Source organism: Vicugna pacos, chromosome 31 (genome assembly GCF_048564905.1).
Source record: "Vicugna pacos chromosome 31, VicPac4, whole genome shotgun sequence".
Taxonomy (NCBI): domain Eukaryota; kingdom Metazoa; phylum Chordata; class Mammalia; order Artiodactyla; family Camelidae; genus Vicugna; species Vicugna pacos.
Genome location: NC_133017.1, coordinates 24633008 through 24704585, shown reverse-complemented (window position 1 = coordinate 24704585; position 71578 = coordinate 24633008). Strand labels below are relative to the sequence as shown.

Below are 71578 nucleotides of genomic sequence, written 5' to 3'. Positions count from 1 at the left end.
TTATGGATGAGTGAACCAAACCACAGAGAGGTTAAGTAATATTCTGAAGGTCTCAGAAATGTTAGATGGAAGGTTTGGGCATTGAATTGTAAATTGTCCAAATATCTCTGAACTGATAGAATTTTTTTAAAAGTAACTCATAGCTAGGGAATGTCTTTCATTTTCAGTTGCTGTAGGAGCTGAAACATTGCACAGAATGTAAAGTGTGTGCATTTGTTTAAATTTTATCGTGGAGAACATAGGATCAATCATGCTTCAGGAGCCGTACCAGAGTAATCATGTTTCCATGACATAAAATCAGATTTGCTTTGTTTCATTGCAGATTGTGTTTTAGCAAAACAGATTACCTATCCTTTTAAGCGGAGAAATAGTTTGTAATAAGGCAACTCCCTACTGCCTGATCCCCCCCCTCCTCCTTATTGGCAGCTCAGAAGATAACAAAGCGGCCTGAGAGGCAATTCTCAGCCAGATGCACATTCTTCCCCTTTGGAGATGAGGAAGCCGAGCGGAGAATGCACAGTGAATCACAGTGCCTCTTGCCCACACGGTCATCACCATGGCAACTACAGTTGCCAGGTGGAAAATTCTATCATACATCATAATTGCTATGTCCAGTTCCAGCAGATTAGAAAGGAAAATGTCCATAATTATAGCCTGAATTAAAAGACTCTAAAGTAACTAACATGGAGAATTGACATCCTAACCTGTAACTATGTGATTTCTACTGACATAAAGGCTGTATGTATGTATTGAGACATAAGAATACTCACTATTATAAATAACACTTCCCACCAGATCTATTTAATACTTTGATGTGCTGCCTCAGTGATGTGTTGCACACATGCAAAAGTGATGCTGTTAAGATTTTAATATCTTTTAAATAGGAGAGAAGCCACGTCAATTTTACTTTTGGGAAAAATAGGATACTTGCATATGGTTTCCCTGGAGCAATATAATATGGAAAAGATGCTACTGAATCCACTGGAGAAGATACTGGATAACAGTGTATCCACTTGTTAATGCATCTAAAATGTGCTGAGAATAACTAATAAACTCAGACATAAAACTCAAAGAAATAAATAATCCTCTTCCCCCATCCATAATATAAGGGGAACTAGAATTTATACTGTCTTCCTATTGAAGGTCAGAGGTATTTTAAATGACTTTTTTAACTGTATCAGCTTCTCCCACCTACCAGTGTATCTGTATAAGTTGATGAAAGTGCATAAAGATGTGCAAACTTCCTCATGTTCCCAGTGTTTTTGATGCCAAGTATTTTGATGAAATTGTACAAGTAGATCTGACAGCGAGATCCACATTTCCATTGCTCCCCTCCGGCTGTCAGGAACCTAGAGTAAGACTTGAGTGCAGCAAGAAAGCTATGCCAGCTTCCTGCTGCCATTATCTCAGATCTCCTTCCGAGGGGAGACTTTCCTGTTTTACTATTAAAGGATACCTAATCTTCTTTTTTAATAGGATGTATATTAAAAATAATTCATCTAAAAATAGAAAATGTTCAAGAATGGGGCAAAACTCTGAGGAAATCCTGCTAATGTTAATCCGACACTGAGAAATATGGGGTTCAAAGGAACCATTAGAAGTTAAAGTGAACCACCTATTTATGGAGCTATTTTTAAGTAAAAAGGATAGCTTGAGTCAGAAAAAATATCCAGTGGGAAACACAAATGTATGTGCAAACGGCTTGAACAGGTACTTCACAAAGGATGAGATCTGGTGCTGATTCCGGGAAGGGCGGAGTAAAGCGCATTCCGCTCCGTCTCTCCCACCGAGTTCAGTGATGCATCCGGAGCAGCGTGCACAGAGCAGCTGTCCGAAACCTCTGAAAAGGAAATGGTTAGACGTTGAGTGAGGAAGGCCAGCAAGCCAGGAGTATGTTTGTCACTGTCTTTTCTTCTGGTGTCACTTGGCTGAACTCAAAGACAAACTTGAACCCACAGTGTACATTGGATGTGGAAAGAATAGCTCCGGAGAAGTGCGTGCTCTCTCCCTCTCTCTCTCTCTCTCTCCCCTTCTCTTTCTCCCCCCCCCCTTCTCTCTCTCTGGTCTAACAAGCAGGAAAGGGGACTTCTAAGGGTCAGAGGAGAAGGAAAGGCCCCTGGGTTCCTCTTTTGTTCCTGACCCCTTTCTTGCATCATTCCAACCTCTTGCTTCTGCCTCCAACATCTGTATCCAAGTCTCCTTCTGCCATTTGCTTATAAGGACATTGGTGATAGATTTAGGTCCCACTAGGATAATCAGGAGTCATCTCCTCTCAAAATACTTACGTCAGCAAAATCACTTTTTCAATATGAGGGAATATTTGCAGGTTCCAGGGGTTAGGACTTGGACGTCTCTGGGGGCCATTATTCAGCCCACCACACTTGGTTTCTTCATCCAGAGAGGGTTTACCCTTCTGGACCCCCACATGCATGGGGTCCCTCCCCTCCCTGATCATGGAGTTGGCAAGACAGCACCTGTGAATGGATGGATAGATAGATAGATGAGAGAGAGAGATGACTGATAGATGACAAATAGATATGAAAATAGATATAGATAGATACATAAAGAAAAAATTTATATATATATATATATATATATACATATATATGCACACGTATAGAGGGAGAGAGAGAATGAGGGAGAGAGAGAGAATTTTGCTTTAAGGAATTGAGGGGACCTGCTCATGATTACAGAGGGCTGGCGAGCTCAATGTCTGATGAAGGAGGCTGATGGGCAGGGAGGAGTTGCAGTTTGAGCAGAAAGGCAGCATGCTCACAGAATTGCTTCTCGCTCAGGGGAGGTCAGTCTTGGTTCTACTGAAGCCTTTAACTGATGGGATGAGGCCCGCCCACATTATGAAGGGCAATCTGCTTTACTCAGAGTCCATGGATTTAAATGTCAGCCTCATCCAAAACACCCACTGAAACATTCACAATGACGTTTGACCCAGCACATGTACCTGGGCATTGTGGCCCAGCCAGGCTGACATGTAAAATTAACTGTCACACTGGGGAATGAACTTTAGTCTCCTAATGGATATGCCCGCTCTGTATTTTCTAATGAAAACATCATCAGTGAAAGTCACCAACAGCTGAGACCGGCCACGCCGGTGCCAGGCTTCAGGACAGCCTGCCTGTCACAGTTCACCGTGGGCACCTCACAGTCCCCTTGTCCAAAACTGATCTCGGACTGTGTCATTTCCCAGCCTCGAAAGTCCTGCCTCTCCCTACCGCCTCACGTCCCCACTAGCCAATTACTAACCCAGTGCATCGCTCTTCAGAAGACTTCTTGAAGCCGTCTCCCTTCCACGCCTCCTGCGCTAGCCCAGGCTCTTGCCCGGAGCTCTGAGTCCAGTCATGCCCAGCTTAAAACCTCTCCTGCTTGCCTTCGGAGCAGCAGCCTCCGTGTACCACGCCGCACCTTCTTCCCTCAGTACATCACAAGCCTGTGCTTGGCTGACAAACCCCATGGACCTGTGAGAGGAGCCATCTCTTCAGTCTCCTCTCTGCTGTGTCTCCAACAGGGCAGAAAAGGCACTCAGCGTAGGACTTGTGGATCCGGGCGTTGCCGCAGGAACTAGCACGTTCTGAGTAACCAGTAAAGGTTGAACTAAACATTCCTTTCCATTTCCTCTCCCTGTAGTGTTGTTAACAAACTAACAAAAAAACAAGTATATTTGTGGTGTGATAGAGGTATTAGCCAATACTACGATGCCAATCATATTCCGATACATAAATGTATCAAATCAACATGTTGTGCATCTTCAACCTACAAAATAGATGTCAACTATATTTCAATTTGAAAAAAAGAGTCTATTTACCATGAAAATATTTCACATTATTCTTCTAAAACTCAATCCGTTTGAGAAACTTCTTTCCAACATTTTTTTGGGGGAGGGCGAGGTGATTAGGCTTATTTATTTATTGTTGGAGGAGGCGCTGGGGGTTGAACCCAGGGCCTCCTGCGTGCTAAGCATGTGCTCTGCCACTTGCGCTACACCCTCCCCGCTGAGAAACTTCTTTTTAGCTTTATTGATTAAAAGAAGATGTGAGAGCACACGGGATCAGGGAAAACGATTTTGTGAAAGAAAAACATAATGTTAAATTGGTCAAGCTTTCTGTGGTTCTCTGTAGTTCTTCCCTAACGCTCTTTTATTACGTTATAATGGAAATGATTTCTATATAACCGTGCAAGTTACTCTAAACACAGTAAGGAAGGGTTCGCATCTTCAAGGACACGTTATCAATGGTGCAGGAAAGAAATGGACTGTTAAGCCCTGTACAGACCCAAACTTCCTTAGAACTACCCAATCTCTCTGGCCTTTAACAAACATGAACAGCAGAGTGGATGTTTCTGGAAACCATCCCTGCCCCGTGGCTCACTTTATGGTAAAGGTGACGTGTGGGATGAAGCCCGTTTGCTGTCCTTGACCTGGAGGTGTGCTTCCACGCCTAAGAGAATAGGAAATTCTTACGATTTCATGAGGAAGGTGAGGGGGAAAGGCTACGTTTATTGAAATCATGCGGTGTGCCAGAGAAGACTCTAAATTCGGGAAAGTTAATTAACGTTCTCAAGGTCACAAGACTATTCATTAGCAAAGAGGAGACCATTTCCCTCGCTGACTATGGTAGCTGAAAGCGTTTGAGACACAGTTCAGTTAAGGCTTCTTCTAGAATCCAAGGTGACCAACGAGTGAAGCGGCCGAAGTCTCTGTTCCGGCGTGACTCTCACGAAGATCTTTGAGAGCATTTGCTCGTTTGCCCCGCAGACGCACGTCCTGTGGAAACCTGTCCATCTCTGAGTCATTTTCTTTCACAGCATGGTGTCTTGTCTTCTGATATTTTAATATCCATGATGATAATTTTCACTTCATTTATAAAACAAGATAAGCTTAAGTCCAACACATAGTTCAAACCAATGAAAACGCGACCATGCACGGAAGTTAGTGCCTCTTCCTCAGGGCACTGGCTGCACGCGTTTGTCACGTGCTTGATTCCAAAACTTGTGTGTGGATCTCAAGCAACCTGTTTCTTAGATGCCAGACACCAACTGAGAACGTAGAAGCCAGAAATGGAGTAACCCATAGAGACATCACACTCCGTAGAATGAAAACAAGAATACATTAACAAATATTAGGACTGTTCAGGAAAACGGATATCGTAGCGAGTCATAGAGAATGCAAATCTTTGAGAGATGCTCAGAGTCACTAACGATGGTATGGACACAAGGAGGAAACAATGTGGATACAAAACCTCTGTGTTGTGGTAGTAAACTCGAGGTGTCACCGACTGAATTACACGGACTGTGGCATTGTACGTAAACCAAAATGTGGTCAACCTAAAAAGTATGCATTCCAATGAAAACGTAAATGCCTTTAAGTCGATATAAGCCTTCCCCTATTTCATTCACTCTGCAGCTTTTGAGATTTAATTGTCATCAATGTGAAATAAAAGCATTTATGAAAAGCCCAAATTTCAGCAGAAACACCTCATGTACTCTCAGATTACGGGGTGTGGGTTTTGAGAGTGGAGCGTCTTCACATCCATTCGTATGTGAGGCGGTGCAGAAGTGAAATGTTCTCTGTCCTTCTGTCCTTGATGTATAATTATGCTTTAATTAGGACATAATTTTTTGTATTCCCTGAAGGAACATACACTCCGTAGGACCCAAATTGAATGGTAAGTAATAAAGTGGTAATTAAATTGATAGTTGCTGGTTTCCCACTGTGAGCTTTGGACACAATGCTTTGGTTTTTACAATATTTGCTCTGTAGCCCTCATGGGGTCCAGACCATATTATTTGGCAATACAAGGCAGATATTATCATGAAGAACAACTCATTTAAGCTTTTTAGAACACCCTCAAATTATACAGTCTTTTGTTTGTAATTGGATTTTGCTGTAGGTGGCAATTGGATGTTTGCAACAGAAAGGCTCATCTGGCCACGCTGCCCTGATTTCAGAAGTCAGTCATGGATGTCTAGATTCAAGATCCCAGGACAAAATATGACGTCATCCCACGTTTAAATCCAGTGGGTAAGGGCCTTTCCAGCCCTTGTAAGTACACCTTGGAATCTAACCATGTCAGCCTAGACTGGGGCAGCCAAGACGATAATTTCTCAGAATTACAGAGGTAAATCACAGACCCATCTTTTCAGGGCTAATTGTTTATTACTCAACTACAGTGGTGAAGCATAGACAGAGATTTTTTGGACTTAAAATATTTTCCACTTTTAAAAATACTAAGTCATACCTAAATAACATTTTCTTTTTCAGATAGAAAAAAACCCCCTCTATTGTCTGGAGAAAACACACATGAACTGAAGATAGAATTCCATATTGTAGGATATGGATCAATTAATAATTAGCCAGTATTAGTTATCTGTAGCTGCGTAAAAAAATTACTTCAGAATTTAATGGAGTGAAATCACAACACTTCCTATTTCTCTATTTCTGTGGATCAGAAAACCAACTATGGCCCAGCTCTGGCTCAGGGTTCCTCGTAAAGAGGCAATCAAGGTGTTGGTTTGGGCTGCCAGCATCTCAAGGCTCAACTAGGGGACGTTCCATTCCTAAACCCACTTCGTGGTTGTTGGCAGGATTCACTTCCTCCCAGGCTGTTGGCCAGAAGCATCTCTCCGTTACTTGCCAAGGGAGTCTCTCCTGAGGACAGTCAGCCAGGGTTCGCCAGTGAGACACCGAGAGACTGAGCGAGATGCAGGTTACAGTCCCTTATAACCATCTCTCAGAAGTGACACCCCATCCCTTTTGCTTTCTTCTGTTGGTTAGAAGCAAGTCACTGGGTCCAGCCCCCAGCCAGAGAGCGATTACACAGAGTGAACGCCAGGAGACGGGTCACGAGCGCCATCCTGGAAGCCGCCAACTATGGCTTCGTGCGCAGGAGAACAGGCACATTACGAGCACGTGGAATTGGCCAACTGAGTAAATGCTTCTGTGAGGTCTCCTGCGTACACATTCTCCTTACAGGCCACCGTTACCCTCAGATTCAGGCAAACAGCCGAAGCAACTTTTCCCTTTTTTCCATTCCTAATGGATGACGACACTAAGGCGCTGTTTGAAAAGTGTCACTCAGTGACAAAGAGCAATCACAAAAACACGTAAGACCTCTCAGTGTTATGACATAAAATGTTAAAATAAGATTGATTAAAATACTTAATTTTTATATACAACTATATCATTAAATAAAATATAAAAAGATCTTTACTAACTTAAGGAAGGCAAATTAAGATATTAATGGACTACTGTTTTTCTCCTATCACGCTGGAGAAAAAGTACTATTGAGAATACATATGCATATTTTTGAATTTAAGAGAATATATACCAAATTACAGAGGACTGAAGTGTGAGGGGCTTGAAGGAAACTGGAGGTGATATCATCTGTACAGTTATAATTTGTAATGGTGAGCACGTGTTCCTTTTGTGAACTTAGTATGTTTTTAATAAAAATATTTTAAAAATCCAAAACATACTGACTTTTAATCGATTGTGTAAATTCTACAAATGTGACCTGCATACACTTTTATTCACGTGTAGTTGTTTGATGATTTCAACAAACGCTATGGAGTATCCATTATGTGTCATGGCCCCAGGCTCAGTTTTAGGCTGCATACTAAATACAGACAGGTCTTCTAAACGCCAGGAGCCATACATACTGTTACTCTAGTCTCATGTAATTGTCTCTGGTTTGAATAGGTTGTGTTTCCCAAGATTTTACTTCAGAGACGCCAGTAAAGTGAAACAGCTTTGGGAGCTGGACATTTGATTCCAGAACGTCAAAGCTGTTCTCAAGTTTACATCTGTCATCAGGAAAATCTCTTCTCAGCAATACATCTATCCCTTTTCACTGCACTGTCTTCTGGTTGACAGTCAAGATGGCTTTCTGCACTTTCCACGATCAGTATGGTTCAAGAATGTAACTTAGTGGGTTTCTACCGGATGGTGGAAGTTGTGAAATGTAAAAGGGTTCAATGGTCAAATGCACTTGAGCGTGACCTGAGTGAAATTCACCAGCGGTTCTACAAGAAGGCTTCTGCGAGAAGCACCAGGAGCCTCTCCGGGAACACGCGATGCACACCGGACCTCCTGACCTCTCGTCCACAGAAGTTCCTGGTGCCCCATGGAACTCAAAAGGGGAAACGCAACCGTAGTCAACAGTCATGGTGATTTAGGCAAAAGATTGCCTTAACTTATACTTTTCATAGCCATAGATTTTTTTTTTTTTTTTACTTTTCCTAGTCTAGGTGGTAAGTATCCACTGTGAGGCGCTGCTCCCCTCGGGGTTTTGTAAAGGCATGGAGACAGCCCCAAGAAACAGCAAAGCCAAAGCACAGGTGGGAAGGACAGAGGAAGCCCTTGAGATTGCTGCCCCTGCCTGGTCCAGCACCCACGCATCCCTGACAGGTGCAGACGTGCACCTGTCAGCGGGACGGCCTCATCAGTAGCCCCCGTCCCTCTCAGGTCTCAGATGCGTACAAAGGCCCCGGACTGCCCTGCACCGATCCGTGATCTAAGAAATTGGTGGCTAATAATGAAGTCAACTACTTTCTTGTTTTTCTGCGAAATACTTTTCAAAGGAGTTTCCCATTTCTGTACTAAATATTAGTGAGATCAGGGGAAAATGATGTAGCTACTTGTTCCAGGAAATACTTGCTTACAAGATAACACTGTGAACCAACTATGAACATGGCCCGTTATCAAAGCTGGCACATCATCTGCACTTTCCTCTCTGCCTTCCCTCTGTGTGCGTCCCAAACCCCAGGCATAAACTCGGCCCAACCCAAGCAGTTTCCTCTTTGAAAGTCTGCTGCAGAATCAGTCGTCCACATCCTTGAACCCCATGAATCTCTTCCCCTGGCTTCCCACTCTGAGACACCGCAACTGTCGAGGTACGTTCTCCCAGACACAGTAAACCTAAAACAATTAGCTCTGCTTGATTAACAGGATTTGGGGGAGCAGGCTTTCTGGGGGAATTGACAGCTAACATCTGGGGCCAATGAATCTCTAAGAGATCCCTACCCTTAATGCAACATCACACAAATATGTGAATACGCACTTTGATTTAATGGGTTGACATATTAAAATGGTGTTGATGTTGACCATTAACGTGACATGAGTGACTTCATGTCCCTCATTCTCTAGGATTTTTGAGGTCCTCCCAAGACGTGGAGGTCCTGGCCTCTAACTGAGCAAGATTGGGAAAGGGTTGAGCCTTTCAATGACACTGGGGTCTAGATGGACATTTGAGGACGACGTGAACTGCCTGCCGCAGCCCGGCTCGCCCTTTGCAGGCCACTTTGCACCGTGTTCCTCGCATCAGCTACAGGATGAGTGGTGGTGGGCGTGAGACCCAGAAAGCTCTGCCCAGCCTCCTCAGCGTCAGCAGAACGCTCTCCTTCGCAGAAGCCTCCATCAGGGGGTTAGTTTTCATAGCAGCATCTTCAATAAGGAAAAACAAGAAGCCGTTTCTAGCAGTCGTACTTAAGGTGTGAGTGTTTGTGCAAACCCACGCGCACATGGGCAGGTGTCAGTAATCTCAGTTCGTGAACGTCTCCTGAAGTTACCGAAAGCAGAGAGGTGATGGTTTAGTGATGACTGACACGATGCAGTAACAGTGATTACAACAAGAACGTGTCTTCCTTTGACCAGCGTATAATTTGCTTTATTGAAACTGTAAATCTGTTGATCTTTCTCACATAATTCAGCAGAAATAGACACACTTGGAAGATTTTCTAATAATGAAGCAGAGACAGATTTAAGACGGCATCATTTACTGATGTTCCTCTACGTGCCAAGAAATTTCAAAGTATTATTTAAGTTCTCTAAACCAGCGCTTCTCAAATTTTAATGTCTCTGAAGACCTTGTTAAAATGCTGATTCTGATTCAGTAGAACTTGTGTGGGGCCCAGAAGTTTTTTATTAATTGTGTGAAAGGGACTATTTGTATAACTTAATTATTATGGGAATCACATGAATTTATACATGGCTTCAAATTCATAGAACTGTATGCTGGAAAATGAGTCCTTTTACTTTATGATACTTTTAAAAAATAAAATTTAAAGTCATATATATATAAATATATCTCAATACCTCCTGATGTGAGGCCCTGAAAAATGCATTCATAACCTCACTATGTAATACTCCTTCTGAAACATTTATCCTGAATCTGGACATGAGAAAACAACCCACTGTCCCAAACTGAGAGACTTTCTACAAAACAACTGCTCCAGATTCTGCAAGATTATCAAAATAATGAGAGGGAAAAACAAAAAGGCTAGAAACATCTCAGACTTAAAAGACTAAATGCAGACATGACAACTGGATGACCCCTCCCTGGGTCTTGCATGAGGAGGAAAAGGCACAAGGGTAAGTGACATTATTGGGGTAACTGGGGAAATGTGTGTGTGGAAGCTTCTAGATAAAAATACTGCATCGATGCAGAAGTAGCTGGCTGTGACAGTTCCGTCATCTACATGGGAGAACGTCCTTACTCTCCAATTCAAGCTGAAACATTTAGGGGCAAGGTGACGCGATGTCCTCGCCTACATTCAAATGGGTCAGACAACGCATGCGCGTGGAGGAAGGCACGAAACACGGCAGAACGTCAGTCCAGGCGGAGGACGTATGGGTGTGCCTCATCCTATTCTTGCAACTCATCAGAAGTTTAAAATGTTTTCAAAATAAAAATTGGTGTATTAATTCCCAAATTACCACAAACTTAGTGGTTTAAAATAGCACACATTTACTATAAGGAGGTCAGAAGTTTGAGATGGGAATTAAGGGCCAAAGTCAAGGTACTGGCAAGATTAATTCCTTCTGGAGGCTGCAGGGAAGTCTGGTCCATGCCTTCCACAATCTCCTGCATTTCTTGGCTTTTGGCCCTTTCTTCAATCTTCAAAGTGCATCACTCCAGCGTCTGCTACCATTGCCACATCCCCATTGTGCTTGTTGTCCTCAGGTCTCTCTCTTACTAAAAAGAAGCTTGTAATTTCATTGTGCTCACATGGATAATCCAGGATCCTCTCCTGCCTCAGGGTCTCTCACTTAAGCACATCTGCACAGTCTCTTTTACAGTGGTAAGTATCATATTCAAAGGTTCTGGGGACGAGGATGGAGACATAGAGGGGGGAACATTATTTAACCTACCACAGTTGGCAAAAGAGTTTCCAATCCTTGTGGGGAAAAGAATTTAAAACAAGATATTTTGAACAAAGTGAAAAAAAATCACAATATAACATATCAAAATGTGTGGGACACAGCCAGAGCAGTGCTCAGAAGAAAACTTACATCATTAAACACTTATGTTAGAAATAAAATGGGCCAACAACACATCGCTTCACATCGCTTCACATCTGTAATTATCTGAATCACAGATGTTCTTACTTTAATGCACACTTAGCACGGACCCATTTTCACTCCATTTTAAACCCGAGTCTATTGGAAGAGAGTGAGTGGATCCCCAGGTTTCACAAACAGTGATTGGTTGGCGTTAGATGCCTGTTAAACTTTCTTTCATAAGTTTTTAATGTTATACTCAAATGACGTATGCATCCAAAGGGCGCATTCCAAAATATTCCTTCTGCCGTTTAAGACTGTTGAATACAACACCAAGTTAGTGCCAGTAATTGAGGTATTTAGTTACATATTGCTTTTGCTTCAACTTTGTTCATTGTGAAGTAATTCTAAATTCGTAGACAGTTGAAATGCTTGGGACATCCTGCACACATCCCGCGAGACCTGTCCCCTCTCTCACAGCCATAGTACAATATTGAAACCAGGAGACTGACATTGGCACAAACCACATCACTTATTCAGATCTCACCAGTTACATGTGTGCTCATGTGTGTGTGCGAGCTCTGCACAGCATTATCACACATGTAGATTCACGTGGCCACCGCCACAATCAAGATGCTCAACTGAACCAGCAGCAGGGGACTCCCTCATGCTACCCTTTGGTTGCCACCCACTCCCCACTCCCCATTCCCAACACCTGGCAACCACGAATCCGTTCTTCATCGCTGTAACTGTGTTATTTCATACATGCTATATAAAAGGATTCATCCAGTACACATCTTTTGAGACTGGCTGTCTTCATTCAGTGTAATTTCCTTGAGATCGGCCCAAGCTGTTGAGGACATCAGTAGCCTATCTAGCTTGACTGGTGAGAAGAAGGCTTTGCCATAAATGGACCAGCGCTTGCTCAGCCATTCCCACACTGAAGGACATGTGGGTAGTTTCCTGTTCTGAGCTATTACAAATAAGGTGGCTATGAACCTTCATGTACAAATTTCTGCATAAAAATAAATTTTCATCTCTCTGGGAAAAATGCCCAGGAGTGGAATGGCTGGTTCATTGGGCAAGTTCATTTCATATTCTTTCCTATGTTAAAAAAGAAGTGCTCTTTATAAAGCGCTGGAACCAACTCTTCACACAAAGTCATTTCTGTACAGCAATGTAAAGCCAAAGAGACGGGAACAGAGATGCCCTTATTTACCGTGCCAGTCGGAACCTGTGCTTGACGTATGGAGGGTGTCACCTGTGCCCAGTCTCTCTGAGGAGGGTTCCTGCGTCCCTTCTAACAAGACCTCTCGTGGGAGGGGAGATAAGAAAAAAATGCAAAGAAGGAAGAGATTTCCCTCCTTCTGAAATAAGGAATATTGTGAATGCGCTTTCAGAAACAAGGCTGAAAAGCCCATCAGCCCTGGGCAGCTCAGCATGAATAAAACCCCACTGGAGTCTGTGTGCCTGGCTGGCCTTTCCTCCCACAGGTGACCGTAATTCTGCGGAGGGCCTGCCACCCAAGTGCGCCCTGGCTCCAAGAGCAGGACCAACCTCATGGCGGTGGAGGAGGGCTTACCCTTGGAAAATGAAAGAGAATCAATGTTTTTTTTTTTCCCCCAATTTAAAAAAAGCTTACATCCCAATCAAAAACTGAGCCATAGACCTAAATAGATATTTCTCCAAAGAAGACATAGAAATGGCCAACAGGCACATGAAAAAATGCTCAGCATCGCTAATTATCAGAGAAATGCAAATCAAAACTACAATGAGCTATCATCACCTCACACCAGTCAGGATGGCCATCATTCAAAAATCCACAAATGACAAATGCTGGAGAGGCTGTGGAGAAAAGGGAACCCTCCTATCCTGCTGCTGGGAATGTAAATTGGTGCAGCCATTATGGTGAACAATATGGAGGTTCCTTAAAAAAACTAAAAATAGAGTTACCCTATGAACCAGCATCTCACTCCTAAGCTTATATCTGGAGAAAACCCTAACTGGAAAAGATACATGCACCCCAATGTTCATAGTAACGCTATTTACAGTAGCCAAGACATGGAAACAACTCAAATGTCCATCAACAGATGACTGTTTTAAGAAGACACACACACACACACACACACACACACACACACACACACACACACACACACACACACACACACAATGGAATATTACTCGGCCATAAAAAGGAATGAAATAATGACATTTGCAACAACATGGATGGACCTACAGAATATATTATTTGAATTCAAATAGAAAAAGACAAATATTATAACACTTATATGTGGAATCTAAAAAATAATACAAATGAATTTATTTACAAAACAGAAATAGACTCACAGACATAGAAAACAAATTTATGGTTACCAAAGGGAAATTGGGGTCAGGAGGAAGGACTGAATGAGGAGTATGAGATTAACAGATACACACTACTATATATAAAACAGATAAACAACAAGGATGTGAAATATAAAAGAAAAGAAAACAGCTTACCAGGTATCCTCTTTGTAAGCGGGTCCTCATCAGTGCTCGTGGGGGAACTGTGTTTGCAGGTGCTGCTGTCCAGCCCTGCAAGGCACTTCTCAGTCTTCTGTCCCTGGTTAGGGCCACAGTCACCTCCCCCAACACAACCTCAGGTTGTCCTCTGATCTCAGGAGCCCAGACTGACACTTCTCTTTTTTCCCTTTGTGACCTTATACCATCAGCGCTAACTATTGGGCTTCTCCAACCAAACAGGACGTAGACCAGGAGAGAAGCCATTGGCTCGCTGTTTGTTAGAGGCACAGATATGATGACTATTCAGAGCTCACAGACAACCCCTTTCCATTTTCATGAGGTTCCCATCTTTCCAGCATGTTCCTGTATTATTTTTTTTATTTACTACTAACTTTTCAGACATAAAAAGCATAGATATTCATTCTGAGCGACATAAAAGTCTATTTCCTATAAAGCTGAAAGGTGATTTTCACTTGCCATTGAAATTTCCTAACTATACTTAAGCTTGCTTTTCACCTTTGCAGCCATATGCTACAGATTTTAATACAAATTTATAACTATGTGTCTTTATTGCACACATCACACTGTTACTGAACCAGGTTTGTTTTGCCCAATGCAAAGCAAGCTAAAATGCTGAGACACCAAATTTTGCAGCAAAGAGAGGGCTTACTCACAAGGCAACCAAGCAAGGAGACAGGAGAACACGTCTCAGATCTGCCTCCGCAAAGGCAAAGGGCTTGGGGTATTTATGTGAGAAAGAATAAAGAAGGAGGGAGGTCTGAGGCATGGGGAGCATGGGGAAAGATGACTGGAAAAAAGTGCAATAATCATCGTTTTGTGGAGGTGTAGCTGAGCTACAGGCCTCTGCACATCAAAGAGGTCACTGAGTGAGCGGATGCTAGCCCAGCCCAGTTGAAGGGTCGGTGGTCCTAGCCATTCTCAACCAGCCCAAGTTGAACTAGACACCGCTGAAAACGATTCAAGGCCAACGACCTCTTGCTTGGGCTACGTGCAGCTTAGAGGACACACAAGTCTTAACGTGACCTTGATTAGTGAAGGCAGGTGAAATGGATTTGACTTATTACCCATGGTTTCCACATTTCTCAAGGAACTAATCAATTTCTATCAGACGCAATTGTCAACTGTATTCCATCGGAATTACAGTGCATACAGAATTTTTAGGCAGAAGTTGATGATTACCGGTTCATCCTGTCATTTCCCAAAGCAGGGAGATTATTTCTGTACTTTGGTGCGTCTGTTTATTTGTCCTTTGAGTGTAGGTGGAACTTGGGTATATGAAGCGTGGGAGCACGATTTCCATGGTTCGTTGTGCTTCGGGGGCTTGTCGAGAAAAATATTATATGCAAATGGAATGCATCATGAGCACAATTCCCTTTTTTCAAATAAAATTTTCCATTTCTCTGTAGTTTATATCTGACTGCTTTCCAGCTTCCATTTTTCACTTCCTTTTGTTGTGGGGAGAAGGAGGGGCAGAAGTACAAGTCAGAGTTTGCCCTGGTCTCCATGGCTGCCAGCGTCATTCATGTTCTCTTCTTGGTAGTTCATAATAAAGAGGATATTATGCAAATAATTTCAAATGCCATCTAAAATTACGTTTCCTTGCAGAATTAAGACAACTTCGAGGCTACATCTCTTTTCCTTCCGATGAGCTGGAATCCCTCTTTCAAAAAAATGATCCCACCTTCCTCCAACTAATTGTCATGGAAACAGCTTCCAATAGCTAGAATTTACTCTCAGTTGGTAGTAACAATCTAAGCTTGCTGCTCCAGCATTGGCTCCTCCCTTGAGCCTCGTTAAAACCACCTGCCTTATGGTCCCCATCTTAGCTGATGCTTTTATTTACAGGGAATTAACATCCCTTTCCTCACTGCATCCAAAAATCTTGCTCACCAGGACTGCCTTCAGCAAGCTTCTCTGATGAGACTGTGACCTTGTCTAAATCCACTGCCAGGTGGATGGTGCACAAAATGGAAAATAACTTGAACAAAAATACCTGGTCAATATAGACTAAAATGGTAGATGAGATTGGCTGGGCAGGAACCATCCTCCCCACGTGGTACATTGTCTCATTTCTCACCATCAGTATAGAAGATTTTTCATCCTCTTTTGCAAGTGCATATTCTCAGTAAAAACTGTAAATCTACCAACAGAAGGAGCAATGCCAGCTTCCCACTGTAGTTTCATTACTTTGTAGAGGAGACCCTCGGCCCAGCCAGAATGCTGGAGTGATGGGCAATCATTAGTGCTGTTTGCCAGGACTTCCTTCATCACTGTCTTCTTTCCTCCAAGAACATGGAAAAACTGTGTTTCCTGGCTCCCTGAAGGCTAGGTAGAAATAGATGAGTAACTCTGGCCAATGAGTTGTGAGCAGAAATAATATGCAACACTTTTATTCCAGAGCTCCCGACTGCCTATCTCAGACCCTCCAGAGCTCTTTTTCTCTCTATTGCAGAAGTCACAGAATTTAATTTATGGCTGCATTAACATTCTAGATCCTGACAGAAGAAATGCCCAAGCTGAGGGACAGAAGACACACAACAGGATAAGAAATAAACCTTTGTTGCTTTAAGACACTGAGATTCTGGGGCTATTTGTTACCACCATGCAACATAGCCTATCCTGACTAGTACAGTTGGGAAGTTCAGTTTTTCACAACTGATTTCAGACTTATTTCTGGAACCATTTGTGAACACCAGGCAATGAGTTGATTAAGTTCAACAACCAGAGGAGGAAATTCACCCACATCACATTCAATGATGAGAGCAAGTCCAAAGTTTAAGTTAAGGAGGTGGACTAGACAGGGCCTAGAATAACAATGTCTTGGGGCCTGGGGGCACTCATGGATCTGGTAACTCTGAGCTAGGGGCCCCTCCCTGGGGAATAAGAAGGAATGTCCCACTAGAATCAGAGCAGGAAGGATGCAACTTGACAAAAAATAGAACAGAAAAGAAAAAAAATACAAGTGATTCTGAAACACTGCCCACCACATTTCCCCTGCCTTTCTCCACTGCTCTTTAATGGAGACTCCCAACTAAGACAGAATGCTGGGATGGCATGTGGGCATTAATTTCTTAAGAAATGGCATCAAGAAATTCTGATGCTAAATTACATAGCAAGGTCATAAAAATGTACTTCCATCAGGAGATGTGTAAACTCCTCTCCGCGTTATCCAGCTCCAGGTTTTTCAATGTGCCGAACTCCCCCTAGTCTTTGCCGTTGGTGAGAGAGCTGACTTTTTGTTTCCCCACCCCAGTTACTGCGAAGCTCTGAACAGACTTCATGCTCAGTCATGGTGGCAGACTAGTGCCCAAGGCCAAGAGCAGGGGACACCCCATTAAGCTGTTCTCGTCTCTTAAAAATATGACAGACCTTTACATGCCAATGAAAAAACCCAATCTTCCCCTTCACCCACGTCACCCCCATTCCTGGTAGATAATAGGACTTGTCTGAGATTCTAGTCAAACTCTGACAAGCTAAAGTTTTGCTTTTTCAGGCTTTCATGTTCTTAGGAAGTTTCTTATTTCAGGAAGTACCTGGAGGCAAGATTTGATGGGAAAGTGGAGAGCGGTGTGGGAGTTTACTGTTGCCTTGGCCGACAATGATTGGAGGACCACCTGAGATGACATCCTGCCTGGAAACCCCACTTGTATCTGTGATACCCTCAGCATCAAGGAAATTCATTCTATTCCTCTCTGGTGAGAAAGAAATGGAGGCCAAATGTCATCTGGAGCACTACGAAATAATTTTTGCAATGACTTGAAGAAAAAACTGTGATGGAAGACCTAAGCCAGCACCTTTTGCTTCTCTGCCACCAGCAATCATTTGCCAAATCAGAGCGGTCGGTGCTATGTGCATCTGAGAGCAGCCACTAAGGAAAAATCCCGTTTCCCATTAAATCAATTATGCTAATTTGATTTTAACTGATTGCAAAAATTGATCACTGGCTTGAAATTGCCCTGAAATTTTGATTTTTGTTTTGAAGATGCAGAAAAGCCAAGGGCTTAAGCAGTTCAACCAAGTTCTGTATATTTACATGTTAAGTAACATGAAAACACAAACAGCGCAGATCAGCACCTAGAGATTCATTGACCTCTTCCTTTTCAAAGGTATCCACTCATTATTCAAGCTAGAGAAGTGATGTGTTTGGAGTGAATAACTGAGATTTTGAATGACTGCTGAGGATAAGAGCATAATGGGGTGATGTTCAGAGACCAGCTCCCTTCTGAGTGAGAGTGTGTGTGTGTGTGTGTGTGTGTGTGTTGGGCAGGGGTGGAAGTGTGTCCTGCATTTGTTGGTAGACACATTCAGACAAGGACAGTAACAAAGCCAGGCTAGGAATGAGGGTCATTTTCTATGATTCAGTCGCCTTTAGTTACCTCAACTGCTCATGATGTCTGACAAATACAGTTGGTGACAATGTAAATAATAAAGGTACAAGGCAGGTGAACCCTGTCTCCTTTCCGACCAGAATACCAACTTCATTGTGCACGGAATGTGCTAAGTTTACCAATAACACTGTCACTTCCTCTGTGGACGGTGGCCGGGTGAGACAGTGCTGGCAATGAAACACAAGTGCAGGCTGTGAGGTAGGGACTCCAGGAGGCTCCTCTGAAAGGAGGGGGCGCTGACTCAGCACGCTCCCCTCTTGCCTCTCCTCTTGCTTGCGGAGTGAAGTGTCTCATGGATGCTGGTGCTGCAGCCACCATCCCGCAAGTAACCAAGATGGAGGCGCCTGGGGGAACCCAAGGACTCTTGTGATGCATCCCTTCAGGAGTCCTGATTACCAAGAGGAAGACCTTGCTCAAGCTGCTGTCACTGGGGATCCCCTTACTTGCAGCTGAGCACCTGCCTTCAGTAGAAGGACCCCCCTCCAACCGTCGCAGCCCTCTGCTGATGCTGTGCGGGGAGGACGGCCAGCTGTCACAGAGACCCTGACCTGCAGCGCCGGGGCCACCGGCCCCAGGTGGCCCGGCAGTTGGAGGAGGGGGCCCCAAGATATCGGGAGGGGCCACCGAGGATTTACTTCAGGAAAAGAAGCAGGAGCCCCCGACTCCTGCCCCTGCAGACCCTCTTCCCAAAGAACTCAGAAGGAAGGGATCTTGAAGGGAAGGATGAAACTGGCTTTTTCAGATTACCCATCTTTAGCACTTCCTGAAAGCAGCTATTTTGAACTGTGTGTGAAGGAAGCTACAGAGGGTTTTTAAAAGAGGAGCGAGAGGGAGCGTGTGGAAGGAAGCAGTATATAAATTTAACCTAGAAGAGAAGAATGACAGCAAAGGAATTCAGAGCGCCGCGCACTTTGGTTCAATCCTAGTTGCTCAGTGGAAAGCAGGGTCTTCCAATTAGAAAAAGAAAGAGGAAGAGAGAGGACAGTAACACTCAAGGCTGAAGCTGGGTAAGGAGCGAGACGCCAGCTCGGGCACGCCGCCCGGGAGCAGCTCGCTGCTGGAGACGATCATCGCTGAGCAGCTGGGAGTTTACGATGTGTCAAGGCTACTACCTCTGAGGGTTCGTTCATTCCTAAAAGGCGCCGCTCCCAGTCGCAGCCGAGGAAATGAGGGTGTCCACTTGCCCCCAGTCACAGTGCAGAGCAGAGTTCCGGCCCTCCCAGAGCCGGGCTTTGACACTGTCATTTTGTGTCTACACCACAGCAGCAGAAACAGCCCGGCTCGAAAGACTGCAAAGCCTCTTGCTTTAAATGTGATTGTAAAAGATCTCAATTAAGAGAGTCTTCAATTAATCGAGTGTTCTGGGTACTTTAATTTCCTAGCTTAATTGAGCACTAACCAGAAAAACTTCTCCAAACGTTTTTCCGAAGTGTGTAAGACGCACTTTCTTGACTTCGTGAACTCGATTTAAATTTTCTTCGATAATTAAGTCACTGACGGCGCCTCAGGCCGACTGTTCGGAAAGTCACGTCTCACCATCCGATAGCACACAGACTGCTTGGTGTTGTCTAAAGCTCTTTTCATTTTTTATCCCCCAATCTTCTACTAATTAAGACTGAAAAAGACATCTTTGGACAGAAGATTATTTCTTTTATATTTCAAATTAGTCTCAGATATGCTTGAAGTGGAATGTTAGGCCAATGGGTTACAACAAATTTTACAGGTTTTTTTTTTATGCTTCCAAAACTGTTACCAAAATGCTACAGCAGTTTTCACCACACTGTTGCCGCTGGCACTCAGTATTATAATTTTTAAAAATCTTAGCATGCAATTGCTTGCAATGAATTTAACAATAAACTAGTGACCAATGAGCAGGGAAGCCAGCGAAGAAGATTCTGGTGAAAATGGGATGGAGATGGGCAACCAGGAGACAAAGATGATGCTCAGAGAACAAGGTCTGGGGTGGGGGGAGAAGAGGTAAAACACTCTCATACATTGCAAGCAGCAGTGTGCTGGTAAATGCTCTTCAGGAAGGGAAAGGAAGGGAGGGAACAGAAGAGATGGGGAGAGGGGAGGGAAGGGAAGGAGCGCCCTGATTTGCAACGTTTGTTAAGGTGAACGTGTTCCTGCCATGGCTCATCTCAACTCACTTAACTTGGAGTCAGAAACACCTGGACCCAGTTGACCCCTGGGATCCCGCAGGAGCTGGAGCCAGCACAGCACTGACCACAAGGCACCAAGGGGCCGACTGGAAGGGGTAGTGAGGATGAGGGTCCTGGTGCCACCACATCCCTCTCACTGGGCCATGCGAGACTTCCCACAGTTCTGGACACTCACAGGGACCGCTAAACAAAGGGCCGGGAGCTGGGACACCTTGTGTGGTCCAGAGAAACACACACCCCTTGACCACAGCACAGCCGAACCCCACGGGAACATTTCCTACACACCGGAGGGGCGTCCCCTAATCCTTTCACGAGGTCTTAGTCAGCCTAGCCAGACGACGGATGCCTGGAGCCAGGCATCAGATGTCACTGCATAGTCAGAATCTCTTATTGGTCATCTATTTCTACCAAGTTAGAAAAACCTAACAATGCAGAAACATAACTCATTATGGATGACACTAAATGGCTGATTATTCTGGCGGTCAGTTGTAAGTACTAAAGACTCGGGTTAAAAATGGACCCAGAAATGAGGCGATATTTCTCAGTGGACCCTATTTTCAGTGCTTTATCTGATCTTGGCTAAGAAGCACAGAATGCTCAGAAGCCAGAGATTAAGCGTTTCAACAGAGATCACAGCAAATGGATTCTTAACCTAGTCACTTACTTCATTTGGCTTTAGAGAGTCTTTCTTCTTGTTGCTTTTTTCGGCAATTTGGATATGGTTTTAAATTACGCATACCATGAAAGCACTTTGTATCTTTAAGAAACTTAGAAAAATATAACTTACTGGGCAAAGGTTGATGACTGAGCCATCTCACGAAATCTCGATACCCTGCCCATGACCAGGATTGCCGGTGTGCGTAGCATGTCTTTGATTCTCTGTATTTCTGCTGCTTTGCCGTCCGGGGCCTTGAGGACACCGGGAGGACTGCCCCTCCCAGGGCTCGGCAGTTCTAGAGAGAGTAAGCTCATGAAGGAGCACGCCTTTCCTGCACAAGCCAACCACGCAGAGCCTGCATCCCAACCACCTCCTTTCTGGGACTCTCGCACTCAGGCCCTTCCCTAGTCGCCCCAAAGCCGGGTACCACACAAGCAAGACAGCCCCTTTGCCTCAGAACCGCTGAAATGATTCAAACTAGCTGATCCTAAATTCGCTTACCCTGTCTTGCTCATTCCTTCCCACAGAAACCACAGTAAAGGCTCGTGTCCGCAAGTTCCCCTCTCCCTCTGCCTCCTGGCCCTTCCCTGCGTGCTCCCCCACCCCACAGCATGGCATGCCCCTCTTCTTAGCACCTATGAGTGTAACTAACTATCTTTTCAATGACCATCGTTTCCTGATCTGTTGGTCTAAACATACCTGAAAAATAATAAAGCCTGTGTGCTAAGACAGCCAGTTGCCTCTCAATACCCACTTCCCCTTTCTTAATAACATATCCCCAACATCTAGATAAGTACACAGCCTCCCAGATAAAGTGACAGCCTTTCCTGAGCCTTCCTGGCCACTAGCAGTGGCTATGTGAATAAGTTTTGTTCCATAAGAGTCCACAGAAGTGCTGTGGATTATGCATACTTTGCCTTGTGTCCATCCTCTTGCAGTCGGCCTGCAGAGAATTTGATGGCTGGAGCTCCAGCAGCCATTATGGGCCATTAGTATGTGTCCCACACCCTAGAGAGAGGGGGAGCTGAATCATCAAATAAACCTGGATCCCTCATGATTTCATGAAGCCACTGGATTCCTTTCATGTGACAAAGAATAAAATCTATATTGTTTAAGTAACTATCATTTGACATTATAAATTTAGTATTGTGCTACTATTTTATCTTACCATTATGGGTCATTCAATCATAAGTTAGATATTAAAAAATGCAATTTAACAAACCAGGAAAGTCCATGCAACACGTATGAAAATACATTAGCCAAGATGAAACACACACTGTTAGTGGAGTACCAGACCAGAGGACATGGGGCGTCCCCGGGGCTCTGGAACACCCGCTGAGAACACAGCTGTTAGGAACTCAATGGGATTTCTGCAAAAGTGAATTAGTTTTGTATTTCACATTTGTAAAATGTATAGAGTTGAGGAGAAAAAAAAAAACCCTGTTTCACTCTCTTTTCCTTGAAAACTATGAAACTGTCTGCAAGCCACTCAGTTAACCACATCTTGAATCATAATGGCTTACAGGGCAAAAGCAAGACACTCTGGAATGCCTGAAAGGTCTGACTGACTGATTTTGTTGCATAATTTCTGCAAACTAATTCATTCTTAGTTGACACACTAGTCAGCCTGAATTCGAGAATTTTTAAAAATAATCTATCAAGGAGGACAAAAAAAGACCCTTTACTAATGTGAATCTGGCATGTCCGAAGAATTTTGTCCTTTATAGTGTTGTGGAAAAACATGTTACAGCTCAGTTGTGATGGCAACCTGGATCCGGCCGAGAGACCAAGCAGCACTCGGAGGGTTGGAGAGCTCAGGTTTATTATGCCAGCGGGCCCAGAGGAGTTAGCACTCCAAGCTCTGGACCCGTCTGTATGTTTACACAGGCTTTTACACTTTGCAACGTCATATGCAAATAAAGTATAACAAAAGTTGACTAATTAGGAACAAGCTTTGTAGAAATAGACCAATCAGGAGGGAGAGAAATAACCAATCAGGAATGAGGGAAATGGACCAATCAGGAGTGAAGGAAATAACCAATCAGGAGTGAGCTCAGGGAACCAATAGAATTTAGGGGTAAGCAAGCCTTTTTGGAGGCAAAAAGTGAGATAGAGCCTCTGGGCTGGGGAACCGGATGGTACTGGCAGGAGAGTAGTGGCCCTGCCTGGGGGTCCTGCCAGTCTTTTTATGGGGCTTCCCGCCTCAATGGTACTGTACTTATTTGTATCATATAGATTTTATTCACTTGTTATTTTAAGAGGAAAATCTGACAAGAAGAAAATACTGATCTCTGAGATTGTAAACCAGGATGAATGCGCCCTGTCAAGGCAGAGTGGGCTGCGCTAGTGTAACACACAGCCCCCAAAATCTCAGTGGCACAAAACAGGTTAAATAGCATGGAGCAAATCAGGAAACACATAAAACTCATTTCAGAAGAACAAAGCAGGTCATAAGAGTCATAAAGGACAGGAAAACAGGAAACAAGAGGAATTCTAGAGAGGGCTAATTTTTTTTTAATTTAAATGACCAGGGAATTCTTCATCCAGGAGTTCATTGGATGGCAGCCTTAATGTAGGAAAAAGATTTTATGACACAGGGATGGGACCAGGAGATAGAAGGAAGGGATTTCTGAGCAGAGAAAACAGTGCAGCCGAAGTAATGCGGTTGGACACACCTACTTTATAACTGCACGTTGCTGGTTTTATGGTGACAATGATCTTTTAAGCAAAGCTCATTTCCTCACCCTCCACAGAGTTCCTGACATTTACCTTCTGCTTGTCTTTTGGGGGATATTGATTATTTTTGACTACATTTCCTTAACAGCCAGCGCAAGAAGGAGCCTCCTTTGTCCCCCTGAAGGCAGGAAATAAACCTCACATGTGAAAGATAACCTTCTCTGGAGCTGGAAGTAGACAGAGCCTTGTCATCAGAGAAGGGATCCAGGGCCCAGAAGGCTATGCAAACACACTCCGCTGAAAGTCTATCCTAATTTGTACCCAAAGTTTCTTTGTCATGTCAGCTCTTCAAAAATGGACGTCTTTGTCTAAAAGGTATAAAAGCTGCATGCTCTGGGCCTCATTGCCTTAAGGAACCCCCATAGGTACATAATTATATTTGGTTTTCCTCCTTTTAATTTCATGTCAATTCAGTTATCAGGCCAGCCAGAAGAACCTAGAAAGGTGGAGGCAAGTGTCTCCCTCCCCACAACTGGCTTAGTGGGCAGGATCTTTACTGTCTGGAAACTGCTTTCTCTCAGTGTAATAGAGAATAAACCTTTGTTCTGTGGGAGGTTTGCAGGGGCACCATGGCCTGGTCCACGCGGACGGCTGCAAGAACAAAGAATTCCTGCAGCCAGAAGTTTGCAACAACCAACCACACCCCCTCCACTGTGTTTTTTGTATAAAAGGAGCCTGTGTTCTGACTGGAGCAGGATGGTTCTCCAAGACGTTAGTCTGCCATCCTCTCGGTCTGCAGGCTTTCCGAATAAAGTCGCTATTCCTTGCCCCAGCACCTCGTCTCCCGATTTATTGGCCTGTTGTGCTGGTGAGCAGGACGAGTTTGGACTCGGCAACATGAGGACTGCTTCAGATAAAGAGAGATTCTGGGAACTCTGATAAAAAGCCACAGAAGGTAAAGCGTTCTCATCCGATCAGCCTCCCGAATCTCTGTTTGCAAAGTGCAGTGGAAGTGAAAATGGTGAGAGTCCTTTTCTTGTTTGTCTAAGTTTAAATTAGTAGAAACTACTTCTGGAAAGTGTTCCCTGGGCATAACAGCCACGGCGAAACTGGTACTGAGCACCCGGGGCTTTTCTTGATCCTTCTGTTCCCCCGCAGATGCTCCGTCTCCCTTTGTCTCTGCTGCGTTGTTTGCATAAGGAGAAAACAAAAAACAAAACAAGAAAACAGGGCAGAGTGCCAGCAGAGCCCCGTAAGGCTGCTGTTCACGCCAACCTCAGACGGGCGAGTCCACGGAGCTCATCAGACCCTCATCTGTTTAGACAACTGTTGCTTGTGAGTTCCCACGTAAAAACTAGGGGAGATTTTTCCCTTTTATTTTGCCTCTTGTTCTGAGAGCTTGGCTTTGTGAACAGTGAGTTGTGGGGGTTTTTTTGTTGTGTTTTTTGGGGTTTTTTGGGTCTCTGCCATTTGGAAGGTGCACTTACTGGGGCGCCTCTGGTGGCCAGTTGAATGAACAGACCGGGGTCACAGGACACAAAGCCACAGCATCGCTCTCCTTGTCTGGCTGTGCCAGCTGTCAGGGGAGTTTGCCACAGAGGGTCCCAGTCCCTCGGGGCTTCGTCCTCTCAACCTCTGTTTCTCTGTTAGTGCTGGAAATCCGAGTCCATTAGTGGCTGCTTCATGTCATCGATGATCAGGTTTGTAACTGGAGACATCTCATGGTTTCCGTGTGGGACCAGAGGCAGCATTTTTACCACACCATCCTTCCTTACCGCCTGTGCAAGTAAAGTCTTCGCTCTCTTAGGTCGTCTTTGAAGATGAACTTTGCTGATCTTCTGAGGGCTGCACTCTTGTGAGATGCCGCTTCCATCCACAGTTAAACTGTAGAAAGGCTGATTGGTTTGGCTAACTATTAAGATCTAGCTTTCCAGCAGCCAGGCAATGAATCCTTCAAGCAGAAAATCTAAATTGATTTTTTTTTATACTCGTCTTATCGGTGCCTGTGGACAGATAAAAATTAAAAAGTGGATACAAAGAAATATAACAGCTAACCTTAGGGGTGCCCTAACAAGATGAAAACAGAAATTAAACTCAGAACAAAATTAAAGTTCACATCAAACATAAATTCCCCTCCTTAAAATATGGCCCCATCTGAGACAGGAAGCGGGCAGGGCACAGCCACTCAAGGAACATCACGACAGTCAACACCAGGATGGCAGAAGAGTCAACACCCAGGAGGCCTTGAGGCTCAGGATGGTGGGAGATCTGACGTCTAGTAGATCTTGAGCTTCATTACACACCCACTGTAATATATTAACATGGTGAATAACACGCCCACAGGCACCATGGCGGTCCCGAGGCTGGCCACAAAAGGTCCCAGAGTGGGAAATGGCCAACTTCCTGGGAATCCCAGCCCCTTCCCCTTAGATTGGTCCTTCCACTTATTAGCATATGAAGCCGCCAAGCCCTCAAAAACTGGCCACCCGGTGAACTGGCCACCCGGTGCCTCAAGGCCACAGCCCACTCCCTCTCCCCCATTGGAGACGACCTGCACTCTGTCTATGGAGCGTGTACCTACTTCTAATCTGAGCACCCAACCCCCACACCTCATGGCCTTTCTCTTGCCTTTCGATGTATCTCTAAATAATCTACCTTTACTCAACTGTGGCTCGCTCTTGAATTCTTTCCTGTGCAAAGCCAAGGACCCACACTTGTCGGGGTGCATCCCAGGGGCTCAGTCGAAGCCTGGGACACGGCTCTTCTCATGCCCCACATCCGTTTTTCCTGCATCACATCTTCTCAGCAAATTCCCCTAACTCCCAAAACTCCTTCACCTTCCCCGGAAAAGCTTTAAATACCCAGCTGTTTATTTTGACTCCCTTTCCCTACAAGGTTTAAAGAGAGCCCTCCAGCCCAATCTCTAGGCTCAGGGTCTACAGGCCACTAACCTTACTGCTCTAACCTTTGCCGGTGGAGGCAACCGTGCTCCAGGTTCTTGCCCCGTCCCGGAAAGAATTCAGAGACAAGACGTAGAGGTTAAGAAAAGTAAAGTGAGGATTTATTAAAGGATGGTTAGCACACTCAAGGGGAGAGCGGGCAGGCCCAGGGGAGAGGCTGCCCCGTTTCTTTGGCAAGTTAGTTACAAGGGGTGTAAAAGTGAATGGGCGGAATATTCACTGGGGAGGGAAGGGTTTGGGGTTGTATTTCCTGATTTTCACTCCAGCTCCACCTTCCTGAAGAGAGGAGGGATTTTTGTCCTTATTTAGTCTAGATCGGAAATGTCATGGTGTCAGTGCATAATGAGTACTTTTGACCTGCAAGGCTAATTTTAATGAACAAAAAGTTGCATTCAGACACTGGCGATTCCTGCCTTTTCCCACCTTTCTTTGTTGGTCTCCAGGCCTCTCATCACCCCAAAAGGTGTGATCATTTATCAGCCCAGAGGTTCCTGCTTTTCTCTTTCTGCCCAGGGACCCCTGGGGCTCATGTGATGTGTGGTTTCCTGCGTTTGGCCTGTGCCCCTCCCTTCTGCCCAATTCCTGCCATTTGGTCCGTGTCCCCCTTTCTCTGCTCATGTCTAGCTCTCTCCCTGCTCTGACATAACCAGGAAATAAATTTAACAACAGCACGTAAGACGGGCAGTAAGGCTGTTTTGCTAGACCCTATAATCAAACTTTACCAGCTTCAGGCTTTTGTACTCAGTGTCCTTTGCAGACACATCCTAAACTCCCACCCAAACAATTAATGTCCTCTCGATCGCACAACATAAAAATATCTTGATTTCCATCTTAGTTGGAAATTTTCTCCCTGATATAAAAAGGCAAATTCAAAATAGTGAGATTGAGCGACCGAAGCAACATCTAAACATGACCATGAAAAACCTACCTAATTGTCTGAAGACAGCTGACAGAAATGCAAGGAAACAAATAAAAAGTAAAATCAACAATAATTTACTGCTTGAGTCTTGAGAAAAACAAAAGCATAACTGAAATATCTCAGAATCCACTCATTTTTCTATTTACCCTCGGACATTTTCAGATTTTATTTAAAAAAAATCAGGCCATTGGAAGTACAACTGATTTGTATTTAGCAAAAAGACGAAAAAAGTTGAAATGGTAATTACCCTAGACTTCTGATAATAGTCAAATATACCCCAAGCTCCAGGAGAAAACTTGTGTTCTTTTTCTGTCTTTTGAAGTTGTAAGTTTTACGATGTCTTTCATATGTAAACATCCTGGAGATGTAATTAAAACTCTGCTCAGGCTGAAGAAACAAACAAGCCAAAAAAAAGGAGGGGGGTGGGGAGCTACCTTTTAAAATACATACATACTGCCGGAAAGGCTCTCTTGCCCCAAATCTAGTTCACAGCTTTCTTGAGATTATTTTTCAAAGACAAATACAAATCTTAAAAGTCTCCTCCATAGAGAATACAAAGCTTTAGACAGCTAAACATGTCATCTTAACTTATTCTGACTCTTAGTTATAAACCAGTAAATTTTATATTGTTGTATCTAATTCATGATTGAAAATTTAAAGATGAAACCTCTAAGATCTCTGTTGATGCTTGTCTGTGTATGTCTGCAGATGTGTGTTACAGATACGGTGTTTTTCCATCTTCAGATGCAATTATCAAATTTAATTTGCAAACGAGCTCTATTTAATTGGCTTCAAATTAAGCATTTATAAATAAAGTATTCCTAAATCCCATAAATACAATAGACACTAACCTGAACGTTTCTCAAGTTTCTGTGATCTAGGATAATTTTCGGTAAATAAAAGCTAGTGTAAGTTTGCTGGTTGAACTAACAGGTGTGTCTTCAGAGTTATTAACGTTAAATATAGTACTTTTATTCTACTTCGGTTTACTAAGACTCAAATAAGCTTACCTTACTTATCTCTGTTACAAAACTTGTCAACAAGAAAACTAAGATGATAGTTAATTGCTTTAACATCATTAAATCTTCAATCTTCAGGAGTAATCTGAGTATGACTGTTTAGAAAATGAATTAAACAGATGTAAATGAGATAAGAGTTTTTAGGTAAACTTTTTAACAATAGTTATGAGAAGGAAAAGCCGGGCTGGGCTAACAAGCTGACTTGTAAATCCAGGCTCAGCAAGTGTCAGTAATGTGATCTGATCCTGATAGATAAATTCCAGGGTACCGATTCCTTGGCTTTGCTGTTCCAGCCTTATTGGCTAATAGCCCCAGGCTTGTAATTAACCCTATAAAACCCCATGCACACGTCTTGGAGGTGCTCAGAGCTTCGGAGCAGAAGCCCCTCTGAGCCCGCCGGTGTAATACACCTGAGTACTCCAACCCCCCGAGTGGTGCTTGTTTCTTGCTGGCCTGTCATTTCCGTAACGGTTATTTTATGATATAGTCACTTCAACAGTTTCCCAGAGCTCTTCAGTCTTTAACTTCCACCCTTAGAATTTTGCTAATTTAAATGATGGGAATTTATTAACTATGTAGATAATCTCCAGATAAGATGATGCGACATTAACTGCTTAACAGTTGCTATCTACATTTGACTTCTTATTATAGACACTAAAGGTATTTGGGTCTATTAATAAACATGGCATATGCTGCACTGAAAACGTGTGCTATGATGAAACATATGTTTCTAGAAGTTATGAAATGCATTCATAAGTTTCCCTGTCTAAAGTCTGCCAGGATAATAGTCCACAATTGCTTACTTTGTAGTTTTCACTAGAGATTAGGGTTCTTAAGGGTTAAAAATTCTAATTAATACAGATGATTAAAGCTACTAGAAATAATAAGGAAAACAAATCTATATGCAAAGGCAAGTAGGATGAGTTTCGGTTAGAAAAGGTGCGAGACATGAAGATGCATTTTGGTTGAGGGAAAATAAAATAATTTTGTCCTAAAATAATGCTGAATGGGAAAGACAACAAAGGACAAACTAAAATGGACATAGAAAGTTGTAGAAGGTTTATTGCAAAGGAATCTTAGGAAAGAAATCTTGTGTATGATCCAAGAATTTGTTACAAAGTTTTCAAAAATAAGCTTTAATATCAATAGTGTACTTATGTAAAATTGAACCAATGTTCCTTCATTTGCTAAAAAAACTAAAGTTTTATTGGGCTGTGAGTCTGCTCTTGGGAAAGGCTTTTCTGTATCTTTACCATAATCTGCCTAGAAAAACAAAGACTCTAGGTTTTGTCTTCATCAGGTTTTTGATTATTAAGAAAACTGAGCCTTTTCAATATTAAAACGGTTAAAGCTTTTTATAACTATTTAACTTCCCGTATTTGCCTGTGAAATCTTTCATTGTCATTATGGTCAAAAGAATAACTAAGTATTGTTTCACAGTAAGCTATGATCCTATTTGAACAAGCATTCTAAAATCTCTTTGATATTTTTGACAGTTTCCCCCCAAAATAAAATGCTAAATGAAGTCTTTGTGACCTAAAACTAACTCTGAGAATTTCTAGAGGGCCCTTAGAACATGTCAAAGGATTTATTCACTCTCCTTATAAAAAGAGAGAAAATAAACTAATGAGGGGCATTTGATATGTTCAGTCATATAAGAAGCATTATCAGATAAGTGGTAAGAAACCTTCTTAGGTTATATTGTACGGGTGAACGTTATTAAAATGTGTTCTAGACATTGTACGCGATTCCTAAAAATCTGGTATGTCCTAGTATAACGTTGTCACCTGTAATTCTAATTGCTGTTTTTAAATGTATGTCAGAAATAACCAAACTTACTTGTCAATTACATCATAATGAACTCTCCTTTGGTCCTTAATCGTGGGCATTTTTGAGGTTTTTTACAGACAATTATTGTTTCACCCTGGTGCTTTTGCAAATATGTTTCATCTTCAGAGAAATTCATAGAAAGGACTCTCTAAAGTCTTCCAAAATACCATCTCTGATATTTTCCAGACCATACCACTGAACTAAGTTAGAGGCTGCAGAACACTAAAAGAGATGCGCATGGCTTGGTAAAATTGCTAACTAAAGATCACCAAGAATTAGTTACCTGGGACTGAAATGAATATGATGAGTATCACTTGTATGACTTTTTTGTTTAAAGCATTGCTAATTTTTTTGTTCATGTTTGGTTTCCCAGATAGAAGGAACGCATTCCTCCTAAACAAACTGTGACTTTCAGCAATTTGCTAATAAAAATTATCCTTCTGCAAGCAGAGTTGAAGCACGTTACCTGTTTCTCCCTACCCGATCCCTCCAGAATTTGAAAACTCAGTGAGCATTCTTTATGGCAATATAGTTGTTTGCACAAGTCCGCGAAGACTCTGTTCTCCTTTCAATAGGACATGATTGAAACACTGGCTGCATTACCAAGGCTTTGCTGGAATGTCATGTTTGAGAAAAGCGCGCACAAACTCAGATATGGCCAAGCAGGCGTAGGGAACTAAGGCTGACTTCATGGAGCCAATAAACTGCCTTGTCTGGCACTTTGCTCACAAGGTTCCCAACAGCCTGAACAGGTAGCGCAGGTCACTTCCCGGGCAGGTGCCGGGACCTCAGAATATTTGGGGAAAACTCAAAATCAAAGGAACTAACCCAAATCTTTAGGTACTGCAGGGTCAGCCTGATGGCAAGCAAGTCCTTGGCTCGGCCTCGCAGCCTTGAGAAGCATTTGAAAGTTCAGTCTGAGATTCCTTATGGAAAAGTCCAGCTGAGTAGACTGAACGATTGTATATGGTGAATCGCTGTGCTTGCTGCACTTCTGTCAATAACCAGGCCAAATTTAATGAAGCTAAACTTACTGTTCAAATAAACTGGTCTTAATCTGTCTATCTCTGGTGAAAAAATAAGGTGACTTGTAAAGAGAAAAATTACGTTTCAGTAAGACCCTTGTGGATATGGGGCCCCCAGGGCTGTTTATTGCCTTTGGAATGTGGTTTGTTTTCTAACGGGTGAGGTGGACTGGATCTCGAGTTCTTCTAGCTTCCTCATGTCGTGCCACAACTCTCCAAATTAGCATTTTCAATTTTCCCCCCACCTTTTTGCCTGCGGATCATTAAGAACAAAAGCTGCCATTTCCCCCCTAAGCCCTGCATGCTGGATGCAGACCAGTTGAAACAGACTTCAGAGTGATCGCCACAACAGCCCACACAGTCTCCATGCCTGTCGTCACGTGGCCCCTCCGAAAGGCCACCGGACACAGTTTCCGTAAACCAGGACGTCTGTCGGATTGCCACGACCTGCCCCCACTCTCCCTGCAGATGCTCTGCGTCTGACACCGAGATCTTCTCGACTGCCTGCCTTCAACACTCAAAAACTGCCTTATAATTCGCCCCAATCACTAAGCGTTGTTTTCCTTTGTTTCCACAGAAACGCCCCTGATAAACGCCGGGCTGCCTGTACCGTAGGCCTAACTTCGGAGCCCACCCGCAGCACCGCCTCCTGCGATGAGACAGGGCTGCACAGCTGAGCCGACCTATTTTCAAGACTAACAGATTCATTCAGTGAAATCATGAAACACTCTACCAGTTTGTCTTTTAATACATGAAACTTCCGGGGAAGTTTCAGGAGAGGGGATTGATGGAGTTCCGGACAGGCCAGGACAGATGTGCCAGAGCGCAAGACTGATTACTTTGACTTAAAGTTCTTTGACAAACGGCCGGTGCAGGAAAGATGCTCAGACCACCCTCTGTCCTCCGAAAGCAGGAAAGAAGTCTCCCATATGAAAGCGCCCCTTCCCTGCACCGGGATGGGGAGCGATGCCTATCACCAGAGACAGGGAATTCGGGGCCCAGAAGGCTGTGTAGCCACACTCTGCTCGGTCTTCCCTAATTAGCACCCAAGCCTAGGTTTCTTTGTCACGTTGATGCAGGAAAACAGATGTGGGGCGCGAGGAGGGCCGTGTCCCAGGCTTCAGTGGAGCCCCTGGGACGTGCCCTGCCAAGCGTGGGTCCCTGGCTTCACGCAGGAAAGAATTCAAGAGCCAGCCACAGTTGAGTGAAGGTAGATTTATTCAGAGAGATACACTGGAAAGCAAGAGCAAGACCACGAGACGTGGGGGTTGGGTGCTCAGATCAAAAGCAGGTACACACTCTACAGACAGAGTGTGGGCCTCTCTGAAGAGGGAGAGAGAGGGGCGGCCCCGAGGCTCCGTGTTGCTGGTTTTTATGGGCGTGGTGGCTTCATATGCTAATAAGTGGAAGGACCAGCCTAAGGGGAAGGGGCTGGGATTCCCAGGAAGTTGGCCATTTCCCACTCTGTGACCTTTTGTGGCCAGCCTCGGACCGCCCTGGCGCCTGTGGGCGTGTTGCTCCCCATGTTAATATATCACGATGGGCGTGTAACGAAGCTCAAGATCTACTAGAAGTTAAGTCTCTCGTCCTGAGCCTCAAGGTCTACTAGGGGTTGAATCTTCCACCATTTTGATGTTAATTGTGTGGCTTTCCTTGAGTACCTCTGCCGCCCATCCTGTCTCAAGGTCAGTTCTTCAAAGATGTGGTCTCTTTGTCTAGAAGGTCTAAAAGCTGTGTGCTTTGGTCACTTGTCTGGGCCTCATAGTCTTAGGGAACCCCCAGATGGATGTAATTCAATTTGATTTTTCCCCTGTTAATTTTATTTCAGTCTAATTGTTAGGCAGCCAGAAGAACCTAGAAGGGTCGAGGACAATGATCCATCCCCAACAGGATCAATGCGTTTCAGAACTTCTCCAGGAGGTTCCAACATGCAGAAACCCTGGAGCATAAGGAGATTACAGTCCGCTACTCAGACTGTGGCCAGCGGGCCAGGAGCGTCCGTGTCACCAGGGAGCCTGTTAGAAATGCAGGTTCTCAGGTCCTGCCCCCCACCCCCACGGACTCAGACTGCTGACATAGGGCTCCAGGGCTCTGTGTGCACATTAAAGCTGGCTGAGTGCGGGGTGGGATGCCCTTTAATGGGTCCTAATGGGGCCTGCCCGTTGTAACTAGCTCCGTAGATGGAGAAACCCTTTGATAATGTAGCAGTAATGACCTTGCAGGGTGCGGGGTGGGGGGGCGTGTGTGCGGAGTAAGCTGAGAGCAAGACTAGAGAAAGCTGTTGAAGAGGCTTAAAGAAACCAAAAATTTCTGGTTGACTGTTGTATCTGCACAGATTAATTTTCACACAAGTCTCCCAAACAGTCTTACATAGTCCGAGGGGTTTTGTTTGTGACAAGACAGCGCCCAGTGTTCTGTGCTAACCATCCGTGTAATTCTCAGGGCCCCTCGGGCTGCACGTGGTAATCATCCCCATTTGGCAGAAACACAGGGAGGTTAAGAGCCCGCAGCCGCAGCCGTCACCCAGCTAGTCGGTGGCTGAGTGATGGTCTGGTTTTGTTGACCGTTGATTCGTCTTTCGAAATCAAAAGTCAGCTTTATTTTATGGTCAGTGTTGAGAAGGAGTAAGGACCGAGGGTGCCAAGCAGAACTGGGGCCCAGGACCAGCGCTGGTGCTTTTACATCAACACCACTTAATGGCCTGGCCTTTGTGAGGGGGCCAGGGGATTGGGGGAAAACGGGAGGAAAAAGGAATTCTTGGGGTTTTTTATTTGGTTTTTTTTTTTCATTTCACTCCTATTCTAAGCCAAGGAAGACCCTGCCCCCATTCCTTGCCTCTCCCCTTCCCCTCCCTGGAGCATCCTGTCAGCCCAGGGGAAGGAACCAGCGGGAAAACGTCCTCACTTGCTCAGAACCCCGCAGGACGGCTGCTGCCGCCCGCCCTGGACCCGCAGAGCCTCACGGCCCCCTACCTGGTCCACAGGCCTATGGAAACCACTGTGGGAAACCTGGGTCAGGACCCTCCCCGACCTGCTCTGCCCCAAAGAGCAAGAAATATCACCGCCTGGCAGCCGCGTCTCAGAACAGAAGCTTTATTTCAATATGCTTATTCTTTTCGGAACAGCACTGGCAACTAGAAACTTGTATGCAACAGTGAACTTCATAACTGTAAAGAAAATAGATCACAGATTGTAACAGGAAACACACCTTCAGTATAAACGGACACATCGCTGTCCCGCACGTATAAAAGTCATGCTCTCTAAGTGCTCCGTCCGCACGTTGTCCTTGTGGGGCACTGAGTTCCAGGGTGCAGTTTCGAAGGTTTACATGTGTCCCGTTGAGTTATGGATATTTCCAGAGAGTTTATAAAGGAGCCACACATTACAAATTTTGAGGGAAAACAAACAAAAAAAGATATATCACAGAGCATTTATTTTAATACTTTTGTTCTGTAAAGAATGAGCATTTCTTAAATATTACAAACGGCGCAACAAATACACTAGCTTACAGATCTGTACAGTGTACTAGTTTATACTTCAAAAATGCAGGAGGATAAATTATATATATATATAATGTTATATATAATTTAAGATCTAGTGAACAATTCAATATTGCTCTTGTGTTGGTCTTGCTGTATTGCATGCATGCCCAGGGCACGCCCATGGCTTGTCACCAGGTGGAAGGGGGACTGGCAGGGACAGTAGGGGACTCACGGGGCCCCATGCTTATTCCCAGAGTGCCACCCTCAAAGCAGTATTTTGAGTTTTGTGACTCGCTGCAGCCAGGTCAAAATCTTCCGTCATCATACGCAACCCAGGACGTGTTCTCAAGAACCACGACGACTCGCTCGGGGATGGGGCCACCTAAGTGCTAAAACCATCTGATTTAGTGGAACTAACACCGCAAGGCCTCAGTCCACGGGGGGGGGGGCTCCTAGAAGATAATTTTGAGATCATCATCTCTACCCTCAAGTGCAGTTCATCAAAAGATCTCAGAACAAAGACCATCAATAACCTTCCTATAAACTCACAGGCAACAGCCAGAGGAACGAGTCATGTCCTGAATGAGATCAGATTTTCAGTCATTACAAGCTTCTCGCACTGACGCGGCTGTAAACACTTAAAAACACAGGCGCCGACTTGGGAGGGCTCCGGGAACTTCTGACGTGCGTCGGGAGGAAAGGAGCAGGGCCGGGGGGCCTCACACGGGGGGCCTTTCGGACACTGCGGCCCATGGCAGAGGCCACATTTCACGGTCAGCAAAGAACCCACCCGAGGCCTCTCAGTCGAACCCATCTTGGCCATAAAGGCCTGTTTCTTGTTCCACTTAACCCAGATCTAAATGACAAACTGATGGCATTGCTCTGAGGATACAAATAGAAAGAGGGGAAAGAAAAAGAAATGGGGCAAGTTGAAAAATGTATTCAAGAAAACCTGCCACTGAGCCCTCACTGCGAAGGCTGTGGAACAGCCACTTGGAAGAGAAGGAGCCGGTCAGAGGGTGCGTCTTAGGACCTGACAATGGACTCGGTTCTGGACGCGGTGTTCTGGGCTCCCCGGACCCCCGCTGGCACCCAGGCCACTTCCGCACCCTCCCTGCCGGGTTCCCTCTAGGAGGCCAAGGCAGTGGGGAGACGGTGGGGCCAAGGGTTCTCAGAGCACCTCCCACACACCAAACACATCACAAGGGTGAGTTGCAGGTAGAGCAGAGGGGATGAGACGAAGGCAAGAACATTCAACTGCGGCAGAGAATAACTTTTGTTCTGTGGGAGGTTTGCAGGGGCACCATGGCCTGACCCACGTGGACGGCTGCAGGAACAAGGAATTCCTGCAGCAAGAAGTTTGCAACAGCCAACCACAGCCCCTCCCCTTTTTTGTATAAAAGGAGCCTGAATTCTGACTTGAGGAGGATGGTTCTCCAAGACGTTAGTCTGCCGTCCTCTGGGTCTGCCGGCTTTCCGAATAAAGCTCCTATTCCTTGCCCCAGCACCTCTCCTCCCGATTTATTGGCCTGTCATGTGCCGAGCAGAACGAGTTTGGACTCAGTTACATAACCAGAGAGGGTTCCTGGAGGATCTGTCCTGAGCCGTCCAGTAGTCACTGCGACAGCCCTGCTCTGGAGGGGCAGGGAAGACGCAGCAGGTGCAGGAGAGGGGGGCGTGGGCGAGCGCCCTGGACTTGACCGTCACCACTCTGCCCGAGCTGGCACTGCTCCCCACCAGCCAGGAGGCTCCCGGGCGCAAGCTTAAGGGCCGCCTTCACTTCCTCTGCCTGCCAGGCAGGGACGGGAAGGATGGAGGAAAGGAACACTGCAGAGGCCAGGCCAGCCTGGCGTGCGGAGCGGGACGAACAGGAGAACGTACAGGCTCTGTCGGGGGAGTTCGGGGGGAAGGGAAGCAGAGCCACCCAGACTCGCTGATGGCAGAGCAGTAAGCCGACCGGGCTGTGCCCCGGCCACCCCGCCGCCACCCGGCACGCTGGCACCTGCAGCGGCCAGAACTTGGCTTGAAGGATTAAAGAACTGTTTCCAGAGTGAACACCCCGCTGAGCCGCTCTGAGAAGACGCGTCTAACGAAACGGGCGAGATCACCTCTTACTTGAACGCGTCTTCATTTTCTGGGAAGACACTGGTTACGGACAGATCATCAAAGACACAGTGAACAACTTCTGTCTCAAAGTATTTCATTAAGGTTCAAAGTATGGCGTAGACAGGTCCGTGTCTGTTAGAACACGGATGTGCTTCTGGTGTTCGGATACTGGCCGTTATCGGCCGTTACCCAGCTGGATACAGATCGAGTTATTTAAAAGAAGAAAATCATGCTGGAGGGAAAAAAAATTGTCTAAAAATAGCCACTTTCATTGTTTTTATTTAAAATCTGAGGGCTGGAAGAAGTCACAGCCCTCATGGGTCAAAAGAAGGAAACTTTCACATTTCTGAAACTCTCAAAGTTGTAACACACCGGAGCGTCACTGCGATGTTTCAGCGTTGTCACGGCATCTTCCAACAATTCAGACAGAAAGTGAAGAATTTCTGACACAGCTGCGCACTCTTGGTGCACTCCTCGTCGTACGTGAAAATAAATGCTCTAAAAGGTTACAACGGTGCCTGCTAACTAGGCTTGGTGAGGCGAGGGCACCCCCTCAGAGCAGCCAGGCTCACAGGTCAGCTGGGAATTGACAGCAAACACCCTTTTGGGGGAGAGAGGCCGCGTTACCTGTAATTCAGTCAAAGGACCACGGGAGGGAACAGCCGGACCGGTCTTCTCACCTCCTCCCTGCCCTCCGCGCCCCTCCCCCTCCTCCCCTGAGGATGTCACTGGCTTCGGAGCGGGGGAGGGGGGGACGCCTGGTCTGGGGGTGGCGCTGCAGCACTGGGTTAACATGCTCTCACATGCACGCGGATGGTCGTTCCTCCTCTCAGCACACGTTGCTGCTTCTGTGGGCACCAGCCCGGCCGCCTCCTGAGGGCGAAGGATGCCTCCAGCAATGGCGGGCACCCCTCTCAGCTCCCTGCCAAGCCCCGCAGGTGCTTTTCATTTTAAGCATCTGGCAGATTCCCTGATTCCGGACGGGGGGGTGGGTTGCTTACTGGTGGTGGGTGTGAAGTGCCCTCTTAGGACAGCAGTGCACATCTCGGTCAAAATGCAATATTTAACACGTGGGCGTCGGACATGCTACCCTGACGACGGTGGGCTTCACGGGGGAGGGGGAGGGGAGGCGAGGGGGACACACCTGGGCTGCTCCCACGGGGGGGCGCTCACATGACCACGCACTTGCCCTTGAGTTTCTCCTTCCTCTTCTGCTGCTTGCTCTTTTTCCCGTCGATCTGTAGGCTCACGGTCCTGCGCTTCTCCAGGTTGAGCAGTTCCTGGAAGAGCTCCTTCACGTTGTGGTTGAGCTTGGCCGACGTCTCCATGAAGGCGCACTTCCACCTGCGGGCCAGTGCCTCGGCCTCGCCGCTCTCCACCTCGCGGCTGGGGCTCTCGTCACACTTGTTCCCCACCAGCATGATGGGGATGCTCTCCACGTCCCCTTTGATCTCGCAGATTTGTTCGTAGATGGGTTTGAGCTCCTCCAAGGACTGCCGGCTGGTGATGGAGTAGACCAGGATGAAGGCGTGCCCCTTGGAGATGGACAGCCGCTGCATGGCGGGGAACTGGTGGCTGCCCGTGGTGTCCGTGATCTGCAGGGTGCAGATGCTCTTGTCACAGCTGATGACCTGCCGGTAGGTGTCTTCCACGGTGGGGATGTAGCTCTCCCGGAACGTGCCTTTCACGAACCGCAAGACCAGGGAGCTCTTGCCCACACCACCTGCCCCGAACACGGCCACCCGGTAATCGTTGCTCTGTTCCGGCATGTTGCTGGAGGGCTCCAACTATCAACTAGGAAGCACCTAGCAAAGGAACCAGATGTTCGAGAGAATTAGTTAAAAAAAAAATCTAGAAAAAAGATTCCATTTTACCCCCTTGATAGCTTACAAAGAAAAGCTGGACGTGATGAAGTGTGCTTTCGCTTTCCCAATTTCATTTAAAAATTCTGTAATTCTAACTCCAGCCATTGCAGTCAATCCTCAGTTTGCAACAGGACTGTCGAGCTGCTGAGCAGCTAAGGGGAGCCAGTCTGCTTCCCCTGGTGGGACCCCGGTTCTGAGCAGCTGCGCTCGCACATGGCCCCGCGCCCCGAAAGGAGGCGGCGTCCGGGAAGCGGGGTGCGGGGCGGGAATCACCCCCCCAACCCCACCAACACACACGTGTAGCCGGCGTATCTTTGCTGCTTAACCTGGAACACCCCGTGTACTGGTCACGGTGTGTCATTTTTCACAGTTCTGGGGAGGGAATTAAAGAGGAGGATGTGACCAATATGCAGTGTTTCTATTAACTCATGAAATCCTCACCGCCTTGCCGACCTGGGGTCCCTGTCCCTCCTGCACAACGAAGACCCTGGAAACGCAGGAGGAATCGGGGAGCGTCAGGTTCCCCGGCGTCACCCAGCCCATGAGAGGGGAGGCAGGGGGGTTCGGGCTGCAGTGGCCCTGCCGCCCACGGCGGTCCCACGGCGGGCCGGACAGGGCACTGGCCGCGGGGGCCCGGGCGCCGCGCAGGCCACGGTGCAGACTGTCTCGTGAACCAGCAAGAGCTGACGGCTGACTGAGAAGGTCGGAGGGTCCTTGCATCCATCAAAATTAACGTGCTTATAGGTGCTTTATTCTTAAGAACTATAAGAAGTATTACTAAGACCGCAGGATAAACCACTACTCATGGCCATTGAGATGGAGCAGAATGAGAGTTTCCCTTCCTCACAAACATGACCCTTCATCCAGGGGGTAAGTGGACTGTCCTCACACACAGATCATCCAGTAGCTTTCATCCTGCCGCTCCTCTGGTAAGCAAGGACATAGAACATGCAAAAACGGGACTCCAGCAACGTCCAAATTTCTTTGTAACCAAAGTGGACAAATAAGATGGTGACGGGAAGGAGAGAGCCCGTTTCCTCCCGGCACCCACTGGGCTGACTTTTATTTTTCTAATCGTAGAGTAACTGAGGGCCATAAAAGGCATTGCTCCAAGTCACTTTCAGAGGCCAGTAAAAATTAAACATAATTAGCTGTGGACGGAAATGGGGGTGTGAGGTGGGTAACTACTGACAGACAGAGCGTTGGATCAAAGCCCCGGACTGTGACACCCCATCTCCTGTTTCTTTCTGAGTTTGCCACAGACATTTGCCTCCACACACTTGCTCAGTTAAGCACTCAGCTGTCCTTGTGTGCCCTTTGGAATCCCTAATCTATCAAGGAACTAGAGAAATATCCGTGCTAAAAGAAAATCTAGAAAGATACCCGGGAGTGCATTAACAGCAAAAGGCTGAGAGAAAGACCGATTAGGAGTTTTAATCAGCCTATTAAATGTTCATGAGATCATTATGAGACATTCACGAGTACAGTACTGAGACAGATTGTTCTGTATTTTAAAAAATGCAATTGTCTGCAGAATCGGGCTTGAGAACGTCTCTCTGCAGCCTCAGCATGAGCTGCTCTTTGCGCTCGGAAAGCGGCATCCTGGCTCAGCCTCGCCTTGCGTTGTGGGTATTTCGTTCCAGGCTCGAGTGTACGCTTCTAGCCGGAAGGGGACACGTCCTGAAAGGCTCTCCATCCCCAGATCTCAACGGGAGCTCTGAGTCTTTAGCTCACACTCGTTCCGCGTTTGGTGACTATGCTGTCGGCCACGCTAAGGCGTCTCCATTGTTAATGGGGCAACCGACAGACAGAAAGCAAACACTAAACGTGAAAAGACTCCACAAGCTACTGTTACTCACTTGCCCAAGAACCGTCTACGGAGCTTCCTCCAAAGGCCAGGCTCCGGGCAAGTGGCCAGCAAACCCGCGCAGAGGACAGACCTCAGGCAGGGGCTCTCTCCTTGTGCAGCTCATGAGGATCAGGTGGACCAGGCAGGCATGGAAGGATACTTCAAATAGTTAACAAATTGCATCACGGCAGTGCCGAAAATGAGAGGCATGAAGGGACCTAACCAAACCTGAGGTACCAAGAGTGGCTTCCCTGAGGAGGTGGCATGGGAGCGGGACCCCGGAAGTCACAGAGGAGACAGCCAGGTGAAAGCAGTAAAGCTCAGTGTGATGTGCGAGGTAAGTCTGGGGCAAGAACTCCGTACTGACCCTCCACAGGTCTTCCCCAGCCTGCAGACTATACTCATCACTCATTCATTTTACAAGCATCTGTAAAAATCCCTCTACATAATATTCAAGCTCAGTGCTTACCCAGTGGAAGCTCACAGCAGTAGAAGGCGGACGGGCACAGGAAAGGATACAGTACACCCCACCGAGCAGACGCTGCGGGAAAAGTCGTAAACAAAGGCAGGAGGAGACCCTGGTGGGGCATCGAGTTCTGTCTGGGGCCCTCGGGAAGGATGCCCCAGAGGGCTGGGTGAAGATGGGGAAGGAATGAAAGGCCTTCTTGCAGAGGCACAAGGGCAGGAAGAGATCCCACGTTCATGCCGTGGTAGAGAGCTGGTGTCAGTCGGCATCTGGGGGCAGAGCGAGGAGAGCAGGTGAGTGGTGGCGCCTTTCATCAGCATAAAAGGCTGAATAGAGAAATGAGTTTGGAAACAAAGGTGATGGGTGGTGAGGAGCAGGGACCTGTGATTGGGTCAGTTTTGTAGGACACGCTGGTGGAGCTATCTGGGTTTTGGTTTGAAACCACCAGAGAAGTGACTGGGTTTTAGTTTGAAAGCTCAGAAGAGAGGTCTACTTGAGTGAGAAACGTGTGGTTACCACCCATACATAAAAAATAGTATAATAAATAAACATCTCCCGGAGAGAAGGCACGTAGCCTGAAAAAAAGATCAATTGCCAAATCTGATGTGCGCTAGCAAGACATGGCAAGTTCCTTGCATAAAATTTGTGCACTTGAGTTGCCAGACCTAGGAAACGAGGAGACTGACACCACTTTCCCCACTGAGCTGTTCTGGATTTAGTAAGATTATACAGGACCAAGCAAAGCTCTCTATTTTCAGTAAGAACTGGGAAGAAAGTGGAGGGGATCCACAAAAGAGCAGTGAGGACAGAAAAGCTCAAGAGACGATGACAAAAATGTCAAAAAGAATTTGAGAGGACTCAGCTGAAGTGGTGCTCAGAAGGAAATTAGTTATAAACAGCTACATTAAATAAGAATAAAGATCTCAAATCAGGAACCTGATCTTCCACTTTAAAAGAGCAAATTGAACCCAAAGGAAGCAAAATGAAACAAAGATCACAATGGAACGTAATAAAGGGTAGAAACCAATAGAAAAAAAATTAATAGAACCAAAATTTTGTTCTTCAAAAATATCAACAAAATTTATCTTTTGCTAGACTGAACAAACAAAAGTGGGAAACCTTAAATTATTAAAATCAAGAATGAAAGAGGAAACATAACTGCTGACCTTGCAGAAATAAAGACTATAAGGGCACGGCCAACTGTATGCCAACAAGTTACATAACCTAGATGAAGCAGACACAAACTGCCAAAGCTGACTCCAGAAGAAATAAAAAATCTAAATAGACCTTTAACAGGCTAGTAATCAAAAAGCCGTCTACAGAGAAAAGCCCAGGTCCAGATGGCTCCACTGGTGAATTCCAGCAAACATTTAAAGAAGAATTAATACCAATCCTTCACAGAGTTTTCCAAAAAAACTTAATAAGAGAGATCACTTCCTGCTCTTTCTGAAGCCAGTATTACCCTGAGCAATACGAGGCAAAAATGTCACGAGAAAACAACAGACCAGTATCCATAAAAATCTTCAACAAAATACTAGCAAATTAAATCCATCAATATACAGAAAGGATTATACATCATAACCAAGTAGGATTTATGCCAGCATGCAAGGTTGGTTTAACATCCCCAAAATTAATACAACACACCATATCAATAAAAGGCAAAAAACATATCTCGATAGATACAAAAACTTGACAAAATTCAGCACCCAATTATGTTAAAACAGAATACAGATTATTCTGAATGATTTTATTCTTTCTAAATGATCAAGAAAATAAAATCCCAAATTAAAACATTATTAAAAACTGGGAAATCTTAATAGAATTCATTCCCAGACCCTAGTTAACGGAACACCATTGTCAAGAGATCAAGTGTAACAGATCAAGAAAGTAAGGCTTTGATTTTGGAGAGTAGCGGGAAGTTGTTCAATGACAGGGATATTGAATAATACCGCCCTGAACTGAGAAGGAAATTTGAGACTGAAAAACAAAACAGGGAAACTCCAAAAAGTACAGTTACGGCTTATTGCAGGTAACTTACACACGGGTAGGGTCAGGCAGGCGGCAATCCAGAAGCGTTCACAGCTGCACCCCACCCTGCTGGGAGGGGTACAGGGGAATTGAAAGGGGCCAAAGGGAAACACGGAATCGGACCACTCAGGGAGAGGCCGCATGTCCTCGCCAACAAGAAGCGGGGTGTCTTCTCGCCCCGGGGGTCTTACGACCATTATTCCTCGAGGACCATCAAACACCTGTGCCAGCAAAAGGCATTCTTCCAGACTTCGTATCAGATGAAGGCACGGGTAAGAGCTGACAGGGAACTTCTCTGAGCGTTCCGTGTGGGCAGGCTAGGCCTTGGTCAGGCAGAAAGGGGAGGAGATGGAGCTGACAAAAAATGGAGTCAGCGTGGTTCAGCCACACAGAAGTAGATGAAGACTGGCAGAGTTTCAGCTAAGTGGCACGATGCGGGGTAGGAAGGGAGTCGAAGTCCTTTTGCAGTGGGTAGGAGCATGGTGGTGTCGACTGAAGCCGACTGAAGCGCAGCCTAAAAGTTGAGAGTCATGTTTTATCTGGTGGGAGGACTCGAGCCAGCATGACAGCCCCTCAGGTGGCTCTGAGGGACGGCTCCGGAGAGGTGGGGGAGGAGCCAGGACGTATAGGAGCTTTACAACAAAGACCAGGTAGTTCGAACAGTGAAAGATGACTTGTTAACTAGAGAAAACCAGGCGTCTCAAGTTCAAGAATTTAGCGCTTTTCTATGTATGGGAGGGAGCAACCATTTGGGCTCATTGAATCCATTCCTTTGACAAGCACCTAGTGATCCAGGGCAGTGTCCTGTCCTTTCTTAATCTGAGTCCCCTCAGAGGGCACCATTGTGAGTGGCTGCAGAGGCCGGGCTGCAGGCTGGTCTTCACTGGGGGGTGGCAGCAGTCACTGATGACTTGATGGCTTCAGCATTTTTTCTTTACTGATACGATTTGCAATATTTTTCGTTCACAATAGGAATTGATGAGACGGCTAGAAAGACAAGAAGACTAGATTTCTCCTTAAGGAAATTCAGGGATTAAGAAAACGAGAAGGGACAACTGGCAAAAGATATCATAAGGGTTAAGACACATATTATAGATACGGTATTTTTCTGCCTTCAGATGCAATTACCAAATTTAATTTGTAAAAAGCTCTAATTGGCTTAAAATCCAGCATTTATAAATTAAGCATTTCTAAATTTCATAACTATAATAGACGCTAACCCAAACGTTTTTCAAGTTTATGTGATCTGGACGAGTCTGGTGATGGCTATTTGAACACAGGAGCCACCGGGATTCAGGATGCACACACGGCCGGCTGCACTTCAAGGAGAGGAGAAAGGGTGGGTGACAACACACGGAGCCCCGATGAAACTGGCCCAGACCAACCCCAGCCACTCCTGTTGTCTCAGCTTAAAAACTTTAAAAACAAAGAAATGAAAAATGATACAACACATGCATTTGATTTAAAAAATAAAATAAAGATAATAAAGCACTCTTTTATCCACACCCAGATCCTTCCTTCGGCCACCCTAGTCTCTTCCCAGAAATAACCGCTGTACAAAAGACCGGACAGTCAGCTGCCATTTCCTGGCGTTCGCCATGGAACTTTAAATAATGCATCCATTGCTTGAATAATAGATCTTACCGTCTCGACTTACTGACTTTGGGCCCCATCTATCTATGAAATTAGCACCAGGACCTTCCTCCGCTGCCTAACTTGCTTAGTTGTACTCTACTTTTAAAGCACATACCAGTATTTCAGTTTTCCATATATAATATTTACAATTTGTTCCAAAATTTAAATTGTCCTCTCTGGTTCTTCTGCAGGTTGTTTCGAAACCCTACTAATAAAGAGCATTAAAAGGACTCTGTACAGATTTTTCCCTGCAGAAGAAGGTAGTGAGACTGGACCCACCGGGAGGGAAAGGTCGCTGTCATCCAGCGTTGCTGACGGAGGCTTAATCTTCCGTGTCAGCGGTATTGAGGTCTTCCTTCTTCTAGCTTTTATATTTGTTTGTTTGTTTGCCCAAGTAACTCTAGGGTGCCAATTTCTGTACTTCAGTTTATTTAGATATTACCACCTTCCTTGGATCCATTTTATGTTTTGCTATAAACATTACTGATGAATACTTTTAGAAGGCACTGAAACTTCTGAGCTAACGCCCTCTCGACTGATGGAGTTCTGCAGCCAAATTAAGTTCAAATCCTACTTTCATCAGATTTTTAAAATTATTTAATTTTAACTTTACCATCCAGGGTTACTGACATGAAATCCAAGGTCGGGGGACACTCTTCGTTGTGTTAGGTTTTCCCCTTGTCTTTGGTAGGGTTAGAATATTCTTTTTATTCTGAGAGTTATGACATTTCACCGAGAGAGAGATATATCTAAACATATAAAAAATATAACATATATAAAATATAAATACACATATAATATACATTTATATATTATATATAAGTATATATAATTATATTTGTTTATATATTATATATTTATATATTATATATCATTTATATATTATATATAAAGTATATATAATATATAAATATACATTTGTATTAAATATTTTTATATATTTATAATTTTCATATAATATATAATATATAAATATTACATATATTTATATATAGGACACATTTATATATTATATATAAATGTATACATTTATATTATATATAACATGTTTATTATTTAAATAATATATTTAAGTATATTATTTATTTATAAATATATATAACTATGTATATAAATATATATTGTATATATATAAATTGTAAAAATATATAGTGTATATTTTTATATACATATTTATATATGTTTTATATATATATAACTGCTTTTTAATTGTGGGGTTTGGTTTTTTTTTTGGTCAGGGGAGGAGGCTGGTTGACAGCCCAGCCCATTCCGCAGCTTGGGAAACGTTCATTTTTTATCACACTACCCCATCCCTCTTTCTTTTCTCTCTTTCTAACATTCCTGCGAGATGATGCGCCAAGCGTTCCTATTCTGTGTTTCTCTAAAGCCGTTTCCTTTAATTGCGGATACACCTCTTGCACCCGCAGTCTTCCTTCCGCAGAAAAGCACGTTCTCCTCTCGGGAAGGCGGAGAGCAGCCCCGCGCTGAGCCGCGACACCCGCCCGGAGCCGGGACACCCGCTAGGCGGCCCCGCGTCGCGGCCCGGCCCTCCCACGCGGCCGGCGCCGCAAGTGCCCGCCGGCCGGCCGCCGCCCGCCGCTCCGGGAAGGGGCCTCGCGCCGGCCGGGTGAGGCGGCGGGCAGGGCGCTCCCCACGCATGGGCCGCCCGGCGGCGGCGGCGGCACCCGGGCCGGGAACGGCGGCGCTGCGCACGGCCCCCCGCTCTCCTGTTCTCGAACCCAAAGCCCACGCGGGCCGAGCTGCCCCGCGGCGCCTCGCACTTCGGAGGAGCTCGCGCACCGACAGCCGAGCGCGGGCTCAGGGCCAGGCGGCGAGCTGCGCGCCTCAGAGCGCGTGAACTAGAAGCACGCGTGGCAACGGCTCGGAATGAGCCACCTGACGCCCTGCAGATGGGACCTGGGGGGCAGTATTTTGATTTGTAAGAAGGATATATTTGGTCTTCCAGGTGAGCCAAGTGCATTTCTCAGAGATGTTTGGTCTTCGTCCATGGTTTCGGGCTCACAGCTCCCAAAACCCTTGGCATTTCTGGAGCGGTAAGAGCAACGGGAGCATCTTTTGTTACAATACTTGCGCTCTTACCCTCAGTTCCCCAAAATGCTTCAGAGACATAAAGGTGGAATGAGGGTCTTGTTACTATAACAAGCTCCTTTCCACCACCACTGGGTTGATGTTAATAAAGTGACTTTTGGAAAGTACCCAAAGATGAGGGTTCAGTTGCCAGGGTAACTAACCAGCCAAGAACAGAGGGGTGGAACTTTCAGCCCCACCTCCCACCTCCTGGGAGGGGAAGTGGGGTGGAGAGAGCGTAGAGGTTGAGTCAGGCACCAATGGCCAATGATTCAATCAATCGCGTTTGTGTAATGAAGCCCCCCCCCCCAAAAAAAAACCTGAAAGGACGGGATTAGGAGAATTTCCAGGCTGGTGAACACACGGAGACTCGGGGAGAGCAGAGCACTCACGGAGGGCGTGGAGTCTCCGTGGCTTTCCCCACACCTTCCCTACACGTGCCTTTCATCTGGCTGTTCCTAAATTGTATCCTTGTGTAATAAACCAGTCATCTGGGGAGTAAAATGCTCTTCTGAGTTCCGTGAGCCTCTCCAGAAGACTGATCCAATCTTAGGAGGGGCTCGTGGGAACCTCTGATTTATAGCCAGTTGGCCACAAGCACAGGTAACAACCTGGACTTGCGACTGGCATCTGAAGCAGACAGCAGTCGTGCAGGTGGGCCCTCAGCCCATGCAGTCCGATGCCATCTCTGGGTAGACAGTGTCAGAACTGCATCAAACTGTAGGACATCCGGCTGGTGTCCAGAGACTTGGTGGACGTGTGGGGAAGCCTCCTCCACAATGTAAGTGGGCGCAGAATTACCAGAGGTGCATCCCAGCTCACTGATCCACAGCTAGTAAGTAGCAGAAGCTGAATTTCAACTCGGGGTTAGCAAACCTGGGAAGGCTTCCAGGCCAATCCAAATGAGAAAGTATCCTGGATTCTAAAACGCTGGAATTTTTTTTTCACACTGACAGACAATCCTGCCAAGCAACTTCCAGAACATCTTGTGTTTATTCCAAAAATGTAATAATGAAGTTGGGAAGCTAATAATGGATGATTGTGCATGTTTTCTGACTCATCAAAACAGTCACAGATGCCTTATGAAAGGTCCACACCAAAAAGTGAACTCTGAGCAACCAGAGTCGCTTAACATAACACCTGCTTGTGGGAAAACATGAGTCACCCTTCCATCATGGGTATTTGAACCAGTGTGTTAACTTCGCGCTGACACCAGCGGGCAAAGGTGACCAGGAAAAGGTCAGGCCACAGGGGACTTGAGTCAGAGCAGGCCCTCGGATTTTGCTGGGTTTTGCAGGTCTTAGGAGAAGGCAACGAGATGATACAAAAACACTTAGGACTTGCACACCATTCAATGCTGAGTTCAAGACTCAGAGTTGCTAATTAGCACAAGTCCTATATGAAAAGTTTGGGCCACCTTGGCTGCCTCAGGCTTACAGAGCAGGAGCCCCGTGCCCCAAACACGGCTTGTGTTTCCATGATGAAGAAGCGTTTCAGTGGAATCTGGGACTGTCCTAAAGGATAGAGCTGCGTAACAAGAATGCCCACGTAAACAATGAAAAGAGTGGAAAACGATTACCAATGCAAAAAATAAACGGTATTTCATGCCTGAAAATGCAAAAAACCAAAAAACAAAAACAAAAACAAAGACAAAGTCCTACACATTTCCAACGTATTAACGTGATTGGACTCATTTTTTCACATTAACTCACAGCGGCGACTTACTCAACATGATTTCCGTTTCAATCCCCAGAAACGGTCAAGAGCACAAATCGGACGGGGAACGGCAGTCTGCAGTGCGACGTTTAGTATGTGTTACGAGTTTAGGGGCATCGTGTCAACAACACGGTCCCCAGGCAAAGAGGGAGCGAGATCACCCGACAGCTAATTAGAGGCCGCCGGGAGCGGCGCGCCCACCGCGTCCGCGCAGACCCGGGCGCACGCACAGCCACGCCGCGCCTGCAGCGGGCACGCCGAGCTCCCCGAGGCACGGCCCAGCCGTCATCAACCGATAACGGCTGCTTTTTCGGCTCCACGAATAGACTGAACTATCCCATCAGATTTTTGAGTCTACATGGAGAATACACTCCTACAAGTGGAACTACCGGATCAAAGCGTATGGGCGTTTCAAAGTTGGGGCAGATCGCCGGTGCCCTCCAAAATCACCGCCAATTCGCCGCCCCCCCCCCCCCCCACGGCGTATGACGGTGCTGGCTCCTCACCCTGGGTACAGCCCAGCCTATGAAATTCTTTGATCCTCTCCAGTGTAACAAGAAGGCTGCTTCTCATGACTGAGTTGATTGCATCTATTTGATGTGTGTGAGACTGAGCACGTTTTCGCATGGTAAACGTAACGTGCATCTTTGAGACTGGCATGTTCTTGTCCTTTGCTCAGTTTTCTATTATTTGCAAGGATAAGTATTTACCCCATTTCAAGGCAGTCGTTCTCAGGCTGTGCTCAGCGGACCAGCACCAGCTCCCTCACCGGACCGCACTTGGACTGCACTGGTGCCGCTGAATCAAAGCCACTGGGGCTGAACCCAGCAAGCTCGCGTTTAACCACCCCATCAGGTGGTCTGCACGCTCAAACTTTGAGACCCGCTGTATTAAGGAAATTAGACCTCATCGGAAATTAGACCGCCTCCGAAATACGTCGCAAATATTTATTCCCAGCTGCCATTTGTCCTTTGCTATTGTTTATTTTTCCTGGACACAAATTTAACATTTCTGGGAAGCCAAATTTAACAAACTGTTCCTCTTCAGTATCCCAGTTTGGGGTCATCCTTAGAAAATTCTTCCCTACTCTGAGATCACTAAAAATTCTCTATACTTACACGTTCACTCTTTATGTTTCAGTATTTGCTCCAACAAACTGATTTATTTCTGTGTCTTGACTTTGATGGTGTATTTAGAGGAATTTAACATTTAAAGGAAGGGAAGAACAAAGACAAGGTGCACAGTGTGTCCTCTGTAAATCTATCTGAAATAATCAAAAATATACGCACGTGGTTGTCATGAAATCCCGGAAAATTTAGTTTCCTTTCAAAATCTAGGTCACCCAATCATTTCTACCTTTCAACATTTCCAGCTTTTTTTTTTTCCTGGCATGGAGCTTACAAAGACGTTAACAAAAATAGAAAGGTCAGTATTACATCTCGTGGTGCCCTCCCATCACTCTGTGGTCAAGAACCCAATGAAGTTCAAAGCGGCCTCAAAAAGAGATAAGTGCCGGGGACTAGTCCACGGATGTCCTTCTTGAAATCTCAGGAGACTATTTCAAGCAGGCAGTGAGGTAACGCACTGCTCTTGTGGGTGTGTGCGTAATGCGGGATGGGGTGGGGGTGGCAGCCGGGCAGCAGGGATGGGGAGATGAATTCAAGTTTATACCAGAAGGAAGTGTCATTGAGCTGGATTTTTAAGGTAACAGAGGCCCGAGAGAACTCCTGGCTTTGCTCTGGATGCAGAGACCTGGATACTAAACATTTTTCCTCTTTGCTCAGCATCACCTGAAGATAAACTCCAGATTCAGAAGTCATAGAGGGGTTTCCAGTAAAACACTCTGAGTGTAAAGATGACATAGGAAGGAAAGTTTACACCTGCAAAGTTCCTCTGTCTGAACGCTGGTGAGTCTCTGGACCCTCCTGGAGCCCAGGTGAGACGTTAAGGGGTTGTGGTGGAGAGAAAGAGAGAGACAAAGAGACAGACTAATTACCGTAGGAAGTCCTAATGGACCGTTCCTCTGTTCTCTTATTTCCTCAGAAACACCATCACTTTCCAGACATTAATTAGCTCTAGAAAAATACTGCATAAACTCCGTTCACACAAAATGCAGGGCTCCTTAAAGGTCCTACCACGACTTCCAGGGCAGAGAGCCACGTGATGGAAGCGGTGCCCGTCCCCTCTGTACTCATCAATCACAGAAGCCACCCCGGGACTGGGTGAAGAAACGGACGTCTTGCCATTAAGGTCATTCTGTGTTTCCAGAAGTCAGTACTCATGCGTCAGTCAACTGTAAAGCATTTCAGTTCCCCAAACCTTATAATGGTGTTAAATCGACACACAAACATCGAAGATACACATACCAGTGAAGGATGATGTAAAACGATGTAAATTCCAGCTTAGTAGCTGTTTGTTTTCACAGTGGCTTTGCTGCCACTTGCCCAGCAATTGAATTTTTTTTCTTTTTCTTTTTTTTTTTTCTTTTTTGCTGGGGGTTGGCAATTAGGTTTATTATTTATTTGATTTTTCAGTGGAGGGACTGGGGATTGAACCCAGGACCTCAGGCATGCTAGGCATGTGCTCTACCACTTGAACTATACCCTCCTCCACTGCCCTGCAATTTAAACGTGAAAAGTGAATGATCTCCAATGAGGCACCGGCCTCAGTTGCTGATGTCCATCACCAGGAACTGCAAACTGGGTACTGGTGCAAAACACCAGCGCCCACCTCAGGCTTCTGCCCTTTGTTTCTGCTACATTAGATCTCTAGGCTGCACGTGGGTTGAATCCACATCTACTGGTGATTTTTCATAAAGCCAAGGGACGTATTGACCCTATCCTCTTGTTTTACTGACAAAGCAGTAAAAATAGGTCCAAGGCTGCACAATTAGCTAGTGGCAGGGGAGGGTAGGACACAGGTCTTGTAGCAATTTGGGATCATCTGCATATTTGTTTTTGATGGTGTTTATGTAGTTTAATTGAAAAGCTTCTAACATTTCAGCTTTTAAATTGCTTTGTCAAAAGGTTAACATTCCATACCTGCGCTGGCCAACACAGCAGCCACTAGCCACACGGGCTCCTGCCCTCTTGAAACACGGCTAACCTGAACTGAGATGTCCCGTAAGTGCAAGATTTAGCATAAAAAAAGTAAAATATCTTACTAATATTTTGTATTGATTACATCTTTCAGCGGTCATTTTTAATATATTGGGTTAAAGAAAATATTTTAAAATTCATTTCAGCTGTTTATTTTTATTTTCTAACGTGACTGCTAGGACATTTTAAATTATGCATGTGGCTCACATGCTTTATTACTAGTGGACAGTACTGATTTATGGGAAAACACTTAACTGCACTGAGGAGAGAGCTGCAAGCAATCTTCCTTCCCCAAATTTGCCAGTGGCAGGAGCAAAGGACGAGCGAATGAGAAGGCATTTGATCCAAGTACTTTAAAAAATCCTTACCTGGTCAAGGAAGCCAGACTTGCAAGCCACATAATAAAAATAAAAACTAAAACATACTTTGAAATCAAAGAAATTTTACGTTAACCTGTAAGTGTGCATGCATGTGTAAATTTTACTTGTGAAAGAGCATCAGCAATTACGACAACATGACAACCACCTCCCCTTTTGATCAAGAGCAGCTACTTTCCTAGAATAATCATAAGCAAAACCAATTAATGTCCTAGAAATCAGTTCTCACTTTAAAGAGATATCTGTCCATTATAAATACCCACACCAAACAGACAGATGAGTGATAAATAGGTGACAAATAGGCGGTAGATTGATTGATAGACAGACAGACAGACAGACAGATTCAATCCACCATATAAGTGGAAATGGGAAATGATGGTTATCTGAGTTGAAAGTTACAGGTCAGCACTGAGCCCTTCTTAACTTAAAACAGCTGGCAGGCAGCCTCCTCACCCAGAAAACCAAATATTCCTCTTTGTAACAAAGAAATTCTCTAGTGCAAAAATTGACTGCCTCTATCTTGGAGGAAAATAATAATTTTATCTAAATTAATAGGTTAATTTCAAATGTACTGGTATATCAGCCATGGTCACAAAACTAGAAAAATGAACATGTTTTTATTACCACAGATACACTCTTTTTGATAAAAGAACACCATTGTTTTTCAAAGGTTTCAATTTTTTTTTCAGCAAGATACGCAGGTATCCAAGTAGAGACAGTAACTACGCCTGAAATAATACAATTCTGACAGCGCAAAGGCACCTGCGGTCTCTAGGCTGTGCACGACGGGAAATTAATAAAGTGTGCTCTGTTCTGCTCGGGTGAAATGGCACTGCTGACTGCCAGGAATGCCTGACTGCTGGACACAAGCGGAAAGGGGGACTTCCACAACTTGGGAATTCAATTTGGGTGTTTCCTGAGTCTCTACTTAGGAACAACTCTATGAAAGCTGTAGCGAGAAAAGATTCTGGAGGTTTCTGCAATAATGGTGCACATATATTTGCCATCTGCAGAAATAACTGAGTGAGCGGCGGTTCTGTGTGATGGTGGCGACAACCCCGTCTCTCTCCCCTCCTCTCCTCTGTTCACCGGGCGCCACCGTCCCTTTTACCACATTAAATGCCATGTGTTAAATGGGATGAAAATGCATCCCTGCTTTGTGTCTTGTTTCTACAAAACGAACTACGGATCTTTCTGTGCCTCAGCCCATAGGACCTCCTGCATTTCCAGAGATAGAATTGTTGACAATTTGCAATCCCAGGCAACAACCAAAAAAAAAAAAAATAGTATTATTCTCTTACAAATTTGTTAAATTTATTCTAATTTTATCCTCCCCTTCTCTCTCCCTCCCACTCCACCTCTTCGAATCCAAATGCCGCTGGAGAAGAAGCACATTTGGACTGATTTGGAATGTAAAATGCTCCAGCCTTTTACTGTTACCTAGAAAATCTTCCTTAAAAATGTATATATTGTTTCAAGTTTTTAGTTCAAAGCAGAAAAGGTTCCCTGTGCTAAGACTAGCTTCTCACGTGGAAGGGGGTCGTTCAAAAGACAATGTGGGCAACTATGCAGAATAAATCCCTAAGGAAGGCAAGCCGTGTCACACTGTACAGTCAGAAGGACCAGAATTCCACCACAGCGGTGTAACTCACCATTCAGTGGATGTAACATGATTCACGGAGCTTCCCGTTGAAAAGTCTCTCACCCCCCCCCCCAATGTGAATTGGAGTTTTAAAGGGAAAATACAGCATTTTTCGAGATGTAGGACTCAGGCAGGTTCCCACATGGCGAGAAGCCAGCAGTGCTTTGCAGGCAAGCCTAGGAGCTGTCGGCAGTCACTGCCATCCTGTGGGAGCCACAGTCTTACAACCAAAGGTGGGCTTTGCTATCTTCTGTTCTTACGATAAGGAAACAGGAAAAACACATGCAGACATCATGAAGCACATTCTTTCAAAGGAGAATTAAAATATTTAGCCAAGTCTCGGCCAAGCCCACGAAGGGCTCCCATCTAGTAGGAGAACACGCTGAACAAAACAGCAGCCTCCAACGTGCCTCGCGTTTTTCTCACTTGGGACCACATTCTTTTCAGGACTCCCGTAAATCCATTAAATCCACTTCTGCATTAACAGAGACACCTGCACCATAGAATTGTCTAAAACACCAACTTCTGCTTTGGAAGGAATCTCAAATAATGTGTAAGATAGAGACTTTTTTTTTAAGGACATGTTTTAGGAAAGTGTATCAAGATGCTCGCCCTCCCTGACAAGGCTACAGAAATGCAGTTCGCCCTCCCCGGGCCAACTCCAGCCTTTACAGAGCCCGCTCGCCCTCCCGGAGCGCGGCGGCCCCTTTTCGGGGGCTCGCAACCGAGAGCGCCAAAGCCGCCGAGGCCTCCGGCGCCCCGGCGCACAGGCAGCGCGGCCGCGGCCAAGGGGGAGAAATCGGTTACCTGCGGGCGGACGCAGCGCTGCCCAGAGCCTCTCCGGAGCTCGCCTCGCACAGGACGGCGGCGCAGGCTGCGCGGATGCGGGCTCCTCCCGCCGGCGGGCGGGGCCGCCGTGACGACGCTGTCAGCTGCTCGGCCGCCCCGCGCCCCGCGCCCCCGCGCACCTGCGCCCCGGCCCGCGCGCCCCCCCGCACCTGCGCCCCCGCCCGCGCGCCCCGCGCCCCCGCGCACCTGCGCCCCGGCCCGCGCCCCGCGGGCCGCGCGCCTCCCCGCTCCCCCTCGTCCCCCCAGCCCCGGCCCCCCCAGCCCCGCCAGCTGCGGCAGCGGCCGCCGCTCCGGCCTCAATGGCGCCCGCGGGCCTCCGAAGAGCTTCTAGGTGCCACCTACCGCATGTTGCTGGAATAGATGCTCAAGACGGGAATTCTCGGAGAAGCCAATGAATTAAAATAATTTCATTGAAAGTGCACCAGATTCTTTTGTCCTAGCTTGTTCACATTACCGACTGTAATTACTGCTAAGCTCGTAAGCCTTTCGGTGTCCAGATACTAAATTAAAAAACCTCGCTTATAAGGCAGGTGAAATCGGGCCATGATGGAGAGCCAGCCGCACGGTGCGGATTAATATATTCTAATTTAATAGGCTCCTGTAACAAAACCATTGGCGATCTGGGAGTGAACCTGCCTTTTCACTGAACAGTTTCACATTGGCATTTCAAGGAAATAATCAGGTTTATCTTCTGACATTGATAAACCATTTTGTCAAAGAAGCATTGATCAAAAACAGATGAATCAGCAAAAAAATAAGATGTATGGCTAACAATTCTGTGCCGACACTTCAAAAAACGCTTGCCTGTAGCATTGATCCATATTAAATTTAAACGGCACCAGCAAGATTTCTTCTTCCCGTTATAACTCATTCTTTTTTCAACACCAAATTTTCCGAGAGAATTGGGCAGTATTTTCTTGCTCTTTAAATTCTATTTATTTCTTACTCTTTAAATAAATAAATTTTATTTATTTGCTTTATGCATTTTATCTATGAGATACCATGTATCTGTTCAAAAATTATTTTGAATTTACAATTTCAGCTACTATTGTCCTTTGATGTTTATTTCCGAAGTAAATTTCTGCCCTGTTATTCACGGAAAATATGCTTTGGTTTTTGTTTTGTTTTGTTTTTTAATTCTTACTTTAGTATGAAAATTGTGATCAAGAAAATTTATTTCGCTCACGTGGTCATCATAATTCTGACCTTGAAGCTGTGGCCACTGGAATATGGAAAAAAAAAAACACCATTTTTTTTCTCAGTCATTTCAGGCTACCATTGGCAAATCTACTATTTTAATGATGCCGGAAAGGAAGGCAGTCACTCAGTTCCCAGTTTCCTCGTCATTACAAAGGACGGGTGGCCATCAGGAAAGCTGTCCGGAGGAGGACCTGGAGACACAGACCCCCCGTCTCTGCCTTCATTTCTGGAATCTGAAAGGACCATTCAAGCTAATAAATCGAAGTGTTTTCCATGACAACCCAAAATGTAGGTTATCGGGTAAATGACAAAATGGAAGTTGAGGGCTGAATAGAGAAGGACGTTAGATTTAAAGGGGTTGAAATATTGAAGGGAAAAATTCAGTTCTCGCACTGAGCTCACGGGGAGTGAGAACTTTAGTGGTGGTAAAGGAAGCCGGTTTGATCTGCAAACTCCACACTGCAGCAGAATCCTGCATTTTGACGTCTAATTCTTATTTGTTCTGAGAATGTGAAGCAGGGGTCCCAGAGGGATCATGTAATTGTTTAAATGGAACAACACACTCCAAACGAAGTCCCTGTTTATCTATTTTATATATAGTAGTTAGTATCTGCAAATTTTGAACTCCTAATTTATCCCTTCCCACCAGCTAAAGTCTGTTTTTTAAATTATATTTTGAACAAATGCCATGTCAGTGTCTCTCCTTAAATAATGCTGAAAGGGTATCATCTTGATCAGACATGCTCAGGGAAGCAGTGCCCCTTCTCCCCAGATGTTTCTAGCCCTTCAGACTCTCCCAGGACCTTGGTACCTGGTCATGCATCCCTTCTAAGCTTACACCACATGAGGGTGGAATGCAGGAAACCACTGCCCAGAAGACATACTATTTCCCAGCAATCTTGTCAGCAGTCAGGGTGTCCACCTCCAGGGCTGGCTGTCTTCAACTCAAACCCCTGCCTCTGTCTCCTCCTCCAGGGAGTCAGTCCAGCCTAATCCCTGAGTAGGCCAGACCCTCCAACAGCCCTGAAATGCAAAAAGCTTTCCACGTCCACTTGGAGAAAGACGCAGGCACCCCAAGGCTCCCCACAAAAGGGAGGAAGACAATGGAATTTTCCTCTGGCTTTTGTCCAGGAGCTCTCCGGCCTCAGAATAAGACCTCTAAAGCTGGGCTGACCCTTCAAAGATGTCCCACATGGAGAGCCACCCCTGGGTGAGTCATCGTACGTGGGTGCTGTCCTCCCCGCCAGGTCCTATTGAGGGCAGTTCCCAGGAAGGACACCAACAGCAACACACCAGCCACCGGGGCAACGCGGCTTCAGTCCCAAGTGGTGGTCCCGGCAGCCGCTGCAGCAGCCGCGTCAGAAGCCAAGGACTGATTTGCAGAAAACGTCACCAATTTGTCCTGGATGAAGAATCTCAAAGGGAGGTCTTCTCGCAGAGAATAAAGCTGCTATGTTATTCCACTGGCTGTAATTCTGCTTCTGTATTTTCACTCACCCCTTCAGGCTGTGTACAGCAGTACCAGGTGCTTTTAAGTCTAAGGAGGTTTTGCTTCTCTTCTTCCCCCACCCCCATACCCCGTGCAGCCCAGTAAGGATGAGGCACCACGCTTACTGCCTGTTATTAATCTTTTCAGCTTACCCGGGCCCCACAGTTACTAAAGCTGACATCTGTTTTCTGTAATCTCAGAGTTTCTCATCCCTGCCTTATCTAAGGTTGACCTAGTTCTCTTTGGTCTACCAAAATATTTGTGAACGCACACAGTGGATTCCATCCATCAAATGCAACTCGGCACTCATACTGCTCTGTGCATCCCTGGATCCAGCCCGTCAAACCCCTTGCCTTTTCCAGCCTCCCTTAACCTCCCATTCTAGCCGCGGGAACCTTATTTAAGTTCCTCTAAATCCTACACTGCTCTGTGGAAGAGTCTACCACGCTCTTGCCCTAACTAAAAGCTGGCTCTTCTCCAGTCCACACTTACCCTGTTCCTCTCTGCTCCTTTCTCTCTCTATCTCAATGCATTGTACCTTCTGAGCCATATCTTCCCATCTTGCTGTAAAACCCTGCCTCATCTTAGACTGCACCGCTCTCTTTCCTTGGTCTTGCCATGCTTTGGGTCTGGTGGTTTTTCTCTTTAGCTGGATCCAGTGCCACCTAAAGATGCTCTTCTTTTCATGGTCTCCTCATTTCCAGTGACTTTTTCCTCCACCACATCCCATCCCAGCCATCCCCACCAGTGGCCGCATCCTGCTCCCTGGCGTCATGGCAAGTTGCAGGACCGTGGGATATTGGCTTCAAGCATCCACGTTTCCAGTCACTCACACAGCCACTCCTCCTCCTTCACAGGCCAGTTTCTCCACTGTGCTCAGAATCACCTTCCACATCATCATTTCTCCTTTTAGTATCTGCATAATATGCAGCAGAAACAAGTATTCTGTTCCTCTCACTCTTGTCCCCTTTGAAGGATGGAGAAGACTGAAGACACCAACGGAAGAGTCTGAGCCTCTAAGCTGCTTCCCCTCATCATGCTTGCGGTCTCCAGTCTGTTCCTCGAGCAGTCAGGGGGAGTGGAGCAGAGACATCCTGGAGTGGCGTCCCAGAGATTTTAGAATCAAGCCCAGCATTTATGCTGGCTCCCAAGGCTGTCGCGGTCCAGTGGCTTGCAGCGTCTCCAGTTTCATCTCGTGCCCTCTTCCCACTGCTCTCATGTGCCAGCCAGACTGGCCTTCTTTCATTCCCCAAATGCACCAAGGTTTTTCTCCCATCGAGGCCTCCGCATATGCCTTTCTCATCAGCTCTGTGAGCTTCTTTGCCTATGGCTGTTCCACGACATTCTTTGCCTCAGATCCCCTCCTGAATGCATCGTCCAGAGAGAAGTCTTCCTTGACCACACTGTTCAAACTTGCATCACTCCCTGCTGTGGGCGAATTGTGTCTTCCCCAAAACACGTGGAGTACTGACTACTAGTAACTCAAAATGGGACTTTATTTGGACACACATTTCTTGCGGGAATGACTGGTTAAGTCAAAATGAGGTCATCCTAGAGTCGAGGGGGCCTTTACTTTAATGTGATTGGTATCCTCCTGAAAAGAGCAAAGAGACACAAGGAGAAGGCACCCGTGGGATGACGGAGGCAGAGACTGGACTGACGCCCCTGCCGGTCAAGGAGTGCCGAGGATCACCGGGAGAGGCCAGAACAAAAAGAGGCAAGATTTTCCCCAAGGTTCCAGAAGGAATCTGGCCCTGACAACTACTTGTAGCCCCGTAGCTGTGTTGCTTCCAGTCCTCCAGCCTCCAGAACAACGAGACAACAAGTATCTGTTTCTGTAAGCCGCTCAGCATGTGTTACTTTGTTGTGGAAATCCCAGCAAAATAGTACACCTCCCATCCTCCAGTCCCTGGATTCTGCTTCCTTTAGAGTCTGGGTCACAAGGAGTCTACATTTTATATTTGCTTCTTTATGAGTTGTTTCTCTATTTGTTTGTTATGTCTTCCCTTTTTGCCGGTAAGCCAAGTGTGGGTGCCACACATTCCTCGTTCATCATTGTCCCAGTATGTTGCGCCCAAAAAAAATGTGAGGGAGAAGCACCACAAACGCCATACCTTCCCACCCAAGTTCTAAACCCATCATGGATACACAGGAGTCAAAAACTCTGAGCAAGGCAGCAAGCTGAGGGGCTCCCGACACTCGTTCCCCCACGGAAACATCAGTAAGTGACAACAGACTGAGTGAGGTAGCTCTGCGGGAGCTCTAGAAACCGGCCAAGGATCTCCAGCAACCGAGTGAATGCCCAAGCAAGCAAAAGCACGCTCAGAGCAGCAGGAAATTCAGTGGTAGTTCTTACGCACTCTGACCCCTTCTGGCCCCTGCACAGTGTGGTCCAGAGGAGGGCACTTGGAAGTCCTCTAGGAATGGGGGTGAAGGAGTTCTGAGGCTGCCACCCCCAAATGTACCACTTTGGAATATGAATTATTTTGAGCTGAAGGGAATAGAGAACCAGCAGACTCAGGTAAAGCTCTTTGTCTCTCCCTTTCTTGTCTAAGATAAAGTCTAAATTTCCTCTAATTTGTAAGGGAGATCTACATTTATAAGGAAAATTTCTATTAGAAAATGTCGATACCAGGAAGAGAAACACTCCCACGGATAACTTTTTCCCTGAGAGACACTCAGCTGCACAATAAAGCAACACTGATTTAACATATGTTTTCTTTCCGTATCTTCCTGTAATTTGCCTCCCCCAACACCTAGAAGTCCCAAACCTCTCCTCTTCTCTTATCTCAGGATAGTATATAAGCTTCAGTCACGTGGATGACTCTTTGAGTCTCATATTTTTATGAGACTTCTGTTCGTACATAATCAAAATTGTTTTTTCTCCTGTTATACTGTCCTATGTCAATTTAATTCTTGGACACAGAGCCTAGAAGGGTAGAAAGAAGGTTTTTTCTTTCTCTCCAGTGGCAGTGTTTGTATACCAGGTGCCACAACACAGTTAAACTGCAGGAAGACCATAGATGCATGGGTGCCTGGGAGGAAGAGATTACAGACAGAGGAACCCAGTAGAACATCGAATGCCATGGGAGGGAAGAGGCAGGGATAGGACGCTTAGGGATGTTAAAATATATAAAAGCACTCAAGTATATGGGAGAATCAAGATAAAAAGCTCATGTATAGTCTCAGAGAAGCTGCATGCCCAAAACAGGTGTAACAAGACCTTAAACCTTCATGCCAGGCTGATGAGTGCAGGTCCTGCCCTGCACAGAACCAGTCTGCAAAGACTGGGAAAGTTGGCTGTTTTTTCAAATGTCCAATTTCCAAAAAATTTTCACAGAGCATACAAGGAAATGGGGACATGCAGCCCATTCAGAGCAATAAAATACATCTCCAGAAAGGAACCCTAAAGAAATTCAGGCTTTGGACTTACTAAACAAAGACTTTAAAACTGCTACCTTAAAAATGAGCCAAAGTAGAATATGGACCAAGAGCCAAAGGAAATCAGAAAAACAATATATGAACAGAATAAGAATATCAACAAAGGGATCAAAATTACAAAAGCAAATTCTGAAGCTTAAAAATACAATGGGAGAATTAGAAAATTTATTAGAGCTTCAATAGCTGACTCAAACAGGCAAGAGAAAAAATTAGCAAGCTTGAAGAGAGGTCATTTTAAGTTATCATATCTGAAGAATAAAAAGAAAAAAAGAAAAGAATAAAAAAAGTGAAAAGAGCCTGAGTGACCTACAGGGGACAATTAAGCAGATCAATATACGTATTAAAGGAACCCAAGAAGTAGAAGGTGGGGGGGGGGGGGTATCAGAGAGATTATTTGAAGTGATAATGACCTAAAATTCCCAAATTAGAGGAACTGCATGTATATACAAATACAAGAAGCATAAAAATTTCTAACTAATATCAGTTCAAAGAGATCCACACCGAAACAAATTATAATCAAGCTGTCAAATGTCGAAGAAAGAAACTCTTGAAAATGGTAAAAGAAAAGCAACTTGTCAATACCAGGGATCCTCAATAAGATTATCAGCAGATTTCTCAGCCGAAGTCGTGTAGGCTAGAAGGCAGTGGGAAAGTGCCAACCGAAGGGCAACTGTCAACAAAGAAATGCAGCACCCATCAAAACTGCTGTTCAGGAATGACGGAGAAATTAAGACATCCCCAGATGACCAAAAGCTGAGTGAGTTTCCTACCATTTGACCAGCCTGCAAGAAGCTCTAAAGGCAGACTCTTAAGTTGAAATAAAAGGATGCTTGACACTAACTCAAAGCCATGGGAAAGCGTGACGTTCTCAGACAAAGATAAAGGTGTGGACAAATATAAAACCCAGCATTATTATAATATTGGTGCTCAGCTCCACTTTTTATTCTTTTACAGGAATTAAAGGACAAAAGCACAAAAAATACATATAAATCTATGTTAACGGGTGCAACATATAAAGAGAGAGTTTATGACATCAACATGGCTTTATGTTATGGGACAGAGCTGCAAGGAAGCAGAGTTTCGTATGTGAAGCTTGGTTGCTATAAATTTGATGTAGATTGTTGTACCTTTAGGATGGTGTATGGAATTCCCACATCCTTTCATGATTTTCTCTTTACTCATGTGATTATAGGCAAACAAGTAGATACAGATATATAGACACATATATAATACATATGTAATTTTTTGGGTAATTTTAAATTAAATTATATAAAATGGGAGAAATACACTTTTCTGCAACTGTGTCTCTAGACACTGCGGACACTTCCAGCTACTTTCTGACTGTGGTGGAGCTGAGCACCCTTCCAGGGTCAGTAGGTCACCCAGGTTTGTTCTGTGCCCCCTGGTCCTGCTGGCTTGTCTCTCTAGCCCCCCCCCCCACCTCCATCACTAAGCTTCAGCCCCAGTGAGCATCGTTTGGAGAGCTTTAAACAGAGGAGGTGTGAGATCTAGCCTACAGCTCTAGGAGATCACCCTGGCTGATGTCAAAAGAACTGTCAAGACAAAGCAGAAAGAGTGCACCCCTTGCTCAGGCGTGGGAGTTAGCGCTTGTAAAAGTGAGTGTGGCTGGGACGAGCACCGTGTTTTTAATGGAAACGGTAAACATTTCATCAAATCTGGCATTTGCCACCGGATTGTTATTCTTGTTTTACCTATGACTTTTATTAAGAATGATTGCTCAGTTTTACCTTTTAGCATCTAGTCACATGATTTTTCTCTCCTAATTGGATATCACAAGCTTACTCTTATTGCTCCATCTTTATATAATTGATTCTTGACGTTACTTTGAGTTGCTTTTAAAGACACTGCTGGATTCTACTTTTTGGACATTTTATTCATAATGGAGGTTGACATATTTCTTATTTTAATTATATTATTGTAAAATAACTTATAAGAGTAACTTCTCAAATAAATTGAGTGACTTTACAACTTCTTTTTTCCTCTAAGGTTTGCGATACTTTAAATATAACTGAAATAATGAATTATTTAAAGGTTAGGTAGAATTTGGTTGTGAAACTATATGTCCATAGTGTATTTTTTAAAAAGCATTGGGCTTTAATCATATTTTCAATCTTTCTATGAAAATTATTATATTGTCTTCTGCTAATTTACATCTTAATAGGAAATGGTAACTGCATCACCCTGGGGTTGTAAGTAACATTCTCTTATGATTGCTTTGATCACCTGCATCTATGACAATGCTCCGTTTTCTAGGCTTGTGCAACATTTATACCCTCACCCTTTGTTCACTCATCAGGCTCATAAGAATTTTATCTATTTTGTTGATCTTTAAAAAAAAACTAACTTTCAACCCCTCCAAAATCAAAGGAATGTCACCAGCACGTTGTATGGGAGGGGGGAGAAAAAGACCCTAATTTTCAGAGTTATTGGTACCATTTGAAATTTCAAATTTACTCACCTCAGCTTTTGTCTGTATGAAATCTCTCTCCCTTGCCTTATTTTCCTCTGATTCTTTGTTTCTACATTTTTATATTCTTTAGCCAGGTACTGAGGTACTTCATTTCTCAGCCTTTCTTTTCCAGCAAGGAAGGCATGTAAGATCCCACATTTTCCCTTGAGTACAGGTTTCACGGGCTCTGATGTGACAGTTTCTCCCTTTTATTGCTCTGTGATTGTTTGTGGAACCTCAGTCCCTCACAGACCCCTGGATCTCAGCGTAGGCAACCCGCTGTACGTCACCAGAAGGGCCCACGGGGGCAGAGCCCCGCTTTCCCGATGTCTCAGGAATCAGCCGCAGCACCTGCTGGAGCTGACGTGTTTCGGTGCCTTTACTTGAAGGACGCTCACCTATTGTCCTTGCATTATAATTTCCCAAAGTCAGAGAGTTCTGCATACAAACCTCAGTCCTGCAAGCTTATGCAAATGAGTCTGAAAGAGCACCTTAGCCGAAAGTCATTCCAAAAGGCAACCCGCACGGATTGTCTTGAGGGCAGGAAAGGTGAAGAATTTCCAGAAAATACATTAAATATAGAGATGTTAAGGTTTCTCTGTATATATTTGCACACCTTGGCAATTGCCACCTATTTTCTCCAGCGAGACTGTCCATCAGATATAAAATGTGTTTCTTCGTTTCTGTTTTTTCCAAAATAGACCTATTTGTAAACCCATTTTATTTTGGTCCTTTCTCAGACGCATCCTTTTTCTTTTTAAGGTTCATTGTGCATTTTTTAGTCCCAGGACCTGCACTTTATAGGGGGGTATGTTTCCAATTCTAACATTCTACATAACTTTGAAAATATGTATTGATGATAATTAATATCAGGTGAGCTTTAATGCCATATAATAGATGGCTTACAAAAAACACAGCTATATTAAAAGTACTGTGCACCAGGAACACATCAGGGGAGGCACGTACAGAATTGATGCTCTGTCTTTGTTTATTATGGTTTTACTCTCTCGCTTAGCTGAAAAATTCTAACCTGACTTGACATATCAAAAAAATAGGGGAAGAAATCTTCAGTTCACCCATCATTTCTGCTGAAATAACTAAGTCGGGGCTGCCGTTAACACTGTAATCACAGGACAAAGGAATGATAAATGACGGTTACTGCCGAGCTGTGCTCTTTCAGAAGGACGGTCCCCACATGTTTCTCAATCCTGCATGCAGGAGAGACTTCTAAAGAACAAAGAGGTGGTACAGGATGCCAGCAGACATTTATTTAAATGTCACTTGTGCACTGGGTAATGAGAATTGAAGGAGTTCCATTTGGGATAATAAACCAATTTTTGCAAGAGAAGATGAAATAATTAATTATTCAAGGGTGATGACTTCCCCTTCAGCTTCATTTTCACAGACCACATTTACCCTTAGCTGTTTAAATAAGAAGGCTGCACACTACATTTATAAGTACCTGCTTAAATAAGAAACCCGCTGCAGCTAATTCAGGAACTCTGAGTGTCTGTGATTCTCCACGAATTCTGCTAAGCTCAAGGTCTGCATCCAGGCAAGGCAGGGTCCCTGCTCTCCCACCGTTAGGATGCTGATGGCTGGATGGTCTGTGGTCCCAGCAAGGTCTGGGGGACAGACAAACAGAGGTGGACCCCACAGATTCAGCAAAGGGAAGCATCCCTCCAGAGGGACGACGAGTTTGCTTTCGAATATTCTCCTTAGGAAAATGTTGCTGGGCGGGAGATGTCTTGGAATTAAACTGGGTAATGATGCATCCTGGCCCTTGGAGCACCCTCCTGAGTGTGCTGGGAGTGGAGGGGAAGGCGTCTTAAGGATTTGGAGAAGCCCCGTGGTGCAGGGAGGACACTGTCAAACTTTAAGAAGCAAATGATGTCAAGCATATTTCATTCTGCCAGCTGGACCCACCATTTACCTCCTCTAGGTCTTAACATCCCGAAGTTATACGGTGATTTCTGTGTTCTCTCTTAGTTCTAAATTTAGGATTTGGGGATGATGTAAAATACAGAGCTTTCTTTCAGTTCAACATGACAGAATAGGATATATATATCTACACATTTTTTCCTACAAAAACCTTACCATATTAGGGTTGAACCAATAGAATGTGTGTGTGTGTGTATTTATTATAAGAAATTGGCTCCATTGGAGGCTAGCAAGTCCCAAGGTGTGCACTCAGCAAGCTGGAGGTACAGGAAGGCCAGTGGCACACATCCAGTCTGAAGCTTGCAAGGCTCAAGACCCAGGAGGAGCCAATGCTTTTGCTTGAATCTAAAGGCAGGAAAAAAATCAATGTCCCAGTTCAAAGGTGGTCAAGCAGGAAGACTTCTCTTTTACTCAGGAGATGGCCAGCACTTTTGTTTTAGTCAGGCCTTCAACTGATTGGATGAGGCCCACCTACACTGAGGAGAGCAAACTGCTTTACTCAGTCTACCAATTTAAATGTTAATCTCATTTAAAAGTAATCTCCCAGAAACAGCTGGACTAATGTTTGACCAAACATCTGGGCCCAGTCAAGTTAAAAATTAAAAATAACTTCCACCCTGACCAAAGGGAACAAGAGATTGTAAGAAAGGACACAGGGAGAGTGGGGAGAATCAGACAGTCACAGAGTGTTAGGTGCAGACGGGGAGGCAGGTGGCCTAGGGCCAGTGGAACGTCACAGGAGAAGCCTGGAGCACAAGGAGAAGTTTTTCTCTCAGGTGACCCCCAGGGTCAGGTGGCATGAAGACGGGGTAGGGAGAAGAGAAGCCTAAACCAAAACAATTAATTAAAAAAGAAAGAAAGACTCTCTTTAGAAGAGTCAAAAGGACAGCTTCCTCCACGTTGAGGTGGAACCGTGAGCGAAACCCTAGGATGAAAGCAAAGAAGTGCTCACCGAAGAGATGGGATGGAGACAAGACTGGAGTCAAAGAGTCCGTGCCCCAGAGGAGCCATCTCCAGGACTCGCCACCTGGGGGGAGCCCAGCCTGCGTCTGCGGTCCCCACCGACGCCCGGTGTAGCGACGCCTGGCGGTGAACTCGGCCTGCCCACGCTCAGCACCCTTGTCCCTGGGGGAAGCTGAGGAAGGCAGAGGAAAACCACAGAGTCCATGAATAAAAATGAGGTCTCCATAGGAAAAAGGCTAGCGGTCAACCCAGGGGCACCAGACTCGGCAGGTACGGCGCTGTGTTGTTTATCCCCCAGCGAGGTGAGGTGCAGACGTGTCAGCCTCTGCGCGAGGTGAGCGCTGGCTCCGGACACCTTCCCCGCCGCACGGGACAAGATCTGTAATAGCTCGTTGGCTCTGGGGGGCGGGGGGGGGGCTTCAGGCACTTGTACAAAGAGAAGAGAAACACTCGCGAGTTCCCACTACATTTCAGCGACATTCTGCTTATTTTGCCACTTGCTGTGAGTGGAGAGCAGAGAACCCGGCCCAGGACCCGCCATCGCCTTTTGTTCTTGCTTCCCTTTAAGCACCTTTCCAGCCTCCCCGTTGCCGCAGAGCGTGTTTCCTCCTGCCCCGAAGGCTTTTTGCTCCATTTCACTTTGTCATCAAATCCACGTCGTCCTCACTCCTTAGAGCGCGGCTTCCAGGGTGTCCTTTGTGGCCACACAGCCCTGGTGCGCCCGGGGCTCCCTGCGGTCCCCGCCTCCATTCCCCGCACTGAACTGTCTCAGATGTCCTTTCTTCCGTCACGTAAAGCCCCCACCTCAGATTAATTTGTGTCTTTTCCAGACCATCCCCCTCAGCAAGACCGTGCTCCAGGCCAGAGCTCGGAGCTCGGAGAGCGCTCTGTGTTAGCGGGACCCGGCAGGTCACAGTCAAGGTCAGTTCTCGGTCGGTCCTGCGTGTTCTCTGCCCTCGTACGTCTCTGCGTGCTCAGGGGTAACCACACTCCTAAGTTTGCTGCTTACAGGTCTCCCACTTCATAGAACTAAGCAGAAATCACTATCGAAGGGACTAGAGCGTGATCTAGAAAATTTTCCGGGGTAGAATTGATGGACTTGTTAATTCGCTTAAATAATTGTCGCCTTTGGAACTGCTTTCACACTGCTAACATTTCAAGTAGAGCTGAGGTCGTTTCTGGCAAGAATGAATGTTACATTGTTTTAAGCGAATGACAACAGAAACTTTCTGGGACTAACGTCTATTTTTCCAGCTTTTGGAGATTAAATGGAAAAACATTTAGGGGCTTAGCTCAGAGGCGAGAGGGAGAAACGGAAATCCCCAGAGAAGTCAATCGCTCTGTACACTGACACCCAGCGACAGAGATTATAATTGTGTCCTCGTCAAATCGGACCGCCCTGTTACTTTTTAATGAAGTCTGTCTGATTCTGTGGTATTTTTGGCCTTGGGAACGAAAGAGATGTTTTATTTAATGAAACTTGGTGTCGACAGGTGAAATGTCTGAATATGTGTGCCGTCTTATACCATGCAATAAAAAGCAGAGCAGAAAAAAATGATACATTGAGAAACAGCCAAAAAATAAATAAAAATTTAAAATTTTAAAAAGAGCAAAAATGATAGAATTCTCCTGCTTCCCTTTATACTTGAATTCTGTTAGTCCTCCAAAATGATAGAATTCTTTCACCATTTTCAACATCGCATCAATTTTTTACTGTTTATGTTCTTTTACAAACCCCTTTTCTCACTTACCATTGTGCTTGTGAGATTCACTCAAAGTGAAGAATAATGAGCATTATCTTCAGATAATTCATTTTTTCTTTTGAATAATGTTCCTCTCTTACTATTTAGATTGTTTCAATTTATTACTACTTTTTACAGTATGATATTTCAAACAATGACTATGGGAACATTTTTTAAATGGAGGTATAATTGACGTACGACATCGTTATCTCAGGGGTACGACATAATAATCCCACATTTGTACGCCTTGGGAGACAATCACAGTGTCTAGTTAGCATCCATCTCTATGCGTCGTCACAGAATGTTTTCTTGTGACCATTGCCCGATAGTGTGAAAGGACTTACTGTCCGCGACCTGTACACTGAAATACTGTTAAGATGGTGAATTTTATTTTGTGCAAATTTCATCCCAATTTTAAAAAGAAATCTCTGGCTTCATTCTTTCTTCAGGACCCTCATTTTGTCTTTTCTTGTCTCCCTCCTTCCCTTGATTTTATTTCATTTATTGCATTTATTTCATTTTATTGCACGTATATTTTTACATGACCCAGCTTAAGTCTTTTCTGGAACTAAGTATGGAATACATTTTTTTTTAATTGCGCTGATCTGATGTCAGACTTGGTGGGGTAGAAGGTGTAAAGGCCACTTTTACAGATGAAAATGAGCCACCAATTCTATAATGAGAAACTTTTACACTTGGGGCTCATTTCTGTGACAAAGGTATGTTTGGCAAAATTTCTCTGCTCTTTTTACAAACCCGTGAGCAGACAGTCATCGGGTATAAAGCAGAGGCTCCTGAGGCTGAAGACCGCAGAACAAAGTTGGGAGTTGGGGTCCAGTAAAGCCGGTTCCACAGCTGCCAACCCCTCGGGAGTGGGGCCCGCATCCTTCAAACCTGTCCCTCCTGCGTCCATCGGTGTGCTTGGCTCAGACAAAACCTCAGTAACTCTTTGTTGGTTAATAAATGAATAGGGCAGCGTCCCGGTGTGGTGCGCGCTGATTCTGAGGTTCAGGTGATTAGGGAAATGTGGCAAGCGATTAGACAGGGGATGGCAATGGGGGTGATTTGCCACCTTAAGCAACCGCTTCAGGGACAGAGACAACCAAGAGGAAGGTAAGTGCTTTTGAGATGACACGACACCCGGAAACCCTCACGGAGCCTGACGCCCAACCTGGCGACTTCCTCGGCAGGGTCCCCCCCAGTCCCTTCCTCTCTGCTCTCTCAGGGCGGCGCTCCATCCAGGAGCCAAAAACCCCGACCACTGCTCTCAGCGGGGGGACACGTTAAGACTTGGCATCTTCCTGGCAGCGGGAGCCCCTGATGGCTTAGCTTCCTCCCCGTGTCTGCCCTGTGATCACAGAGCAGCCTCTCCGCAGAGCTGCCTGAACGTAGAATGGCGTTGACTGCGTGTGAGCAGGAGCTCGCGGTGCCAAGGCACCCTTTGTCCCTTTTTCACTAGTTCGTGGCCCTGCGTTTCGCATTACCTGGCTCGGGATGCAGCTATGTAGTAAGAATGCGGGCGCCAAAGCTGCGTGGCGGTGCTGGATGGCGGCCCGCCGACCCGGGAGAGGACAGAAGTGCCACCCGGACAGCCTCTTCGAGGACTCGGCCCCGGAACCCTGGAGCCTCCGTGCGTGGTTCACTCCCCGTGACCCACGTGACGCGGGGCTTCCCGCCGGGAGCCGCTGGGACCTTCACACAAGGCCAAGCTGAGCAGCTTTTCACGACTGAAAACTTTGAAAAAAGGGTTTATGTGATGCCTTGGTTTGCTCTCTTTCTGTTGGAAAAATTAGAGACTCGTGGCCGTGGGCTCTCTGAACAGGTTCTTTGAAAGGCGCCGTTGGCGTGTCTAAGCTGCCCCTGGGTTGTGATGCATAGCTCAGTGGATTTGGATAAACTATTTCTGTTCTAACAACGGTTTTGCACGTGAGACTGGTCTCCTCTCATGCTTCGTCAAATGCTTTTATGACTATCTTTTTAAAAAAATATTTTGCCTTTTCCAGCCACTAGGAAAACAGGAAAGCCATGAAGTGTTCCGCATGCCTTCTTGGTCTGCTCTTCTATTCAGTGTAAAGGACTGTTTCTGTCCCCAGTCCTGAGTTCCAGCTGCTTCACAGAAATGCTGGTGCAGACATGGGAAGGGTGCTGTTGCCTCTCCATCTTGGGCTGAAGGCACATGGTGCCTTTTAACATGAAGCGACACTTTCATTTTCAAAACTGTAAATTGTATTGTTTCCCAGCTGATTGATTTGCTCTGCAAAGAGAGGGAAACAGAACCAGGGAAGCGTGGTCTGAGCTTTACAATGTCACGAACATTTTAACTTTATTTACGGTGCGTCTAGGAGACTGTTTCTTGTAAAGAGAAAAGAAAGAGACCAATACGTAAACAAAATCAGCTCACGGTTTACACAGGTGGATGGTCTGTAATATTTTGAGTTCCTTGCCTTTTAAACCCACACCTAGGGGGCGTGGTCCTAATAAAACAGTGGTCGCAATATAGAGAAAGAGGTTCTATATCCTTGTGTTCCAAACGTCTTCTGGATACCTCTGGATCCTCTTGCTAATCTTCTCAAGCCTCCATAAGATTCTTGATTCTGCTCCTGGATCTTTTTAACTGCACGCGTCTCCCAGGTCTGCTCACCTGGTATGCAGCTCACAGGTGACAGAGGGCATTAGAGAAATTGACGGTTTTGAATGCTGGTTGGAAGATCAAATGGGCTTTGAGGATGTTACTGTGCAGTGATTAAGCTCTGCATCTGACAAGCTGGGTAGCTTTGGGCAGGTTCCTTAACCTCTCTGGTTATGGTAGTGTCCTCATAGAGCCGTGGTGAAGTTCAAATGAAGTGACAGAAATGCTTCGCAATGCCTGTGCAGAGAAGGAGCTGGTGAGGATGGCTGTTTCTCTTTCTGTTCTGCCTGATGACTGCCAGGAAGAAATCCCTGAAGCAGAAACAATTGGTGTGAGTCTTCCTTCTGGGTGCCTCCTTTACTGACCCGGATGATGTACCACATAGACCAAAAACACGGCAGCCAGATGGGGGAGCCTGTTCAGGGGAGGAGGGAGGCTGTGGGGGTGCCTGCTCCCTCCCTCCCAAGCCCTTGTCCCCTCTCTCAGATGAACACTTGCTGAAGGCATCCATCCCATGTCCTGATTTGTGCACTCATATATGTCAACTAAGGCTCTCAAAGCCACCTGTAAGGGGGAGACATATTGGGACATAAAAAGCTTCAGAATATAAAAAGTTAACTGTAGAGAACTGCCAAATGCTTATAAGTGAACCACATAAAAAATTAAAATATGAAAGAAACGCAGCCTCGGGCCATTATTCAGGTCCCCGGACTGCTGGCTGGTACTGTGAACCAGCCATATTATTTCTGCTGAAGCCACCAACCATCACACTGTGTTGCTGAACAGCATGCAAATGGCTGTTGGGTTCTGTCATTCAGGTCATTTCCACCCATGTGGATTTTGAATGTTAATCAGCTTTAAAAAAAAAAATGCCTGTTCTGCAAAAGCACTGCTGGAAAGAAGTGTTCTGTCTGGGCCACTACTGAGACAGTGACTTCTTATTTACGCAAAATCACTGACAAAATTCTAAAAGGAAAATAAAATGGTGGGGAGTGATGCTTGCGGGGGAGGGATAAAGGCAGTCGTGTTGACAGTGACCCCAGGCCAGCT

The 71578-nt window shown here is 45.4% G+C and overlaps 1 protein-coding gene and 1 long non-coding RNA gene across 6 annotated transcripts; one reads left to right on the top strand and one right to left on the bottom strand.

Annotated features, from left to right (window-relative positions):
- Positions 1–34529: 34529 nt before the first annotated feature.
- On the bottom strand, positions 34530–54760 carry DIRAS2 (DIRAS family GTPase 2). Of its 3 annotated transcripts, XM_072952579.1 has the most exons (5): positions 44469–45037; positions 44032–44235; positions 41224–41489; positions 38226–38845; positions 34530–37913 (listed from the first exon to the last, which is right to left on the bottom strand). In XM_072952579.1, the coding sequence occupies exons 4-5, from the start codon at positions 38807–38809 to the stop codon at positions 37829–37831; spliced, it is 669 nt and encodes a 222-aa protein (XP_072808680.1). In that variant the 5' UTR covers positions 38810–38845; positions 41224–41489; positions 44032–44235; positions 44469–45037; the 3' UTR covers positions 34530–37828. The 3 variants fall into 3 exon arrangements, with proteins under 3 accessions (XP_072808680.1, XP_031531716.1, XP_072808681.1); XM_072952580.1 differs by lacking the exons at positions 41224–41489; positions 44032–44235; positions 44469–45037 and adding an exon at positions 54612–54760 and having other exon boundaries at positions 37849–37913; positions 38185–38845; XM_031675856.2 differs by lacking the exons at positions 41224–41489; positions 44032–44235; positions 44469–45037 and adding an exon at positions 54612–54760 and having other exon boundaries at positions 34530–38845.
- On the top strand, positions 46646–53311 carry LOC140690683 (uncharacterized). Of its 3 annotated transcripts, none has more exons than XR_012065944.1 (6): positions 46646–46849; positions 48725–50263; positions 50484–50594; positions 50731–50937; positions 51714–51809; positions 52852–53311. It is a non-coding gene; the product is annotated as an uncharacterized lncRNA (long non-coding RNA). The 3 variants fall into 3 exon arrangements; XR_012065942.1 differs by having other exon boundaries at positions 50484–50623; XR_012065943.1 differs by lacking the exon at positions 48725–50263 and having other exon boundaries at positions 50484–50623.
- Positions 54761–71578: the final 16818 nt, after the last annotated feature.

Bases quoted from the DNA above. Each gene is read 5' to 3' on its own strand.
- DIRAS2 (XM_072952579.1), bottom strand. From the start codon at position 38,809: ATGCCGGAACAGAGCAACGATTACCGGGTGGCCGTGTTCGGGGCAGGT. The intron at 37,914-38,225 runs GTGCGTGGTCAT...CTTCGCCCTCAG, and splicing joins AAGGAGAAACTCAAGGGCAA to GAGGCGGCCGGGCTGGTGCC.